At 31.8% G+C, this 66,478-nt stretch overlaps 5 protein-coding genes across 11 annotated transcripts; 1 reads left to right on the top strand and 4 right to left on the bottom strand.

Moving 5' to 3' along the window:
- Positions 1 to 12,269: 12,269 nt before the first annotated feature.
- Positions 12,270 to 17,706, bottom strand: LOC105776314 (mRNA-decapping enzyme subunit 2). The gene is made up of 8 exons (XM_012598904.2): positions 17,345 to 17,706; positions 16,092 to 16,243; positions 15,446 to 15,573; positions 14,919 to 15,014; positions 14,148 to 14,300; positions 13,633 to 13,736; positions 13,475 to 13,542; positions 12,270 to 12,821 (listed from the first exon to the last, which is right to left on the bottom strand). The coding sequence occupies exons 1-8, from the start codon at positions 17,422 to 17,424 to the stop codon at positions 12,637 to 12,639; spliced, it is 966 nt and encodes a 321-aa protein (XP_012454358.1). The 5' UTR covers positions 17,425 to 17,706; the 3' UTR covers positions 12,270 to 12,636.
- Positions 17,707 to 22,984: 5,278 nt separating this feature from the next.
- LOC105776315 (uncharacterized) lies at positions 22,985 to 32,752 on the top strand. Of its 2 annotated transcripts, none has more exons than XM_012598906.2 (3): positions 22,985 to 23,376; positions 30,339 to 30,735; positions 32,336 to 32,752. In XM_012598906.2, the coding sequence occupies exons 1-3, from the start codon at positions 23,217 to 23,219 to the stop codon at positions 32,625 to 32,627; spliced, it is 849 nt and encodes a 282-aa protein (XP_012454360.1). In that variant the 5' UTR covers positions 22,985 to 23,216; the 3' UTR covers positions 32,628 to 32,752. The 2 variants fall into 2 exon arrangements, with proteins under 2 accessions (XP_012454360.1, XP_012454359.1); XM_012598905.2 differs by lacking the exons at positions 30,339 to 30,735; positions 32,336 to 32,752 and adding exons at positions 23,798 to 24,194; positions 25,304 to 25,798 and having other exon boundaries at positions 22,994 to 23,376.
- Positions 28,336 to 40,760, bottom strand: LOC105776313 (uncharacterized). 6 transcript variants are annotated; one of them, XM_052621976.1, is made up of 18 exons: positions 40,599 to 40,760; positions 39,535 to 39,759; positions 39,214 to 39,280; positions 38,539 to 38,722; positions 38,025 to 38,077; positions 37,417 to 37,505; positions 37,002 to 37,229; positions 36,739 to 36,803; positions 36,563 to 36,623; positions 36,359 to 36,476; positions 36,201 to 36,282; positions 36,006 to 36,078; positions 35,865 to 35,926; positions 35,268 to 35,363; positions 34,969 to 35,123; positions 28,766 to 28,862; positions 28,613 to 28,690; positions 28,336 to 28,522 (listed from the first exon to the last, which is right to left on the bottom strand). In XM_052621976.1, exons 1-18 carry the CDS (start codon positions 40,603 to 40,605, stop codon positions 28,415 to 28,417), a joined length of 1,848 nt encoding a protein of 615 aa, XP_052477936.1. In that variant the 5' UTR covers positions 40,606 to 40,760; the 3' UTR covers positions 28,336 to 28,414. The 6 variants fall into 6 exon arrangements, with proteins under 6 accessions (XP_052477936.1, XP_052477937.1, XP_052477935.1 ...); XM_052621977.1 differs by lacking the exon at positions 34,969 to 35,123 and adding an exon at positions 28,942 to 29,096; XM_052621975.1 differs by lacking the exon at positions 28,766 to 28,862 and adding an exon at positions 34,793 to 34,889 and having other exon boundaries at positions 28,337 to 28,522; positions 40,599 to 40,759.
- LOC128033809 (RING-H2 finger protein ATL73-like) lies at positions 32,764 to 33,596 on the bottom strand. Its single transcript, XM_052621979.1, has one exon. The coding sequence runs from the start codon at positions 33,302 to 33,304 to the stop codon at positions 32,888 to 32,890; it is 417 nt and encodes a 138-aa protein (XP_052477939.1). The 5' UTR covers positions 33,305 to 33,596; the 3' UTR covers positions 32,764 to 32,887.
- Positions 40,761 to 56,273: 15,513 nt separating the features above from the next.
- Positions 56,274 to 59,388, bottom strand: LOC105776854 (auxin response factor 18). The gene is made up of 4 exons (XM_012599794.2): positions 59,178 to 59,388; positions 57,810 to 58,979; positions 56,741 to 57,636; positions 56,274 to 56,651 (listed from the first exon to the last, which is right to left on the bottom strand). Exons 2-4 carry the CDS (start codon positions 58,899 to 58,901, stop codon positions 56,582 to 56,584), a joined length of 2,058 nt encoding a protein of 685 aa, XP_012455248.1. The 5' UTR covers positions 58,902 to 58,979; positions 59,178 to 59,388; the 3' UTR covers positions 56,274 to 56,581.
- Positions 59,389 to 66,478: the final 7,090 nt, after the last annotated feature.

The raw sequence follows: 66,478 nt of genomic DNA, 5'->3' as shown, positions 1-66,478 counted from the left end.
GTATCTAAAACTGGAATTATTTCTATCATATAACCGATACGTTAAATCTGTACTAAATGTTTCTGATCCCAACTAAAACTTGGGATTCAAGAACTATCTTATAATCATGCTTAAGTTGAATGTACATCTTTTATGCACTAGGTTCATAACTTATTTCATTGTTGATTGAATTTCAGGTGGTTCTCAGACTTAATGGGTCGACGCTGCGGGAGCTCGGTCAATCCACTTTATCTATCCTTTTAGTTATACTATTAGTAATTTCATCTTTCTACGATATTATGACGTTTTAGGAAGGTTGAATAGTGGGTTGATTGCTATGACAGTTATAATATGTTGAATGGTTTCGTTTTAGTTGTGTTTATAAAATGTGGATTTCCCAGTATCGTCAATGTAACTCTCTGGATTTGGTCTGGATGTCTAGGCCGGGTTTACGGTGTTACAGGGGCCATATAGAACTATTCTTCTTCTATTTGACTTTGATTAGAACAGGGTTTTTCAACCTTTAAATAGATGTAGTCACAACTTCTCTTGTACCATTTGTTTTTCAACATTAGTGAATTTCTCCTCCTCCGCCAGTGGTTTTTCCTGAAAAGATTTTCCATGTAAAATATACGTGTTCTTATTTTACTTTTCTTATTGTTTTACGATCATTCTACCTCCGTTATCGACATTTATTATAACAAACATTGAATTTTTAGACTGATTTTTACAAAATGAGTTTTAGTTAGTTTTTTATAAGTAATTTTTAAAGTAAATAAAAATAATCAATAAATTTTATATTATTTTTAAAATATATATATATATATATAAAATTTTAAGTTATTTTCACTATTTTAAATACAATATACTTATTTTTATATCATAAAAATTAAAATTAATTATAATTAAATAAGAATAGAATTCGATACCATTTCAATTTCTAAGTAACCGTAATTTTATTAACTTGCAATCCATAAGTTGTTCAAACACAACTAATTTAGATCAATTTTTCGGTTTTTTTTTTACTTAGCCCTAATTCCATTAGGTATGAGGAAAAACTTATATACGTAAATATCTTAACAACTAAACTCGAAATTTAACTCAGGTGATTTATGCAACTTCTCTTCAAAAGTTAGAATTTATTCTTCTATCTCTAAATTATTGGTGAATTAAAAATGGTAAGGATGAATCTTGGATGTATGTATATTATTTATTGTCAAAGAACAACCCTAAGCTTAACATCAATCGAAAGTATGATATGCCATATCATGTCCAAAGATCGAATTCCATTATAACAAAATAAAAATTGAATTGAATTTCCCCAAAAAGAAAAAAAAATCATGGCTTGGGAATATGGGTTTGAACATGTCTAGTCCATTCCTCTTACAACAAAAGTACAAAAAAAAATTAATAAATTGGTTCCTAAATGATAATAATCAAACCAACAAGCCCTTGAAAAAAACATTTTTATTTTATCAATCATGATTCAATTATTATGGAAAACGAGTACATTTATACCAAATTACAATTAAATTATTATTCAAGTTTTTTTATCATTTTATTGTAATTAATTGAGTCCTCAAAATTGAATTTCCCCTGATTTTGTCATTAATTGGACGGACATTGATTAACAAACGTCCTTTTTACTTGCCTTACGTGATTACAAGAGCCTAATTTTAGTGGAAATAAATGTCCATTTGAGTTAAAATAATTGTTTACAAGGCTTAATTAATATTGCAACAAAAGTACAAGGATTAAAGGATAATTTAAAATGTCAATTAAGTCTTAACTAGATGAGTATGGGTATTATCATCAATATAGGATGACGTGGATTTGTGTGCGTCAAAGCCTATTATCTTCCTATTTATGGGTTGAGAAGGAATTGTGCAAATCAATTATGTGAATTGATAACCCACTTAACAAACAAATTAAAGTAATTTTCCAAACATTTGTCATCTCCATATAACCTAAAATTCCATCTTAGAATTAGAATCACATAGTATTATTCATCAATTACCTTTGAAGTCCTATCATGTGTACGTAAGCTCTACCTAGATCTATTTTAGGGGCCAAAAATAAATTATAATTTTTTAAAAGGGTCAAAGTATAGTTTTATCATTGTATATACTTATTATTTTAGAATTTTCAAAGGGATTAAATTAAAATTTTATCATACTTGAGGAGTCAAAATGTATTTTTACCATTAAGTTAACTTATAATTTTAAAAATTTAAAGGGAATAAAATGATATATTACCTTTTTCTATAGGGTCTAGAGTTCGAGGTTGACACCATCCCTGTATTGAGTTTATTCTAATTCTAGTTGATGTCCGAAAAAAAATTGAATCCTTACAAACATTGGAGAGAGATGTTGAAAGTTGGACTTCCATACTCATAATCTCCATACAAAATTAGCACATGGTTGGGAAAAATAAATAAATAAATGTGATGAAAAGGAAATTTGAGATTTTTTGGGAGTGAATTATGAGCATACATACATACATATATACAAAAGAGGCCCTTTCACGTTGAAAGTGAGTAAGAGGACCACTTTAACATGACAAAGTAAGAATTGATGGAAGCTTTTATTATGAACAATAAACCTCTCAATTATCATTTAAAGGGCATCAATGAATTTGTTCTGTCTCTAAATTTTGATTTGAAATTATTGCATTTATTAGAATTCGAATCTTGAAATTGCGATGTCAATTTGAGAATAAAAATAAGGGTATGGTAAGGTTTGAACCTTAAATTTATAAGATTTATTATTTTTACAAAAGTAATGAAGTACACGTGGATTACTACGCGGGTTACCATGTCAGTGCCAGTTTTTCCATTAAAAAAAAAGACTAAAATTTGAAATTTGACGGCCAACGTGATAAAAAAATTTGTGACCAAAGTGACAAAAAAAAGGTAAATGTTAAGGACTAGATCAAGCATTATGCCAAAAAATAAGGAATACCTTGGAGATAGGGACTGGACTGAAGGGATTTGAAGAGAAGAATAAAGCACGTGGTTTTATACATAGTGAAGATAGTGAATGGAGGGAAATCATATATATATAATAATCTAATTTAAAAGAATGAAGATAGTGTATTCGTCACATGCAAATGAAAAATTCTTTTTTATTTTAAAATATAACGTAATTCAATTTAATACAAATTTCTCAATTGGATTTTAATAATTAATCAAAAGAATAGGAAAACTGAATTTTTGGATTTAGACCAATGAGGTTTTCATTAGGAAAATTGTATATTAAAAAAAGTTTAAATTGAGTATTTAGGTTCAAATTATAGGTAAAAGTATCATAGAGTTGGATTGTATTTTGCCATTTTTATTAAAAAATGAGTAAATTATTCCTTATATGTTAGATCAAAGAGCAAATACGTCTTTCTGTTAAAATTTAATCTATTTCTATTGTTAAAAACTTGTCTATATACATCAACATGAGGTAGTGTCAATGCCTAGTTATTACATCAGCCACGCCAGTTTTTACCAATAGAAATGGATGGAATTTTTAACCGGAATGGCTGATTTATTTTTTTAGCAGAGGAGGCAAAATGCAATCTTACTCTTAGTACAAGTGCCTCTGTAGTACTATTACCCAAACTATGTGTAGGTTCTCTCTAGATTTATGACTTAAGATTTCACCATGTGAATTGTATTATGGTATATAAGTCGCTTGTGCTTTGAAATGCTTGATTTTGATTATAATCAACTCGGATGTGTTAAGTTTGTGTACTTGTATTGTTATAATAAACGTCAGACAGTAAAATGATCGCAAAGTAATAAGAAAGAAAAAATAAGAACACAGATTTTACGTGAAAAACCTTTATCAAGAAAAACTACGGGCAGATGAGGATAAATTCACTATGTTGAAACTTGAAAAACATACAATACAAGAGAAGTTCGACTACATCTATTTAAGGGTTAAACAACAATGTTACAATCAATGTCTAATAGAAGAAGTATAATCCTATACTAATTCAACTTGTACGGTATGTCTCGTACCGATTTGTTGCTTAATGGGGATCTGTGGTGGGCTATGACCTTGATCCTTCGCCCCTATAGATCCCCCTATTTTGCCTCTCTATTTTATTTTTTAATAAATAACGTGATTCGGGTCACACAACTCTAACATGTACATCTAACTTCAAAAAGAAATTCCTATATTAAAAGTAAGAGGACTAGATTTAAATGTCCTAAAACTATAGAGATTAAAAGCATAATTAAACCCTTAAATATATATACAGCCGTTGTCCAGCTTGAAATCCTTGATGGTATAAAAGGTAAGGAGACAGGGGTTTGCTGGTGGTCCCTTCAGACTACCATCATGCTTTGCTTAGCACTTGATGTGAAAACATTAACAGCCAACCAAAACTCAATATAGAAAGAAAACAATACTCAGTTTTATCTTTAATTATTATTTTGTCTGTTTTTTAAATTATTATTATTTATTCATTGATGGTTGATTCTATCGTTTTTTTTTAACATTAATTTGATTATATCTAAAATTATATATAGTCTCTCCTCAATGGTTAAAGAGGAGGAATTTATATTCTCCTATATTAATAATAATGTCGATACCATTCGAACTAAGACTCAATCGACGATTCTATCACCTTTAACCATCAGTCACTTTTAACTTGTTAGCACCACAATTTATACAAATAAATCTTATCTTAAAATCCTTATTTTTCTCATGACAAAATTACCTAAATTCATTTTCTTAAAATAATATATATATATATTTGGACGTTGTAAATAAATTATTTTTAAGAAAAAGCATCTGAATCAATTTGCAGATCTCATACCAAAGACATGGAGTAGACGTTTTCTTATTTATTTTATTTTCTGAATATTGAAAGAGATTTTTTTAAGATTTTTACGACACGAGTTTTTTACCTATATATTATAAAAAAATTTTACTCAAATGGTATGTTAAATAAATTATGTACCAAAATAGTACATCCGAACAAGTTGGGGTGGTGCATAGGCGGCACCACCCTAAAATACTGACACATTTGACTGAAAAAATAATAATAATTAAAAAAAACTCGTAATGGCAACTAAGTAGGCGACACCTAAAGAAATACGGGTGAAATACGACCCGTATGCGAACAAAACCCGACCCGCTGTCACAGATGGGACAGGACAACTAAGCAGCACTGGTCATGCCTACTGGAGAGGCGGCACTAGCTGGTCGTGCCTACTGGAGAGGCAGCACACCCCTGGTCACGTCGTTTCCACAGGCGACACACTTGTGGCTTGTCAGCAATTGGACGGGTCAAAAGGCATGCCCGTGAGTTGTGTTTTTGGGGACCATTATAAGGTCCCCAATGTCCCATTTTTTGTTGAAAGAGAGAAGAAAATCTTTAAAGAAGAGAAGAAGAAGAAGAAGAAGAAGAAGAAGAAGAAGAAGAAGAAGAAGAATGAGAGAGCAGGAAGGGGAAAAAGAAAGAAAGAAAGAAAAGAAGCAGAATAGAGAGAGGGAATGAGAAAGAGAAGGAAAAATAAATAAATAGAAAAGGAAAGGAGAGATTGTTGTTTAGGGAAGATTTGGTGTTTAAAAAAAAATCATAAAAGATAATTTTTTTATTTAGTAATTTTTTTGTTATAAATAAATGTTAATTTGTTTTTGTTGTTATTGTTGATTTAATTCGGATTTAATTTTTAATTTTATTTTTGTAAGGTATTATTTGGTTAAAAAGAGCTATTAAGGTATGTTTGATTTAATTCTGATTATGACCAACTAATCTGCATAATCCACAACGCTTACCATCGAATTTCTCCCTAATGTCCATTTCATTATGGATTCTGGATGATTGCGAATGACCTTTCGGATTCTTACGCAACCCTTTGTCTAGGACAAGCTCGAAAATCGTCGAAGGCACCTCCCACATAGACAGGTCAGGCAGAACGGGGAACTCATTCTCCTAAACACACAACGTGTGCTCGAGGGTATACACATCATCGACAAATTGTTCAACACTGAGCGAGACTTTAGCACACTCTGTTATGGCATGCGGACATGGATAATGAAGTGTTTGGAACCTCCTGCAATCGCACCGACTGTTTGGGAGATCAACTCCATAGGACCTAGGTGGTATACCGGGTCGATGACTGATGGTCTTCGTAACTCGAAACTTTTCAAGATGTCGTGAATATACTTCTACATTCATCGACCTCGCCATCCGACGGTTTGCAACCATTGCATCCCTGACATATTCGACAAACACGTGTCCCGCCTCCATTTGGTTGACTTGTTGCTGACCCATTCTTGGCATCAAGGTAGCCAACCTGTAGAATGTAGTCGAGAAGACAGATGAAATCGGAAGATGTCGTGTTTTCAACAACACAAAGTTGATCCCCTTCACCAAGTTTATGGTCATATGACCATAGCAAAAGTCCTCGTCAAAACTTTGAGCCTATTGTCACGGCTCCATGGTACCCAATCATTATCGGAAAGGTATGTTCGTTTGACCCTCCATGTCACTCTCAAGTCAAGTCATTCTTTGGCGAAAAATGTGTGGCTTTAGCTCGTGCGTTGTATATGTATTAAGAAAAGATAAGTTACAGTATTGCCCTAAAATATTAAAACTTATATTGAAAATATAAGGTTATCATTTACCCATTCTCACAACTTGTCTCCGCCAGTCTGCATTCTTATAATCTCGATGGAAGTTAGCTGCGATGTGTCGGATGTAGTAAACAGATCTCCATGGCACACCGAAACGCCTAATGGCAACAATTAATCATTTCCCTCTATCGTAGATGATGCAAATATTATCGTTGCTAATAACATACCTCCGCAGGTTGGTAAGAAAGAATTTCCACGATTCCATGTTCTCCTTGTCTACGATGGCAAATGCTATCGGGAGCACATTCTTGTTCCCGTCTTGAGCAACCGCAAGAAGTAGGATCTGTGTATATTTTTCGTATAGCCAGGTCCCATCTACTTGCACAAACGACTTGCAATGGGGAAATGCGCGCACATATGGATCAAACGTCTAGATCATCCGATGGAAAATTCTTTTTCTCGGTTGTAGTTGGTCATCCAGGCCGTAATAAGGTCGTGTCTGTAACTCAATGACAGTCCCCGGTATGTACTCTTACATAGCGGCTATCCATCCCTGCAGCTCATTGTACGATGCATCAAAATCCCCGTACAATTGCTCTATTTCCATCTGTTTAGCTATTCACGTCTTTCAATATGATACTCGATACTAGAATCGTGCCAGCATTTCGATAATCAGTACCGAAACTTTAATTGTCGACATGTACTTCACAATTGGCATGATACACGTACAGATAGTTTATGAATCAAGTTTTCGATGATCTTTTGTCATACATGTTGATGTGCATGTGTGAGGCCCAACAAATTTTTGTATCTCCCACATCTGCGACTTTTGAATAAATGCAGCTCGTACCCGCTAATTGCAGTCTTCCGCCGACTTCCAACACTCCCCAATATATAATGTAGGTTTAGACACTACGACTTTGTAGTCCACTGATATATTCATGCTATACCACTTAATAGCAAATACGCACTCTTTCTTACTTTCGAATCTCTCCTTAGGATCGAAATCTACGGCCAGTCGGTGAGCGGATAATATTTTAGGGTACTCCGAAAACTCGGCTACGTGCAGCACGTCAGGGTCTATGAGCAACATGTCTGGCCCAAGATTATTGTGTATCACAATACGTGGAATTTATTTCCCGACTGAAGACGCGTTAATGTTTCCATCGTCATTCACGCCTTCGTCGTCAATATCATCGGGGACCTCGTCCACATCGGGATCACTATCACTATCGACCTCATGATCACAAGGATCACTACTATTGTATTCATCATCACCAACCACATCAATATCAGGTGCAACATTAAGATCGATATCGATCTCGCATATAATCGATTCACTATCAACATACAATATTAGAGCCACCATACACGGTTCTTGAGCTCCATGTTCTTCACCTAATGTAGTGTGATCTTCAATTGGCTCCACACTAGCTAACTCAGCAAATAACAAAATCGATGCATTTTGGTCACTCCGATTCCCACAACAAATAGCGATCATTGTCTCCATATTTTCATCGTCTACAAGTTCCATTTCGGTAAATTTGATGGGATTTGTTGAAACTGGAAACTTGTAGAAAAGTTTCGAGATCCTTCTCCCACAACATCCAATAATTTTTGTGTTAATCATTTCCTTCATATCGTCGAACGAGACATTTCTATTAAATCTCATTGCTATTTGTTGGCGACATTTAAATATACATTCAACGGTTGTTGTCAAGATTATTAAGTCGAAATAAACGCATACGAAAAATTAATTATCCATCTTCAATACTTAATCTGTTAAAAATAAACAAAATTCTCAAAACAATTTCAAACAACATAAAAATACTTACATAAAAAAATTTAATGAATAAAAAGAGACCAAAATTATATCAATATGCAATTTTTTCATTCATAAGCTTAGGCTTTTTCAGTTCTCATTTTGTACATAAACAACATTTATCTTTACACTTAACCACTTAAATTCAGTTCTACATTTTCTTTCATCTCCGATCCTGTATCTTCCTTTAGGAAATTCTCTATATTAAATTTTGAATTCTCTTCAAATTCATCTTCTACAATCAATTTAGAAATTCCTCATGTTCTTCTTCCTCTTCAATCTTTATAACGAGTATTGAATTTAGAAATCTCTTAGTAATTTCCTAACAACTAATCTATCCATCCTTGGTATGTCAAACACATTTTGCTTCCCAGTCAACTTTCGTGAACCTACAATTTGTCTCGCTATTTTCCTTATTCCATAAGAGATTATAAACTTCACGAAGTATATAACTAGATTCCAATAAGTTTGTGGTACCAATGTCTTCCAAAGTTGGTCTAAAATGGTTTGATGCTCCCGTTCTATTGATGTCCCTCTAAGGGTTAAGTATTGCACTTTATTCTTTCTAATCAGTTCATGACCCTTTCATAACACTTCTTGCATCTTTTGATTCACGGTAATAAGGTGTTGAATGATGTCTTCTTTTGGTTTCATTTTGTAATCTTACAATTCTCTTATCATCTAACTTTCTCCCTTTGTGCTGAAGTTATCATCTCATCAGTCAATATCAAATTTATTATCATTTCTAACAATATCTATGATGAAATATTTTTAATATTTATCTATTTTTTCTGTTGTTATCACTAACTAACAATTACTTTATAATAGTTACTAACATAAAACTTTCAAATATATTAAAAAATTTAAAACATAACATTCATAACCTAACGAATCACAATAAACTTTAAACAAATAATTAATCTAAACACAAAACTTACTAACAAATCACAATAAACAAAATAACTTTAAAATAAAACATAAAAATAACACTAAACAAACTATATAATACTAACAAAATATTTTTTCTTATCATAATCTATTCTATTTGAAAATAACAATAAAAATAAAAATACATTTTATTTAAAAATAAAAATACATTTTCTTTCTTCTCTTTTCTTTCTTTCTCCTATTTTCTTTCATTCTTCTCTTCTACCTCTCTTCTTCCTTATGTTCTGCTATTTTTTTTTAACAAATACTAGTATTGATCCGGATGGGGGAAGGGGGGAAATGGTACTAGTGCCACCTATGAGATAGGGGTCACCAGTGCCGCCTATCAAATAGGGATCACTGGTGTCGCCTATCAGATAGGCACCATACCCCTTTCGTATAAAATACATTCTCTATACCACTCTGGACAAAGTGATGCCTGCCTATCAATTAGGCACCACTATTAAAATATTTTTTTTAGTCAAATGTGTTAGTGTTTTATGGTGGTGCCGCCTATGCACCACCCTCCACTTGTTTAGATGTATCATTTTAATACATAATTTATTTAACATACCATTTAAGTACTTTTTTTTTATAACATATAGTTAAAAAAAACCCCCACAAAGTAGAGGCCTTTTATCTGTGGTAGACCAATAAAGCATTTCAAAATGAATTTACTTTATGTTAATGTCATAACTTTGATTATAATGTGCTTTACGTTTGGGTAAACTACTAAAATAGTCACTTTTGTTTACCTCAAGTTACATTTTAGTCACTTATGTTTGAAATGTTACATTTTAGTCACTTACGTTATCGTATTGTAACATTTTAGTCACTGAGCCGTTAATTGCTGTTAATAGCATAACGGTAAGCTGACGTGGCATGTTAAATCATCATTTTAAATGAAAATTTTAGGTTAAATTATACAATTGATCCCTATATTTTTTCATTTTGAGCACTTTAATTTTTTCTTTTATGTTTTTTAACTTTCTTTTTTTCTTCTTTATTTTCCATTCTCTTTTGTTTCTCCCTCTATTTTCCTCCATTTTTTAATTTTTTCAACATCATTTTTTATGTTTTTCATTTGTTAAAGCTAGTCCCTATACTTTTATTTTTTTGAACAATTTAATTTTTTTCTTTTTATTTTTATTCACAATTGTCTATAATAAGCAAAAAAAGATTAAAAAATCTTTATTCGGTTTTCATTGAAGATCAATACAAAATTTTTAACTTTCTTTTTTTCTTTATTTTCATTCTATTCTGCTTTCTCCTCTCGCTTTCCTCCGTTCTCTGCTTCTTTTAACATAGTTTTTCTATATTTTCTGCTTGTTAAAACTAGTCTCTATACTTTTATTTTGGTATTGGGTATTTCTTGTATGCTCTGCTTAATCTTCCTTTTGATTAGTTTTAATATTTTTCAACTTAGGGTAACAATTTTGTATTGATCTTCAATGAAAACTCGAATAAATATTTTTTAAATATTTTTTTGCTTATTGTAAACAATTGTGAATTGGGGTTTTTGATATGTTACACTTATTGTTGATGCTATACAAAGGATCCAAAAATGGATTATTATGGTGATTTTATAGAATTGCTTGGACCTGATTTTTCAATGAAGATTCTCATTATACTGGTCAACCCTTTTGATCCCATTAGAGTTAACTTGATTTCTAGTTTTTGGCACCAATTTGGTAAACAAATTAATGTCTTTGGTAGAATTTAGCTAGGTGTTCTATTATATATTGAAGAAGAATTGATGTTGATTAATTCAATAAAATCGATTTTATTCATCTTGCAATGATCAAAAATGGTCTTTGGGTTTACACACAGAGTATGTAATCAAAGATAATTTTCTTTAACAAATAAAGAAATAAAAAATTAAATTGTTCTAAAAAATAAAAGTATAGGACTAGTTTTAACAAATAGAAAATATAAAAAAAACTACATTAAAAGAAATGGAGAAGGAGGAAAACAAAAGGAGAAGTAGAAAAGAATGGAAAATAAAGGAAAAAAAGTTAAAAGAACATAAAAAAAGAATTAAATTGCTCAAAATGAAAAAATATAGGGACCAATTTTATAATTTATCCTAAAATTTTCGTTTGAAATGATGATTTAATGTGCCACATCAGCTTACTGTTACATTGTTAACGGAAATTAATAGCTTAGTGACTAAAATGTTATAATACGATAACGTAAGTGACTAAAACGTAACATTTCAAACATAAGTGACTAAAATATAACCTGAGGCAAACAAAAGTGACTATTTTCATAGTTTACCCTTTTTACGTTTATATAAATTGATCTATTAATATATTCTTTTACGTCTTATCTTCAATTTCTTTATAACTACAATGTTTTTGTATAGCCGAGATCCATTCCAAACCATTTAATGAATCCCTACTATTTATATATTAAAATAATTGTTTCATTTAATTAGAATTCAAATCAAGGCAAGCCAATCGGAAACAATAAAAATTTCTTGTCTAAAACCCGACTTCTTTATAAAAGGGCCTACTAAGCCACCTAATTGGTGCACCATCTCACCCAATATTCACTAGATCTATCAGCTCATGGATTCAATATTTCTTAATCCAGATCAATGGTGGTCGAATCGCTCACAAACTCGACTGATTTGATTAAAAGATTCAAAAAGTTTTTAAAAAACCCATTTCAATCAATCCATATAGATTCAAAATCCCTCTCCAAATTAGTACCTAACTAGCCGGGTTCAAAACAACATTACTTGGATTCTTCATTTTCTCAAGTATTCACCTCCATCACCCATGTATAGAACATATCCTAATGACCATAAGAAGACTTCATTTTTAGAGTTTAAAAAATATATATTATAACGTATTCATATATTAGCACATATACACATCCGATACAAATCAGATAAGATAGGCAATTAAGCACTAAATCAACCAAGTCCATGAATCAATTACATTAAAGACACAGGGATCTTAATCGAAATGCTACTAAGAAGAGCAAACACACCATTTTGATAACATGAAATCAACCAAGTGAGCAGCAGCTTTTAGCGATGGAGCTGTTAGCCGTACAAAGTGGACTATAGTATTTTAATATTTCACCAATCACCAGTTTTTGACTTACATATAACAATGAACAAGACCACAGCATACATTGCCACCAAAGGTTCTTTTTTCTATACAGAATTTACATGTCAAACAAACCCCGACATGACCACAAGAATATACAACCGATTGGGGCGAAGATGCTGTTTGGTTTTACAGGTGAACAAGTTCTAGCAACCAAAAGTCCCACCTATACCAACATAAAGGACGTCACAGTAAGAACTTGTTCTGATCTTCAGGTAGAAAAGCTACCCTCCAATGCTCTTAATACTGCTGCCGTATCAAATCTAAAGTTTCTGAAGCTCTTTCCAGGACCAGTATCAGGCGGCTTAGCATCGGATTGAAGCTTATTCGATTGGCTCTCTACAATCATTGAGTTACTTCCTATGGAACTGTTCTTTGCTTTCCAAATAGAAACCCCTTGCCAATTTGAAAAACTCGTCAGAAAACACACACTAAAACATCTCCAAGGTACCCGAAGTCTTTAGAGAACATATAACCTTAAGAGTAATTACACTACAACCAACCAATCAAAATTACAAGCGATATGCTTTTGAAAATATACGGAGTCATTAGTAGATTAAGGTAAGGCCAGAATGCAAAATCACAGTGGTTGAGTTTAATTAATGACAAAGATAAGTACTTATAAAGCAAACCATGCAATGCTCATATCAAGCTCCAATTAGTGTTTTAAATTGGTTAGCTCAAACATCTTAAACAAAATGACATTTATATTTACGAACACTTTTATGTGATTCAATTATGAGCTATAGTATCATTCTTCTTCCCAAACCAACCAACAGGTCACAGGCTGAATTCTGAGCAGTTATATGATCTTATCTAAATTTCACCTCTTCACCTATAATCCCTCTACTAACAAAAGAACTGTTGGGGATGAAAAGAGTAGATTTGATTATTTTACTTTCCTCAACTGCCCTTGTCACTTAAGGTTCACAAAATCCTAACTCCTTCATTCACTCGACTACTTTTCATCCCCTTTTCTAGTCTTCCCTTGATAAGGTAAACAAAAGCCTAATACTAATCACCTTCTAAAATAAAGGGAAGGGAAAAACCTTTTAGAGGCAAATCTGGTCTAGGAGGTAGTGGGGACGGATGCTTTGAAATCCATGATTTCAGAGATCTGCATACAGACATCATATATGAGCAATTTACTCAACAATTGAAATGCATGTGAATTGATCACAATCTAGTTTAAGAAAAAAATACTGACGCTAAGAAGGGGGCCACCATATAAAGCTTTAGGCCAGTGATCCCACGAGATATTACTTCATTAGTTGCAGGCTGAAGATCATCAATCCGGTGCCATGCAATTTCCTGCAACCAGATAATAGCAGGCAGGCTGTCAACATCATTACTTTCTAAGAGATACAATGTCTCAGATATCCTCTCCATTCCTTGGTAAAGACAGTTGTTTAAAGGACTCACTTAATTTTCATCATTTCCATAAGGCGGCAAAATACCAAGTAATGACAGGTAAGGCAAATGCCTAACATCTATAGTGGACAGGCATTAACCACTAAAAAGCCCAAATGTGAAATTGCTTGAGGACTGAGCATTTTGAACACAAGTTAATTGGATAAATGCTCTGATGTTGCAAGGAGAAGTCAACTGCATATACAAGGGTTGCTTAAAACTGGAATTCTATCAGGCCATTAAATCTTTTGTAACCTTCCAAATCTTATTTATGAACAAGTAATAACACTTATCAACAAAAGAAACACATACACTGATCTCCTTTTTCGTAAGTGGGGCAAAGGGAGTATCATCCTTTACACCAGCAATTATATAGAGCCGCACTCTCTGCTGGCCAAATATTACTTCAATGTATTCATCTTTGTTTAGGAGAGCTGAAACATCGAAGCCTGTTTCTTCTAAGACCTGCATTTTCATTGGATGCACATCAACAATCACAGAAGAATAAAGAAAAAAGAGAAAACGGGAAACAAAGATTTCAAAGAGTAATCAGTAGTTATTTGGATTCCCTTATCATCAAAAACCAGATGCATCCCTTTTGGTGCCACAATATCAGCTCTATTATTTCTCCAAACAAGAAGGGAAACATGAAGTGAATAAATTACAAGTAATGATTTATTCATACAATGGCTGCCTACCACTAATGAAGTTAAATGACAAATTTAATAGAGAGACTGGCAACCCTACTCTAGCTTTTATTTTTGAGAGGTAAAAGAACCAATATGGGAAGTTAGTTAATAAAGTAATGTAGATTCCACATTTCTTCCTCATCTATCTCAGTTACAACTAAAGCCCAAGATCATTCTGAAACAACCATTGACTCTGTTGCCATCTCCACCTAGTAGAGTCTAATTACAACCATCTGAAGATCTCAAACCACGAGAATAGATTCATCTTGTTGCAAGAGGTTAAACTATCAGTCAAAGGAAATACACTTCCAATCTGATTCTTTAGGAATCAGTTTCCAGCTCTTCAAAAAATAGCCAACAATACTAAAACCTAATCCATTATAAATAAGCTTACTTCTCGAATGGCACATGCATGGTCCTCCTCGTCTTTGTTCTTTTTCCCACGTGGGAAACTCCAGCTTGTCCCTTTCCATCCCTTCACTAGGATGCACTATTAATTGCAGCAACAAACACAAAGACATCATAGAATGAAAGTTCAGTAATTAACATCAACATATACGATAATCCTAGAAAATGTTATACAACATGAATTTAATTGCAAAGAATAGCTTTCATTGAGTTCCATCAATTAGAAAACAACATTTGAATGAAAAACCCAAGAAATACAGTTGCACTAACACAAAATCTCCGATGAATATATCAAGAGAGTGAAGAAGTGATTCCAAAAGAAAAAAGATAACAGAAAAACTTCTGCTCTTAAGCACAAACACATGAATGCCTATGCCAGAAGTGTATTAGAGTTGAGCATAGAAGTGCAATGAAGTCAACTTGGGCAAAAAGTGAATTACTCAAAAAAAAAAAAAAGGGAACACAAAGGTCAAAGGACTTCTTGTTTTTATCTAGCAAAAGGAAGAGACTCACCCGTTCATATGTTTCATCCAAAATAATTGCCCCAGTTACAGGAACTCGAACCTTGTAATCAGTGAAATCCTTAAATATATCATCTATATGAGCAACATAAGGCCTTAAAACATCGCAGCTGTTAAACACTGGAACCAGTAAAGGAAATAGAGAATATTGATAACAGAGACAAAAACACAGACCATACTCAGTATGGAATAACAAAAAGAAATCAGAAAATGCCATAAAGATAATCTTCCAACAGGAAAATAAAATGTTAACTCAAAAAGAATCTAGACTAATACTACACTTAATAGTATAAACTCTTGCATCCAATTGCATCGAGGAAAAAAGGATGGAATCTGGGCCACCATCTTCAAAGAGAGAAGATATAACAAGCTCAAGCTCCAACTCCCTGTTAAAAAATATTATTTTTCCTTTTCCTAATAGTACAGATTCTATGAAATAGAAGTTCAAACTTCTGCAATCATAACATAAACTAGGGGAGTATATCACCTATAATAACTTCAATGAAATTAGCCAATCACAATATTAAAGTGTGTAGAGCTCACAAAATCATTATATAGAACCCATGCTTTTAAGTGGTGGACCCTTACTGATAACAACATATCACATAACAGTAAAAGATGCATCAAATATAGGATACATAAAGAGGTGAACTCCTTTAGGTTCAATGACTTCAATGATGGATTCTTTTCCACTGTGTTGTCCTCATAGAACCAATGTGCATACTCCACAAGGAAGAGAATTCTCTCAAATGACTGCTGGTCCTCTTTTGGAACATTTAAAACAAACCGACTGCACAAAAATTATTAGCAGTAAGCTTTAGATAAAATCAAGAGGGGGGAATAAAAAGAAAAATGGCAAGGGTCTAAAGACTCTTAAGCTTAAGCCTTATACTTATGAATTACTAAGTCTCACAAACAGCTACTACAAAACCAGAGATATCATTTAACCCATTTAGTGCATTCACGGAACAGGATATACCATCTATATTTCCCTCTGACAAATAAAACTTTAATAAATAAATAAAAGAAGGTATTTGAATTCAATCTTTTCTCTCAAAGTCAATATATTTTATACCAATTGAACAGATCGCACAATATTCAGTCTTTTTCCTCTTTTGTGAGATTCAGGATACAGTAACCGATTCAATAATATATGTGGTTCCAGTAAATAACTTATTTATCTTGTTATTAATCAAGGATTTCCAGTATAGCTAGAATGACCCTCACAATTTGCAACTACAAATTTGTTAAGAAATGAGGCAATAACATCATCATTTGCTAGGATAGAAATATCTGCAGGATCAGGATCACAATTTGTTTCGATTAAACAAATCGTTGAAATTACAGATCAGAGTTCCATAACTCCATGCTCATCAAGCAGGCTGGTAGCATTACAAACTAACAACTCCACAGTCCCACTAAGTTTTAATCTACACAGTTATCTGCACACCACATTATTAGTCCCACTCACTAACAATCTTCAAAATACATCATTATCAATCTATCAACAGCAAATATATATATATATTATCCAACTAAAAATACATGGCCTAACAATATTGAACAAGGATCTGAACATTGAGGGTCTAAACACCAGCTTCTTCAATTAATACAAAGGATCAAGCTTCCAAATCAAATTATTTTTCTACCAAGTTCTAAAGCAATGCAATTAAGAATTCCCTATACCAAAATATGCAATATGAAACTAAGTTTAACTTTCATAATAACCTACAAAACAGATATTTCCAAACAAGGAACATGAGCTAATAAACCTAACTTAACAATTTATTCTATAAAAAGCATTTAAAAAAAACCCAATAACTAGTCAGAAAAACACTAGAACTCAAACATCAAATTATCGGGCAACAAAAGAAAAAGAAAAAGTTGAAACCTGCAAAGATCGTCAAGAAGCTCTTGAGGAGGAAGACCGTTCTTTAATGGCGCACTCGAAGACCGATGTAAACCAGACATAGCTCTTTCTAGTTTCAAAAAAGAAAAACAAAAAGAAGAAAAAAAGAACTAAAACCCTAACCCTAACTATTTCTTAGAGAAAGATCCAGAAGATTCTAATAGAAGCTTCAAATATTTATCGTAAATTCTTTTTTCTTTGGTTACTAAAGTTTATCGGAAAATGGAGATGGAAAGGTAGAAAGAGAGGTCCCGCCGGCCGGGATCTCTCAAGGGGGGATGGTGAGTGGTGACCCGAAAATAAACCGCTTCTCCGCCTGCCTCTTTGGAATTGAGTGACCCCCTTTTTGGTGGATTTTGGGATTTTATATTGACCCGTTTTGGTTTTTATGAACCGGGTTTTGAATTATGGGTTGAAACTGAAAACGATTTGGATATTCGCATATTTGTTTTTATTATGGCCGGTAAGGTATAGTTTGAAATAATTGGAAGAAATAAGAATAAATTATTTCTTTTGGCTTAATATAATATTTGGTACCTAAACTTGGCACTTTTTTCTAATTTGGTACCTAATCTTTTTTTGGTCCAATTTGGTACCCAAACTTGACACTTTTTTCCTAATTTGATACCTAAACTTGACACTTTTTCTTAAGTTGGTACTTAAACTTTTTGGGAGGTCCAATTTGGTACCCGAACTTGACTCTTTTTCCTAATTTGGTACCTTTTTTTTGTTTGATTTGGTACTTGCCAAACGTTTTACAAATAGAATAAATAATCAATGTATGACCGACATATGACAAATGATATGATATTTTTTTGTGTTTTATATGTTCAATTACTTTTAGTTTATTTATTTATTTATTTATTTATTTTATTAATTGAAAGTAATGGATTTCTTTTAATTTGAGGTTTTAAAATTCTTTTTCCTTATTTAATATTAATTAGTTAAGCATATCTCAATTCCTATTTTTTTAAACATTAATTTCCTCTAATACTGACAATATTTTTGTAGCATAACAAAAAAAATTAACATTGTTAGTGTTTTACATCATTTGTATAACATTTAACAAATTTAGGTATCAAATTGAACCTAAAAAAGATTAAGTACCAAATTAAGAAAAATATGAAGTTTAGGTACCAAATTGGACCCAAAAAATTTTAAGTATCAAATTAGGAAAAAGTGTCAAATTCAAGTATCAAATTGAGCCAAAAAAGTTTAAATACTAAATTAGAAAAAAGTGTCAAATTTAGGTACCAAATACTATATTAAACCTTTCTTTTTTAATTTCTTAAACTTAATATTTTAGTAAGTGAAACATGAATTACTAAGTTGGAAATATAAGAAATGAAAGTAATAAAACATATTAAAATAATAATATATGCTAAACCACGTAAAGTATAATATTTTTCCATATCCATACCTAAACTTTTTTTTTGTTATAAGTAATACTTAAATTCTTTTTACCAAGTTGGTATCTCCATTAGTTCTATTAAGTTTATTTAAAAAGAAGCTTAACTCATAAATTAGTACCTAAACCATGTATTTTTCTCATTTTGGTACCTAAATATTTTTTGGTTACAAGTGGTACCGAAACTATTTTTTCCCAAGTTGGTAGCTCTGTTAGTTCAACCTTAGTTAAATCATTAAATCACTTTAAAAAAGAGATAACCAATTAAAATTTGGCATGTGACAAAAAGACAAAAATATGTATTATTTCTCTTTATATATATAAATATATATATATATATATATATATATATATATATTATTGCTTTTATTTTTCTATTTCTTTGAAATCAGGAGATGACTGAATCAATCAAGTCATCAGTTCTCAATTTAATTAGTTATTCTGGTTCGATCAAATAATTTATTAAAAATAAAAAATATTTAAATAATAGAGAAAACCAATTTAATTGTTTTCTATCTTGGTTTAACCAACCTATATCGGTTTACAGAACAATTAGTTCAATCGTATCTCCGGACCGATACCCCAATTGATTTTCGGTCTAATCAGTTTGACTAGCCATTTCGGTTTGGTTCTAAAAATACTAGTTTTGATCGATAAAATAACTTTTTCGATCTCGTCAGGTCAAGCAAGAAAACAATGAAGTTCAAAAACAGAATTAATCGCTAGCATATTAATCTCAAGAGGACGAATTTCGGGCCATCACTGATATTATCATACATTATAAAAGAAGAAAGAAAATAAAAAGGAAATAGAAAAAATAAAGAGAGAGAGAATGTAAGAAAATAAAAGAATTAAAAAATATTTTTAAAAATTTAATGAAGTGACTAGACTTGATCATGAGTTGGACTATCCATCTAGGCCCAAAGGCCCGTCTGAAAAGTGAGAGGGTTTTAGCAAAAATATAAGCCTAAAAAATGAGTTTGGACTAAAAAATAAGACCCGTTTTCTAAATAGGTCGAGTCTCGAGTAAGATTTTTTGGCCTGAGCTCAACTCAACCTGAATAAGCCTAAACTTTTTTCCTTGTTGTTTTGTTCCTGTTATGTTGTTTTATTGTTGTTAGGTTGTTGTTTTGCTACCATTTCACTATTATATTGCTACTATTTTGTTATTATTTGGATATTGTATAATTTTTGTTTTGTTGTTAATTTTGCTACTATTTTAGAGACATTTACTTGTTAAGTTGCAACTATCTTAGTGCTATTTAAATATAAACACTTTTTAATGTATTTTTAATTTGTTGGGAAATATTTATTTTAAAGTTTTAGTGTATTTGATGTATTCTATTTTTAAATTTATTTTTATATAAAAATTCTAAAAAAATTAATGCAGGCACGCCGAGTATGACTTGGGTTTAGCATTTTTAATCTAGGTTGGGATTGAGTAGAAGTTTAGGCCCATTTTTAAGGGTCGAGTTGGACCCCAACCTAAAAAATGAGCCTATAATATTCTTCAACCCAACTCAGCCCATAATCAGGTCTAGATGTGGCAGATTATTATTGACTGGATTCTTTTTAACGAATATAACACTTTGTGTAATATGAGTAACTGAATGATAGTTTAGGTACCACTTATGATAAAAAAAATTGTTTAGAGTCAAAATGAGAAAAATGCATAATTAGATAGCAATTTATGGGTTAAGCCTTTTTCTTTTAAATAGATTTAAGAGTTTGAGTAACAAAGATATTAACTTAGAAAAAAAAATAGTTAAATACTATTTGTGACAAAAAAATTAAATATCAAAATAAAAAAAAATTGTATAAATTAAGTATCAATTTGTGAGTAAAGTGAATAATATATAATAATTTTGATTAAAAATCCTTCTCAATTTTTTATTTTTTAAAATTCCTTTTTACTTTTACAAACTTCTTTTTGCAATTAAAAGATACATAATATTTGTCGACTGAGTCTTAGTTTAGTTGGTATCAACATTGTTACCAGTCTAGGAGAATGTGGATTCGAATGCGTTGAAGCGCATTATTCTCTAATTTAAACGTTGGAGAGGGACTATAAATAATTTTAAGTATCTCCTTTAGATATATTTTTTTACAATTAATAATTTTCTGGTTACAGTTCTATAAAATCGAATATTCCATGATTAGAAGCTTTTGTCTCTTCTAATTATATATAAAGTAAAATAAAATTAATTCTTTCGGTAGTTCATTCATTATCCAAGTTGAAAATAATTGAATTTAAATATAAATGTTTTTTCAACAACCTTTTGATAAAAGTGATAATAATATTTGTTGTAGGTATAAAAGTTTTGATTCGATCTTCCCTTAATTATTGAAAAATGCAAGTGTTTATAAGTATAATAATTTATTTGGCTTAGTCGTTCATTGTTTCACTCCTTTTATCTATTAAACTTATATTATTTGTCAAATCACTTTAAAATAGAGGAAAATGTTAACTAACTTTGCCAATGTGGCATACATATTGACTACCACGTGAATGTCACATCAGTAATTAATTAATTTTTTAAAAATAAAAATTATTTAAAAAGTATAAAATATTTTTTAATTTTTGAAAAGTTAATTAATTGCTAACGTGGCATACACGTGGGTTGCCATGTGGATGCCACATCAACAAAGTTAATAGATGTTAAATTTTTCATCAATTTTGGGGTGATTTGATAATAATACAAGTCCAAGGTTTAAAATAGGTAAAATATTAAGTTGAAGGCTGAAATGACCTTATTTTTTGTAAAATTGAAGGGTCAAATAAGTTATTATGACTTGTTTGTAATTACACACGCATGACATATTTGGTGTAATTGGAGCATCCTAGTGTACCCCAGTTACACTATTCAATTCTTACCGGAAAGTGAGAATTAGAGTAATTATGCAAGTAATTACAAACAACATCCTAATTACACTATTCAATTCTTAGCGGAGAGTGAGAATTAAAGTAATTGTGTAAGTAATTACAAATAATTACATTGTGCTTGACCACCATAGAATAATTAGATGGAAGAGTAATTACTAAGGTAGTAACTACATCCTATCGTAATTACAATAAATTGTAATTTTCTAGATGTGTTTGCTTAACAAAATGTAATGATATCGTAATTCATTATGTTATATTTGGTAGTAGAAATAGTAACTACACAGTTGCATAATTTAAATTTTAAAAATATTAATTATTATAAAACTTATTAACAATACTTAAAAGAAAAAATTCTAAACAAAATTAAAATCAAATCATTGTATGTAATATGTTAGTCCAAGAAAATAGTTGACAATACAAGTACAAATAAAAATAACAAGAAAGTAGTTGACATTGACATTGTTGCCATTGCAAGAAAACTTGAGTTCGAGTGTGCGGAAATGTGTTTATTCTTCTATTTAAAAGTTGGGAAGGGGTTATGGATAGTTGTAGACATTTGTATAAAAAATGTTCTAATATTCCATATATGTTGGGTTATTCCCTTTCTGGCATTTAACATATACTCATTAATTTCTAAGTTATTAACCAATTTCTTCATCACTTGAATTGAAATCTGAATTTGTATCATTAAGATTGCTAGAATCTTCTTCTAAGGACTTTCCAAAATATGAATTAGTTATGAAGTATACAATTCATACTTTTTTTAGATTAGATTGAGATGGTGGTGTTAATACGAGGAATAAAACTTTAAAATAATAAATTTCCTCTTAACCATATTTCAAGCATTTAAAATTTCAAATTGAAAAATTTACAAGTCGTCTTTAATATTTGTGTGTAGCTTTATCTCTCAAATAATATCATATGCAAATTTTAAACTATTTTAGGTCTCTCCTAAATAACATTTCTTTAACACTCTATCGTTTGAGGTGTAAATCCCTTAATTATAATAGTTTTATAAACTTAATTTACATCTGACATATGTTACAGTGTCAAATATGATACTCTATTAAAATCATAATAATTATTAATAAATATGCAAATAATTAAAGTGAAAAAGATGTTCGCCAAAAGGAAAGAAATAATTAAAATTACTAATAGTACCGTAAATTAATATTATTTGAATTGGATGAATTGAATAAATATTAATTTAAAAATTTAAATCAATTAATTAAATCGATTAAAACCAAATTAACTATTTTTCAAAAGTTTTAATAATAATTTAATAATTCAATTCATCCAATTAGACCAATTTAAAAAACATTGCAATAAACAGTGAATGAAGGGAGAGTGTCAGCAAACCACACAGAAGAACAAACAAATTTGTGTCCAAAGATATTCATACCATTACCTTTGCTTACCTTTTGTCTGTTTGTTGACAAAATTCCTTTGCTTCCTTCATACTTCAATTCATTCCCTTTCTCTTCCCCAACAATCAAAGAATCTCCATACGCTAAAACAGAGACAAGGTGAGGTGAAACGAAAGACAAGCAAGTCTCCTAGAAATGCGGAGCTTAACATTGGGTACTTCACTTACACTGTCTCCATCATCATCAACCCCAACACCTTCCTCAAAATCCCCTCTTTCCCTTTTAATCAAACAGCCTCCACCCTTTTACCCTCCTTCTCCCAGGGTTTCTAATGAATCATCAATCCCCAGATTTGGTAAAGATTCTGTCTTTAATGGGTATTTTTAGAATTTTTTTGATGAATATGGATTTAACCCATGTCAAAGATTATTCCTTTCTTTTGTTTTTCAATACAAAAATTGGGTTTTTGGCATTTTGTCTACGTGTGAATTTAGTTGTACATGAAGTTATTGGATTTGGGTATTTTTTGTTGTTTGCTATGAATTTGCCAATTTGCTTTGACTATAAGTGTCCTCTTTTATGGAATTTATGAACGATTCCTTTTTTATGGAAGGTTGGTAGTGATGGAATCTGGGTTTATTTCTTTTTTTGGCTAGACATTCAACAGGTATTTCATGTTTGATTGTCTATTATATGGATAAAAAGAATCATAAAAGTGAAATTGCTATGATGAGGGGTCATTTTTGTTGAGAAAGGTGGATTATATTTGTTTGTAGGAGCATGTAGGGCTACTCAAGTTGTCGATCTCTTTCCGACCGTGTCTCCCGAGATTGTTGTTCGGGAGGCACGGTTAGAGGATTGTTGGGAAGTAGCTGAGACGCACTGCAGCTCGTTCTTCCCCGAATATTCCTTCCCTTTGGATTTCGTGCTACGAGTTGATAGACTGGTGGGGATGCTGTCTGGATTCTCTATTCCTCCTGGTTGCCGGAGAACTTGTTTGGTTGCTGTCATTGGTGGTTCAGTTGGTGATACGTTTTTATTTGGAACTGAAGATTTCAAAATCGGAGGTTTCGACGGAAAATTCAGTCTTAATAAAGGGTATGTGACTGGTATATTAACTATCGATACCGTTGCCGATTTTCTTCCTAGAAAAGGACCACTTCGACAGAGAAGGTGAGTGTAATTATTGGCTGCTCTTCTATACTAGTTTAATGTCATTTAATACAGACATGCCACTTGAAACTTACTCTATAAGAAACTTGTTTCGTTAAACGTTAAATACTTAGGATGCAAAATGACAGTCTGAAAATTTTCGGTTTTATGTTTGCGTAAATGCAGCTCATCAAATTTACCATAGCTTTGTCTTTGTTTCTTTAATTTACATTTTGCATGTCACCCCATTAATGTTATCAATAAACAACTTACATGTCCTGTCTTTGGAATCCATTAACAACTTATGGACAGTGTGTTCTAGTTTGAAATAAGGCTTTCAGGACCATTAGCAGACTATTTTAGTCCAACCTTGTTTGCTAAACCGAACCCTTTGTCTACCCCTTCATACCAAAATGCCAGGAATGGAAAAAGACAGGTTTTCTCCATTTTAATCGGTTCTTTTTGTACTGAGTTTTATTTTTCAGCTCATAAGGAATGAGGGTCCGAGTGAACCTAGCAAAGTTTCTACATAAATTATGTTGTCTTTCCGTTCTTGATATTCTCATTTGGTAACGTACGTAGAATTAGTAGTTGGTAAGATGCCTGGTGTCGGTGTCTTGAAATCTAAATTTGCAGCACAATGCCAGAGGTTCATTATTGAAGAATGGTTCTATGTGACTATTGATGCCTGTTAAAGCCTATGGGGATAAGAGAACTCATTTAAACCTCCTTTCTCCGTTAATCTTATTTAGTGAAAGTAACCAGAGTTTTCTGGCTAGGACAGAAAATATACCGGCAAGCGTTTGTGAGAGGGCTGAAAAGCGGACAGTGAGGTGAGATGGCATGAACCTCTGTCAAGTTACAGTTCTTAACTCGGGGCCTTATTTATCACTTCTAGTTAAGAGGGCTGAAGACAGTTCTTAACTCAAGACCTTATGTATTGGTGTTCTGTAGATGATAGAGTTCCAGTTTTAAGCAATTATAGTAAGATTAGACCTGCTGGACGTTCTTACCATTATATATCGGTGTTCATTGTTTTGTTCATTGAAGTTGACTCTTTACATGCAGAAAGTACTCTAATTATTAATCTTGTGATTATTAAATAACACACTTGAGCATCTTTATCACAGGACTGGAATTGCATACATATCAAATGTTGCGGTCCGGGAGAGATTCCGTCGTAAGGGAATAGCTAAAAGGCTCATAGCCAAGGCTGAAGCTCAAGCGAAGAGCTGGGGCTGCCGTGCCGTTGCGTTGCACTGCGATTTGAACAACCCTGGTGCAACAAAACTGTACAAAGACCAGGGTTTCAGATGCATTAAGGTGCCGGAAGGAGCAAACTGGCCCCAGCCGAAGACCGCACCCAATGTGAAGTTCAACTTCATGATGAAGCTTCTAAACACCCCTACTACCACTGCATAAATTCTTTCACAAACATTGAAAAAGAGAATCGGATAAAACTCATCAAAGATGCAAATATGTAGGATGTCTGAAATTAGTTGTATATAGTTTGAACCTGATGGGATTCGCTTCAAATATTTGTAGTTACTGTATTTATTATCTGTGAGTGTCGGTTATAGATACGTTTAATCTTTTCTAAATGAATTTCTATATTTAAAGAGTAATCATATCCTGATACTCATGTCCGGATAAATACTTCAAAATAATAAAAAATACATGGTTACATGGTCGAACCACGACAAAGGGGGCAATGCGAGTTCCTAACCAGCAATTCATCCATGCAAAGTTGATGATACAGATGGTTGCAGTTTGTAAGAACCCTACAAGAATCTCCATCTTTGAACTCTTCTAAGCATATGACACACTCGGTGCAACGCGATTCAGTTCCTTCTTCGTTCTTGTACTGAACAACGGTCCCGACCATGATCGGCCTTGAAGCTTCTTTAAACTGCTTCTGCAATGGTGGTCCTTGCATGCCCTGTTCAGCTATCGGATAGTTGGATACCCCATTTTCGGGATGTCGGTTGGAAGAATCCATGCGAAAACAAAGGACAACCATAAGTATCATAATCAGTACAATAATGAGTCCCCATAATGCAACCAATGCATACATGATGATTAAACTCATGGTGTCTGCCATGTTGAAAGATTTTCGTAATATTCTAAATCAGATAACTTGGATCAAGCGGTAAATAGGGGTTTTTTTTTTATAGGGATCGTTTCCTAATCCTTTACTTGCTAGGAAAGTAATATTTTAATCCAACAATGTTAGTGTTACACAATTATTTATATATCTTATATGAGTTTAATATGGATTAGGATAATGTTAAATGTTATTTTTCAAGGCATTATTGCATTGTATTTGTTTAGACTTTATTAGTAATATCATACATCAATCAACACCAAATTAAATACCATTAATTTTGTATCTCTATTCAAATCTCGAAATAATCCTAAACCCTAAAATTTATATTTTATTTTATTATTAATTAATTTTATTTATTTATTTATTTAACATAAAGAGTTAGAATAATTAGGGTTAATAGTTTACTTTAGCGTCATTATTATTTAATTAGGTGGAATAATTAAAGTTGAAAGATTATTAAGGAGAAATTGATTTCATGTAGGGCTTTACTTTTCTTAAATATTGGTCTAATCTTGTTCCAAGTACCTACATTCTTCTAACATTTGAAATTTACTCTATTTATTTTAATTTCAAGAATTTAATCTTTATATTTTTTTATTTAATAGTTAAAATTTTATTTTTATTTAATAATTAAAGTATAGCATAACTTCTGTTAAATTAGATTAGGTGACACTTGGCATATGCTAAATAAGCAAATAAAAATATTGAATATGATATTGTAAGGTTTTTGGTTTTAAATGAAAAAGAAAATGTTTCATACTAATGGGTTTGAGTCTATTACCGTGGATTCCAATGTACGAGATCTTGTAGCACTTAACAATGAGGCCCTATCGATTAGTATTACACAGAAGAAATCAATTATAGATACTAATACAATTAGATCTGCTCTTCGTAGACAAACTTGGGATTTACGATCCTAGGTAAGATTAGTTCAGGATCATGGGATCCTTTTCTATCAGATAGGAAGGATTGTTGTACAAAATGTGCTTATAAGTAATTGCCCCTTAGATCCTATATCTATCTATATGAAGAAGAAATCATGTAACGAAGGAGATTCTTATTTGTACAAATGGTACTTCAAGCTTGGAACAAACATAAAGAAATTAACGACACTTCTTTATCTTTTGAGTTGTTCTGCCAAATCGGTCGCTCAAGACCTTTGGTCTCTACCCGGACTCAATGAAATAAATGGGATCACTTCTTATGGGTTCGTTGAGAATGATTCTAATCTAGTTCATGGCCTATTAGAAGTAGAAGGTGTTCTGGTGGGATCCTCAAGATTGCGGTCAATTTGATAATGATTGAGTGACATTGCTTCTTCGATCTGAGCCAGGGAATCCCTTATATATGATGCAAAATGGATCTTGTTCTATCGTTGATCAGAGAAATCTCTATGAAAAATACAAATCGGAGTCTGAAGAAGGGGAAGGAGAAGGAGTACTCGACTTGCAACAGATAGAGGAGGATTTATTCAATCACATAGTTTGGGCTCCTAAGATATGGCGCCCTTCAGGCTTTCTATTTGATTGTATCGAAAGGCCCAATGAATTGAGATTTCTCTATTGGGCAGGTCATTTCAGGACAAACAGATCATTTATGATAAAAAAAAGATGAGATTCAAGAGAATAATTCAACATTCTTGCATAGTTTTAAATTCATGTAAGAAAATTTTTTTGGTTTTAAAATGTGACATAATTTATTAGCAGAAGTTATTTCACAATCTTATCAATTAGGATACTAAATTTCTGACATTAAAATAGAAAAAAAACTAAATTTGAAATATATGAAGAAAAAGTATTTCACCCAAGTATCCGAATGCAAAATAAATATAATTCAAACTTAATTATAAATATATAATATTAATATTCTGTAATATAGTGAAACAAAACAAACATAGGAGTAAGTAAAACCATGGATGTTACTGTTAAGATTGGATATATACATATATATATATATATATATATCTCTTCAGACTTATCTCTATTATTGTTTTCAAGTAACATCCCTCCTCCAAAAAAAAAAAAAAAAATACAAACTTCCTCAACCTCAAAACTACAATGACAACTCATAGCAAAAGAGGCAGCCATTGGAACACAATACTCAAATGCTGAAAGGCACGACCCATTCAGTGTCATTAAGGTTGGACAAATTTGTCTAAAGCAGATGTGTCCAATGCTTGAAATTCCTTCACTGCAGCAGCTACTTCGTGTCCGAGTTTCACTGCATCTTCATGGCTTGGCGCCTACAACACGTGTTGTTCATAGCAGTATCGAATCAGTGAATTACAATGCTTATGACAACTTATGAAATTTTTTGCATACTACATTCATACCTCGATGTTAAGAGGAAGGACGGGATCATGAAGTGAAAGCCTAAGGAGAAACCACCCTCCGAACCCGGAAACTCGAACCTGTTTTCAAAGGGAGTTAGCAAAACCTGTTTCCGTAAGGTGGTGAAAGAAAGCTTATACCTAACTTCTAGTTACCCCTTCATAGTTCACAGCTGCCTTCTGAAGCTTGGGGTTTGAAGCAATGGAGTTTCCCAAGTGTTGCAGCACTGCTTCTCCGTATTTCCGGAAGGATCTGTGAGGTTCTAACTGTCAGCAACTTTAACAGAAATTATGCGGACATAAAAAGATCAGAGCAATATAGTGCACCATACCGTCCTTTAAGATCGGGATGATTCTGATTTATCTTTATTCGCAGCTCCACAGCAATAGCTGGTTCCTCCAGACCCTCGACCAGATCGGTTAAAACTTTGCTTCCAACACCTTTGCCGGAAGCCCTTGCTGAAGCAAGTTTATTTAGGAGTTTGACCTGCACTCAGCAGAAGGTCAAATGGAATTGTATGAGATGGACAAGTCGATGTGTATATTAAGTCGATGTTTTCGTTGATATGTATGGGCCAACCTAATACATGCAAGAATAGGCCTCTCTGCAACATAAAATTAAACAGCTTACCATCAAGTACGCCCCATCATCAAGCCAGTCATTCTCTTTGAGATCTCCATGGCCACTGGTTTCTATAGCTAGATGGTATTCCTCTCCAATAGAGTTCTGTCAGTAATTATTTTACTTCAGTACAGGTAAGAAAGAACTGAAAGTTCGACGAGACGATGGGCCATGGTGTAAATAGGTGACAAGGATCTTCGGTACCGAATGATAACATGATTAAGAATGGATATTCTAAAGGATGAAAACAAAAAAAGAATTTCATCAATGACTAATGTTGGAAAATAGTGTCGATTAAAGTCTATCTACATTTGTAAATGGCAATGGACTAATGATCAGCACTAGTAATCGGGCGAAATGATTCATGCTAAGTTGTTGACATCCCATTCACTTATTTCGATAGCACTCTACCAACGGAACTATAACTGATATAAATATTGAAAAGCTAAGGTAAAAGAATATGAAACTTACCAATCGAATCGCCTCGTCAATGACATTCTTATAGCCTCTTTTGCATCTATGGTGCTTTCCCCCTAAAAGAAATTGAGTCTATGAGTTTGCTCTAGAAGAGGCAAAGCAAGTATATACATGTCAATTCCGTTTGTGTCGTACCAAGTTTCTTTTCAGTGAATGAAGTAAGTCTGTCTGAAGTCACACTGTTAATTTAGTATCCTAATTGATAAGATTTGGTAAAGATTCTATCTTTAATGGGTATTTTTAGAATTTTTTTATGAAAATGGATTTAACCCATGTCAAAGATTATTCCTTTCTTTTGCTTTTCAATACAAAAATTGGTTTTTGGCATTTGTCTACATGTGAATTTAGTTGTACATGAATTTATTGGATTTGGGTATTTTTTGTTGTTTGCTTTGAATTTGCCAATTGGCTTTGACTATAGGTGTCCTCTTTTATGGAATTTATGAACGATTCCTTTTTTATGGAAGGTTGGTAGTGATGGAATCTGGGTTTATTTCTTTTTTTGACTGGACATTCAACAGGTAGTTCATGTTTGATTGTCTATTATATGGATAAAAAGAATCATAAAAGTGAAATTGCTATGATTAGAGGTCATTTTTGTTGAGAAAGGTGGATTATATTTGTTTGTAGGAGCATGTAGAGCTACTCAAGTTGTCGATCTCTTTCCGACCGTGTCTCCCGAGATTGTTGTTCGAGAGGCACGGTTAGAGGATTGTTGGGAAGTAGCTGAGACTCACTGCAGCTCGTTCTTCCCCGAATATTCCTTCCCTTTGGATTTCGTGCTACGAGTTGATAGACTGGTGGGGATGCTGTCAAGATTCTCTATTCCTCCTGGTTGCCGGAGAACTTGTTTGGTTGCTGTCATTGGTGGTTCAGTTGGTGATACGTTTTTATTTGGAACTGAAGATTTCAAAATCGGAGGTTTCGACGGAAAATTCAGTCTTAATAAAGGGTATGTGACTGGTATATTAACTATCGATACCGTTGCCGATTTTCTTCCTAGAAAAGGACCACTTCGACAGAGAAGGTGAGTGTAATTATTGGCTGCTCTTCTATACTAGTTTAATGTCATTTAATACAGACATGCCGCTTGAAACTTACTCTATAAGAAACTTGTTTCGTTAAACGTTAAATACTTCGGATGCAAAATGACAGTCTGAAAATTTTCGGTTTTATGTTTGCGTAAATGCAGCTCATCAAATTTACCATAGCTTTGTCTTTGTTTCTTTAATTTACATTTTGCATGTCACCCCATTAATGTTATCAATAAACAACTTACATGTCCTGTCTTTGGAATCCATTAACAACTTATGGACAGTGTGTTCTAGTTTGAAATAAGGCTTTCAGGACCATTAGCAGACTATTTTAGTCCAACCTGGTTTGCTAAACCAAACCCTTTGTCTACCCCTTCATACCAAAATGCCAGGAATGGAAAAAGAAAGGTTTTCTCCATTTTAATCGGTTCTTTTTGTACTGAGTTTTTATTTTTCAGCTCATAAGCAATGAGAGTCCGAGTGAACCTAGCAAAGTTTCTACATAAATTATGTTGTCTTTCCGTTCTCGATATTTTCATTTGGTAACTGTTGAAGTTGGCCTGCATGCAGACAAAGAAGCAGACCAAGCTGCCGAGCCATGCAATTGCAGCTGAAGCTCATGCTGCTGTTTTGTTTTGTTTCTTTCAAATGATGTTTTGTAACTTAGTTAGATTAGAACTAAGTTGTTAATGTACTTGATGTAATTAGGTGATGTTTGAGCTGATAAATCAACTTTACCAAGTGTGCAAGTTATGTTTAACAAGTTACTAGATTATTAGTGGAGTTAGGTAAATGTTTAGGTGACTTTGTTTTCATTTTGACCAGCTGAATTACTGGTATATGTAATGGCTTTATGCCTCAATTCATTTCTAATGAAATCTTTCAGAAATTCTTCTTCATTTTTTCTGGTCTTTACTTAAGCATTTTACTCAAAGTTCTTAAGCTGAATTCTCTTGTTTGTTCAGCAAGACATCGATGCTTCTTGCTTAAGTTTCTGTCGAATTTCTCATTCTGTTTTCTTAGTTCCAACAGTAACATACATACAATCAATAGTTGGTAAGGATGCCTGGTGTCGGTGTCTTGAAAACTAAATTTCCGGCACAAGGCCAGAGGTTCATTATTGAAGAATGGTTCTATGCGACTATTGATGCCTGTTAAAGCCTATGGGGATAAGAGAACTCATTTAAACCTCCTTTCTCCATTAATCTTATTTAGTGAAAGTAATCAGAGTTTTCTGGCTAGGACAGAAAATATACCGGCAAACGATTGTGAGAGGGCAGAAAAACGGACAGTGAGGTGAGACGGCATGAACCTCTGTCAAGTCACAGTTCTTAACTCGGAGCCTTATATATCACCTCGAGTTAAGAGGGCTGAAGACAGTTCTTAATTCAAGACCTTATGTATTGGTGTTCTGCAGATGATACAGTTCCAGTTTTAACCAATTATAGTAAGATTAGACCTGCTGGACGTTCTTACCATTATATATCGGTGTTCATTGTTTTGTTCATTGAAGTTGACTCTTTACATGCAGAAAGTACTCTAATTATTAATCTTGTGATTATTAAATAACACACTTGAGCATCTTTATCACAGGACTGGAATTGCATACATATCAAATGTTGCAGTTCGGGAGAGATTCCGCTGTAAGGGAATAGCTAAAAGGCTCATAGCCAAGGCTGAAGCTCAAGCAAAGAGCTGGGGCTTCCGTGCCGTTGCATTGCACTGCGATTTGAACAACCCCGGTGCAAAAAAACTGTACAAAGACCAGGGTTTCAGATGCATTAAGGTGTCGGAAGGAGCAAACTGGCCCCAGCCGAAGACCGCACCCGATGTGAAGTTCAACTTCATGATGAAGCTTCTAAACACCCCTACTACCACTGCATAAATTCTTTCACAAACATTGAAAAAGAGAATCGGATAAAACTCATCAAAGATGCAAATATGTAGGGTGTCTGAAATTAGTTGTATATAATTTGAACATGATGGGATTCGCTTCAAATATTTGTAGGTACTGTATTTATTATCTGTGAGTGTTGGTTACAGATACGTTTAATCTTTTCTAAATGAATTTCTATATTTACAGAGTAATCATATCCTCATACTCGTGTCCGGATAAATACTTGAAAATAATAATAAGATACATGGTTACATGGTCGAACCACGACAAAGGGGGCAATGCGAGTCCTTAACCAGCCATTCATCTATGCAAAGTTGATGATACAGATGGTTGCAGTTTGTAAGAACCCTACAAGAATCTCCATCTTTGAACTCTTCTAAGCATATAACACACTCGGTGCAACGCGATTCAGTTCCTTCTTCATTCTTGTACTGAACAACGGTCCCGACCATGATCGGCCTTGAAGCTTCTTCGTGCTTCTGCAATGGCGGTCCATGCATGCCCTGTTCAGCTATCGGATAGTTGGTTACCCCAATTTCATGATCTCGGTTGGAAGAATCCTTGCGAAAACAAAGGATAGCCATAAGTATCATAATCAGTGCAACAATAAGTGCCCATAATGCAAGCAATGCATGCATGATGATGAAACTCATAGTGTCAGCCATGGTGAAAGATTTTCGTAATATTCTAAATCAGATGACTTGGATCAAGTGGTGAATAGGGGGGTTTTTTATAGGGATCGTTTCCTAATCCGTTACTTGCTAGGAAAGTAATATTTTAATCCAACAATGTAAGTGATATACAATTATTTATATATCTTATATGAGTTTAATATGGATTAGGATACCGTTAAATGTTATTTTTCAAGGCATTATTGCATTGTATTTGTTTAGACTTTATCAGTAATATCATACATCAATCAACACCAAATTAAATACCATTAGTTTTTGCATCTCTAATCAAACCTCGAAATAATACTAAACTCTAAATTTTATATTTTCCTTTGTTGTTATTATTAATTAATTTTATTTATTTATTTATTTAACATAAAGAGTTAGAATAATTAGGGTTAATAGTTTACTTTAGCGTCATTATTATTTAATTAGGTGGAATAATTAAAGTTGAAAGATTATTAAGGAAAATTTGATTTCATGTAGGGCTTTACTTTTCTTAAATGTTGGTCTAATTTTACTCCAAGTCCCTACATTCTTCTAATAATATGATCACAAGTTTTATCTTTAAACTAACACTCGATTTGCTCCATAATGTTTGTCTCGGGTACCTAAGACCGGCCTGTTATCCTAACGTCTTCACACAACGCCTAACGTCCTCCCTGGACTCAACGGCAACAAGAAGACAGATAAACAGATATAGGTTTTGAAACAAACAACTGTGAAACAAATAGAAATGCAAATCAAAGATAAAAACTTACAATGAATATTACGATATTATTTCTCCAGAAACTCGTTACACCGGCACCTCGATACTTAAAAAAAGTATTTCACCCAAATACCCGAATGCCAAATAAATATTATTTAAACTTAATTATAAATATATAATATTAATATTCTATAATATAGAGAAACAAAACAACATAGGTGTAAGTAAAACCATGGATGTTGCTGTTAAGATTGGATATATATCTCTCTCTCTTCAGACTTACCTCTATTATTGTTTTCAAGTAACATCAACCCCCCCCCCCCCCCCAACAAGAAAAAAAAGAATACAAAGAAACTTCCTCAACCTCAAAACTATTGGAACACAATACTCAAATGCTGAAAGGCACGACCCATTCAGTGTCATTAAGGTTGGACAAATTTGTCTAAAGCAGATGTGTCCAATGCTTGAAATTCCTTCACTGCAGCAGCTACTTCGAGTCCGAGTTTCACTGCATCTTCATGGCTTGGCGCCTACAACACGTGTTGTTTATATTAGTATCAAATCAGTGAATTACAATGCTTATGACAACTTATGAAATTCTTTGCATGCTACATTCATACCTCGATGTTAAGAGGAAGGACGGGATCATGAAGTGAAAGCCTAAGGAGAAACCACCCTCCAAACCCGGAAACTCGAACCTGTTTTCAAAGGGAGTTAGCAAAACCTGTTTCCGTAAGGTGGTGAAAGAAAGCCTCTACCTAACTTCTAGTTACCCCTTCATAGTTCACAGGTGCTTTCTGAAGCTTGGGGTTTGAAGCAATGGAGTTTCCCAAGTGTTGCAGCACTGCTTCTCCGTATTCCCTGAAGGATCTGTGAGGTTCTAACTGTCAGCAACTTTAACAGAAATTATGCGGACATAAAAAGATCAGAGCAATATAGTGCACCATACCGTCCTTTAAGATCGGGATGATTCTGATTAATCTTTAGTCGCAGCTCCACAGCAATAGCTGGTTCCTCCAGACCCTCGACCAGATCGGTTAAAACTTTGCTTCCAACACCTTTGCCGGAAGCCCTTGCTGAAGCAAGTTTATTTAGGAGTTTGACCTGCGCTCAGCAGAAGGTCAAATGGAATTGTATGAGATGGACAAGTCGATGTGTATATTAAGTCAATGTTTTCATTGATATATATGGGCCAACCTAATACATGCAAGAATAGGCTTCTCTGCAACATAAAATTAAACAGCTTACCATCAAGTATGCCCCATCATCAAGCCAGTGATTCTCTTTGAGAGCTCCATGGCCACTGGTTTCTATAGCTAGATGTGATTCCTCTCCTATAGAGTTCTGTCAGCAATTATTTTACTTCAGTACAGGTAAGAAAAAACTGAAAGTTCGACGAGATGATGGGTCATGGTGTAAATAGGTGACAAGGAGCTTCGGTACCGAATGATAACATGATTAAGAAGGAAAATTCCAAAGGATGAAAACAAAGAAAGAATTTCATCAATGACTAATGTCGGAAATAGTCGGCATCAATCTGTCGATTAAAGTCTATCTACATGTCTAAATGACAATGGACTAATGATCAGCACTAGTGGTCGGGCGAAATGATTCATGCTAAGTTGTTGATATCCCATCCGCTTATTTCGATAGCACTCTACCAGCGGAACTATAACTGATAAGTTGTTGATATCCCATTCACTTATTTCGATAGCACTCTACCAGCAGAACTATAACTGATATAAGTTCTTGATATCCCATTCACTTATTTCGATAGCACTCTACCAGCGGAACTATAACTGATATAAATATTGAAAAGCTAAGTTAAAAGAATATGAAAGTTACCAATCGAATCGCCTCATCAATGACATTCTTATAGCCTCTTTTGAATCTATGGTGCTTTCCCCCTAAAAGAAACTGAGACTATGAGTTTTCTCTAGAAGAGGCAAAGCAAGTACATACATGTCAATTCCGTTTGTGTCATACCAAGTTTCTTTTCAATGAATGAAGTAAGCCCGTCTGAAGTCACACTGTCCGTAACGATGGTCGTTCCTGGATGCTGAAGGGAACAAGATGAGGAGATTAAATGTAGAGAGGAAAACGGCATTGGAAAAGAAAATTTAAAACTTCCACTTGTTTATAAAGGGGGTGTTGAAAATGTAGATTCAGAAAAAATCTTACTTCCTCAAGAACAATGGCGGACATTAAAGCAATCAAGCAATTTCGATTGAGTTCACGTCCGGTAGAATCCACAGCAGCAGACCTTTAAGAAAATGCTTATGAGAGAGGAAAAATAAAAAGCATTGATAAAGCCGACATATAGGTAGTGAACCTATTACCTATCTACATCTGTATCAAAGATGATCCCCAAGTTGGCCTTGTTGTCTAGAACTGCTTGCGTAATAGCTTTCATTGCAGCCTTATCCTCAGGGTTTGGAATATGATTTGGAAACATACCTGATCCCATAACCACATATCACTTATACTATTAATATGTAAATACAAAATTAAAATATGGGATAGTTTCCAGGAAAAAAAGATACCGTCTGGCTCCAAGAACTGACTACCAGAAGTGATGGCACCAAGAGGCTCGAGTACTTTTGCCTGGGAAAAGCAATTAGAATAGATAGCTCAGGACTGAACCAGGAAACATATTGCAGTCAGAATAATATCAATAAAAAAAGAAAGATACGCAGTTGATGGACTCAAGAAAACTTACTGCAAAAAACCCTCCTGCACCATTTCCTGCATCAACAACAATGTGGAATCCTTCCAATGGCTTCTCTAATAGTTGATAACACCAAACAACGATTAGTGAGATAAAGTTAAAGAACCTTATTAGTTCTGATAAATATAATTATGCGACCTTCGTGAATGATAAACGCCAAAGAAAGACATGCAGCTTGGCTTATATTGCACTTCCAATGACGAAGAAAGAAAGAAAGATCGATAATTAATCATTTAAATTCAGGAAGCTATTACCTATATTCCCAGCAGCCTTTCGGACTGCCTTCACAAGATCAGATGTATAAACGGCCATATAGTCAATCTTTTTAACTGATTCAGAAGCCTTTACTGAGTAACCTTTGGCAAGGAAATTACTGTATATACTTGCAGCACGTTCCAAGATGTCTTTTATGTCATTTTTCCCAAGACCTCCATCATTAGTGAAGAACTTGAACCCATTCCTGTTATAAGGAAGGTGACTAGCTGTTCACAATATAAAAGTTTATTAGGAAACAAATTAACTTTGAAAAGTATACCAACTTAAATTTTAAAAATCCTGTTTTCACGATATAGTTCATCAAATATAATGATTACGACACTCCATTGCTGAACCTTTTACATGTTCAAGGATGGCATCGGCTATCCACAGAAGAGCATAGTGATAAACTACCTGTTATCATAATGGCCCCATCAGCTGGACATAAGATTGCCTCATCTTCTGTAAGTGTACTATTAAACATTGCCGGTGTAGATGCTAAACTGCAAAAAGGAAAAAAAGACATGAATTAATTCTCAATAATATACTCACTAAGACTAGTACTAGAGTTCATAACAGTTAACAGAAAAACCATAAACTACAAACTACATCAAAACTATAAACGACAAACTACATCAATCTATAAAACTGCTTGCATGTATTCAGAAAGGAAGCACCTGAATTATAGCCATAGTTTGATTTGTTTGACCCCAAAATAGGTTGCCAAATACTCTACATTGAAACTAAAACATGCTCAGACAGCTAGTAGAGAAGCTGACCGGAATTACTTTTCCCAGCCTATAACTACAATTTAAGACAAGCTTAAAAAGTTCAGATAAATTATTCACTTTGAACATGTCATAAATCCTGCCTGTCCCCAACAAGAAATCAAGAATTTAAATCTCCAACCCTAGAATTTGGTTAAGACTTGTAATTTCAAACTGGATTAAACATGCTTAAACCCATTAACCATTCCATGTCCAATTATTAGATTAACATTAAAATAGAACACTGTAACTCACCCATATTGAACAACATCAAGTCCTGCACTAGCAATGCATCGAGAAACAGCATCCTGAAAAGCCAAACAAATTTATTCAAAGGCACAAAATTTTCTGTAGCATTGATGATTCTAGTAATATAAGTCAAAAAGAGCATTCATATACTCCCTGTTTTTGAATATTTATTAAATCAGATTACACATTTTTGCATAGAAGAACTGGCCCTGAGAAATGTAAATACTATCCCCAAAGAAACTGAAATTTTTGTTTCTTACCCTTTATATATAAAATTTTAACATAACTATCAAAGTTATATGCGAAAGCTTTGCCACAGAGATCAACTATAAGTAGCATCATACTAAATAGGCAAGGGTTATCACATATGTCACGGATGATGATAGAAGTAACAATAAGAAGTTCCCACGACTTGAAAAATACTTTTCAAACAGGAACAATGTAAAATCTACAGATAGCAGGTAAGATTCATATAAACTATTACACTACATTAGACTGAATACTAAGGTAAGGGAAATACCTGTAATTTCTGTGCAGATATACGAGAATCATGACCAATGGCAACTCTCAACTTTCGAGATGCATCAACCTTTTTCTTATCTAACAACCATGCAGCAAAACCAGCAGCTATTGCTTCTGTAACTGGCTCGGTAAGGCTCACAGGCTCTCCCTCAACACCAGAAACAGCCACACCTCGAATATCGCTGCATGGTCATTAAGGGAATGAATGAAGAAGCAATCTTTGATCACCATAGACAAACAGTTAAAAAAATTAAAAACAATAAAAAGGCATTTTGGTTCCATTACAATACTAAAGACCTGTAAACTAAAGTGGCAGCACTGCCTAAAAAGAGAAAGCTTACTTATACTACTAGGACCAGTGGATAAAGTATGTATTATCATAACCAGCCCACCAGGAATTTATACTATCAGGTCATCTTATACATCCTACTGCTAAACTGTTAATAAACAGGATACACAGCCACCATTCAATAGGATCAAAAGCCACAGAAAATTTGTTTTAAAATTAATCCAAAAGACATGAGTAATAGACTTGAAATGCAGTTAAGATCAGATAATCCAAGGAGAGAAGAATATAATATATGCGGACTAATTGTTGAGGAACAGTCATGCTAAAATATAAATTAAGAAAGTTATAAGTTTAAATGCATGGTGCAATGGATGGACTTCTCACCTGCCATTCTGAAGCTTCAGAAAATCAACTTTGTCCAGAGATGGTATTGCAGTAGCAGATGAAGCAGCTGCAGTATAAGTTTCAAAGGAAAATACAACAATTCAGAAGATAGATATCTTTTAAATTTCAATGTACCATACAAAGAGAAAATTTCAAAGTTGTTATAACATCCTACAAATGGAATCTACCCTGATAACCAAAAAGATAAATACAATGCCAATCCGGTGGATGGTGACAACAAAAAGAAATTTAGTCTTTTATTTCATTTAACACACATATTGTTGTATTTGATATGAACCAAATAGAGAGACTTGAACGGACCGTTGCAGTAAAAAGTTCTTCGGTTAACAAAACCATTCTGATATTTCAGTAGGTTGCGCATTTGCATGGAGGAGTTGCTAGTCCATGCTAACTTCCCTCCGTGAAAAGGAGGCAAGGCGCACATATAAGGGACACAACTGTCCCTTTGATATTGGGTCCCGAACTGCCTATTCTGTTGGTAGAACTGTGCAATAAAAACATTTTGAACAACCTTCCCTGACAATGCTGCATGAAATTTGCAATTTTATCAGATTTACACAAGGGTAAACTCTTCATTAATAGTTCAGAGTCATCTACATCATTATCAATTCTTCAACTCCAATCAAAACCCATAATTTTCACCGACTGTGTTCCTTTAACTTGCTTTAGTATTTAGTTAACCTCGTCATTAACTATTATTATTCAATAAAATCAAAATTTTCATTCCTGTTAGTGTATCCATTCTTTTTTCTATTCATTGTTTTTTTTATTCACTTAAAAGTTCATATTCTTTTAACAGCCCACCCCAATAAATGGGAAAAAAAAAACAAGAAGAAGAAATGTGGCGGCCTCTAAGCAAGTATAAAAAAACAGGAACTTAGGCAAAAGCAAGAATCGCAAACCAGCCATCACTATTGAACTTATTTAACTATTAAGCAAATCGGGACAAGAAGATGAAATGTGGCGGCCTCTAAGCAAGTATAAAAAAACAGGAACTTAGGCAAAAGCAAGAATCGCAAACCAGCCATCACTATTGAACTTATTTAACTATTAAGCAAATCGGAAGCAGGAACTCAATTATAATTCATAAGTAATTATCAACAACAAATCCAAATTTAAAAAAAAAAGTTAAATATTTTAATCAAACCCAAATTCAGAAACATAGTAAAGATTAATTCAATGACTAAACAAATGTAAGATATAAGGCATAAACTAAAAAGGGTTAACCATATTTACTCAAATAACAAGATGGCATCAAATTCCCATAAAAAATTATTAATCAAGAGATATGTAATTAACCAAAAGAAAGAGAGCTTTTGTGTTAAAATAAGAGGGAAAATGAATGAAAAATTGAAAACTTTTACCTGCCATTTGAAGAGGTGGAAGGTTTGATCAGAAAGAGAAGAAAATCAATGGGCTGAGAAAAAGAGGAAGTGAAACCAAAATTGGGGTAGCTGAGGAAAGAAAGAGTAGCTGGGTAATCTCAGAAGCTGCCAGATGCCTGCCGAATTTTATATTTTGAAACGCATTGGACAGTTTATCCCTGGTGAATACAATAAGTTAATATGCTATATAGTACTTGAGTTTCGCTTTAATATTCAATTTAGTACTTTAGTTTTTTTTATCTCAATTTGGTACCTAAGTTTGGCTTCAATATTCAATTCGGTACTAAGATCAAACAACCCAATAGATGTTTGACATGTGTACTCTAGTAAAAGAATAAAGGTACTTAACTGGAACAAAAAAGCTTAAGTATTAACTTGAAAAAGCGTAGGTACCAAAATGAGCATTGAAGCTAAACTCTAGTATCCGATTAGGACAAAAAACTCAAGTATCATATTGAACATTAAAGTCAAATTCAGGTACCATATAGTGTATTAACACTAAGTTAATTATCAAGATTTTAATTTTTTGATAAAGAAATTAAGGCCTTGTTTGATAAACTATTGAAAAAATTAAATCCATTGAAAATGATTTAACTTTTTACACATGTTTAATAATCCAAAAAAATCTAATAAAATTCTATAAAATGTGGAAAATAAAATTAGATATTTATTACTTAATGAAGAATATTTTAATTAATTTAATATTATATTATATTATCCTATAAAATTTTACATTTAAAATTTAATTTTTATTTAGAATAAGGAGAAATGTTTAAAATTTAAAGCTAAAATGTAGACTTTTTTTATAATTTAAAATTTATGTTTATTAAAAAATATAATTATATTTCATAATCAATTTGAAGTAATATATCAAATAATTTTATAATTTAAATTCAGTATTTAAATTTTCAAAACTGTTAACACTTAAATTTTTATTTTTTTAACACTTAATTTTTCAATTTGTTAAGCAACACATAAGTTAGAGAATTGTTTTCTTAATAACAAAAATTATTTTTAATGATTAATGGAATCCTTATATTATTAAAGAATATGTTTTAATTTAAAAATTATTTTCAATAAAATCTCATGGATCATAATCAGATTTTTTTGTGCTTAATAGTAATTCATTTATTTTAAATTTAGTAAATACTTGATTAAAAATAAGCTTAAGATATATTTAAATTTAGAATATATTTAGGAAAATATAATTTTTCGCGCTTGAACTTGTTAATTAAGTTCATTTTGGTATTATTCTTTTTTTGGTCCATTTTGACACTTTAACTTGACAATTAGATTCATTTTGGTTCTTGGACTTGAATAATATAAAAGTTTGATAACGTGGCACTTTAAGATTATATCACATCATCACTTGAAAATTAAAAAATTTATAAAAGTTTTCAGATAATGACGTGGTACAATCTCGTGTCACATTTAGTGTTTTAATAACCGAACCAGTGGTTGAACGGGTGAGACAACCGATTCTTGATTAACCAGTTTGATCAACTCGACCAACGGACCAACAATAATTAAATAATTAATTACAAGTATTTAAAAAAATAAAAATTTATTAAACCGGTTCAACCTGTTCAATTGTCGACTTTTACCATTTTCAAGTATTTCTTGAGTCAATCTTTTCAACCCATGTGTTTGGACTGTTATATCGATCAGTTCTCGGTCCATCCAATCCAATCTTGTTCCAATAGTATTGATCACATCATCAAATCTTCGTGGATTCTAAATTTAAGGACCAAATAGTTCAATGACCAAAGTGAACAAAAAAAGTACAAGTATTGAAGTGAACATAATTACCAAATTCAAAAATAAAAGATCACATTATCCCTAAAACTTATTATGCTTGTAAATAAAAAAACATTTTAAAACTAATAAAATTCATTCTTAAACAAATTAGAAGAATGAATAAAAATACAAAATAAATTATTAATAAAGGGTATATTTGTTTTCATAAGTCGCAGTAAAATTAATATTTTCTTACAAAAGATATCACTATTTATTTATATAATTTTATGTGGCAGAGTATATTATTTGTGAAATATAAAATATATATTTTAATTTTAATTATATATATAACCTTGTGAAAGAAAAAATTTCTCCTAAATAATATCTCTTTATGTAACTCCTTTTATATGATATATAAATTTAATTCTAACATAAAAACAAATTGTGTAACACCCCTTAACCGTATCCAACACCGGAATAGGGTACGAGGCATTACCAAAACACATACACTTGTAAACGTATTTAACCGAGTTATAAAATTTCATCAAAATTAAAACTTTCAAAATAATTAACATGTTTCTATAACTTTTCACAATATATCCTCAAAATATTATAATCATAATAATTAGGGCCTGCGAGACCCGATACATACTCATGCAATTTAATGCTTCATTTCCATTTCATTCAATTCGCAATTTCTCATGCTCATAATTTAAATCATATCACTAGCAATTTCCATTTAATTCACGTACAATTCAATGACATCAAATTCAAAACTAATACGTATTTACCATTTAACTCAATGTTTATTGATTATACCATTCAATAACACATTTATGAAATTCTCAATTTAGCAATGAAAATATCACTTTAGTTTGAATAACAACATCGTCTCGATATAAATACACTACCACTTATCCATTTACTTTAATTCTTTCGGCCCATTTGTCACTTACCATCCTTAATCAAATTAGGGAACGGTCACGGAAAATTGAGTACTTCACTTTCACTTTGCCATAGTATAACTATGGTCTTACGTATGATCACTTATCACTTGTCCCGATCGATAAGTGTAGCCACCTATCACTTTGTTTACGATCGATAAGTGTAGCCACTTATCACTTTGTTTCTTGATCAGATAAGTGTAGCCACTTATCACTTTGTTTCTTGATCAGATAAGTGTAGCCACTTATCACTTTGTTTCTTGATCAGATAAGTGTAGCCACTTATCACTTTGTCTCTTGATCAGATAAGTGTAGCTAAAGCTATTACTTATCACTTTGTCTCTTGATCAGATAAGTCTAGCCGAAGCTATCACTTATCACTTTTCACTTGTCACTTGATCAGATAAGTGTAGCCGAAGCTATCACTTATCACTTTCCACTTTCCACTTTCCACTTGTCACTTGATCAGATAAGTGTAGCTGAAGCTATCACTTATCACTTTGTCACTTGATCAGAAGTACTCAAATCCGGCGTTCCGCTCAATTTGATCATTTATTCATATATCAGGCTTACCAACATGTGTTAATTCATAAACCATTCATGGTATTATTTCATGCCAAATCATATACTGAATATACCATACACACATACTATGAAACTTTATTTTCACACATGAGCTTAAACCATGACCAATAATGCACAAAAATAAGCATCATTCATATTTCATCGTTTATGAGTTATAATCAAACATATGACCATTTATACACGAATCATTCATATATTTCCCAATTTTCCTCCTCCTCCTCTCCATTCCACATCCTTAATGTGTATAACACACTTAAACAACATTAACCATAATTTCAATATTCACTAACATCTATATTCAAAGCTGTTTATCCGAGTCAGAGTCACTAAATTATTTTTATCCGGAGCTAAAGAGCTCCAAATTAAGATCCGTTAATTTTCCCTGAAACTAGACTCACATATCTTCATACCATAAAATTTTCATAATTTTTGGTTCAGCCAAATAGTACAGTTTATTCTTTAAAGTTTCCCCTGTTTCGCTGTCTGACAGTTCCGACCACTCTTCACTAAAAATTAATTATCTCATTGTACAGAATTCGGATGATGTTTTAGCTTGTTTCTTCTAAAATAGACTCATTAAGGATTCTAACCATATAAACTATAACTCATAATCATTTTTTTCAATTTTAATGATTTTCCAAAGTCAGAACAGGGGAACCCGAATTCATTCTGACCTTGTCTCACAAAATCTATTATATCTCATGATTTACAATTCCATTGCTTACATCATTTCTTTTATAAGAAACTAGACTCAATAAGCTTTAGTTTCATATTTTATTCATCCTCTAATTCAATCTCTACAATTTTTGGTGATTTTTCAAAGTTACACTACTGCTGCTGTCCAAAACTGCTTTAGTGCAAAATGTTGATTTCCATTTTGCCCCAAATTTCACAGTTTATACAATTCGGTCCTTTCTCAATTAACCCTCAATTAATCTAATTTTCTCAATTAGTACTTTACTAGACATTATAAGTTGTTACACAACTATTGAAATTCAGAATTTCCACATATAACTCTATCTTCAAACTCTTTTACTATTAGGTCCCAAACATTCACTTTCTATTCAATTCTTTCAATAAAATCAGCATATGAACAATTTAAAGCTCTAATTTCATGCTAAATCATCATATACTTCCAGCACATATTCATATCAACTTTCAACTTCTTTCATAAAATCAAAACTAATGAATTTAACAAGTGGGCCTAGTTGTAAAAGTCATAAAAATACAAAATTTCAAGAAATAGTCAAGAATTGAACTTACTTGTAATAAAAATATGAAGAACCAGCTTGAAGAAGCCCTTCCATGGTGTTTTAGCTGATGAGAATTCAGAAAATGAAGAGAAATCTAGATAATTCCACTTGGGTCCTAACTTTATTAAGCAAATTTTGCAATTTTCCAATTTTGCCCTTAATTCTCCTTACTTTCTTGCTGATTTCATGCCTCTGTTGTCCAGCCCAAATAGACCTTGGGTCTATTTGTCTTTAAAGCCTCTTCCTTTTATCATTTAAGCTATTTAATCATTTCCCAAAATTTTGCATTTGTTACAATTTAGTCCTTTTGTTCAATTAATTATCGAACTTTAAAATTTCTTAACGAAACTTTAATACTAACTTTTAACACTCCATAAATATTTATAAAAATATTTATGGCTCAGTTTAAAATCCCCGAGGTCTTGATACCTCATTTCGATTCTAATTATTTTAATATTTATTTCTAGTGCACTATTCACTATTTCAAAAATTTTCCTAACTTCATATTTAACTTATACTTACTAAATTAATAATATTTTCTACCCATTTGTCGAATTTAGTGATCTCGAATCACCGTTCCGACACCTCTGAAAATTCAAGCCATTACATTTTTTTTTTCGTCGGATTTGTGGTCCCGAAACCACTGTTCCGACTAAGCCTAAAATCGGGCTATTACAAATTGTCCCCCCTCTCTCTTCTGCCTTTTCTCTACCCAAAATATCCTTTAGATTATTATTATTTTTTATATAAAAATATTTTTCCTTTTAGGAAGAAAAACACAAATGAGCAAAACCTAGGTTGATACACGAATTGAACGAGATTAAACTTTTTTAATTTTTTAAATTTATCAAATTAGTTGATAGACCTTTACAAAATAGAGTACTGGACTTAATTTCTTTTTAAATTTGGAGCCCATTACTATTTTCTGAATTATTTTTGAAGTATTATGTATTACTAGAAACTCTATCACACATGTATGTATGCGTGTGAAAACCATATATTTAGAACACGGATTTGCATTTAAAAATAACATATAATGAATAATGAAATGTATGATTTAAAACTAATTAATAATAACACATGAAATATGAATTTGAATCTCATCATATGTATATTATTTATTTATTTTTAAAATAAAAGCCTAAAGTGACTACAAATAGTATAGTTTTTTAGAGATACTAATTTGTTCAATATGCTTTTACCAACAAACAAACTAGATCAAGGAACAAATAAATAAACTAAAAGTTACATTATCCCTCTTTTTCTTTCATGGTCATTAACAAGATGAGTTTAAATGAATAACGATTTTCAAGTTCAATGGTCAAAGTGGATAAAAAGGTTCAGGGGACTAAAAGTTATTTTTATAAATAAATTATGATAAAAACTCTTTTTATAAATAAATATATTATTTTATGATATATAGCATGGACACATAAATAAGGGATGTTCATACTTCTTAACCATAACTTTTATAAATAAATATATTATAACACTTTTATAACATGTAAATTATTTTTATGATAAAATTTTTGCCATAAATTTAAACTTTTTAAGATTTAAATGATATAATTTTTGTTATAATTTTATAAAATACACAAATTGTTTTTATAATACAAATTTTTCCATAATCATTCCAAACATTCATACGTGTTCATGCTTATAGTATAATTTTATAAAAAATAGATTTGGATGTAATTACGTGCATAATTACTCCAATTTTGACTCTCTCTTAAGAATTGAAAAGTGTAATTGAGGTGCTTCAATTATACCAATTTAGTGGGATCCACCAATTATAATCGTTACCCAAACATGACATTCTTGCGTAATTACAAACAATTACACCTAAATCTACTTATTAAGTAACTTTCCAAACACTACCTAAATGTGTATAGTGTATTTATAAAATAAAACAAAAATAAAAATATTCCTTTTTATATATATACTTATGCCATTAGTTTACAAATATGTAAATAGTTGTAGAAATATGGTTTTTTTCTTTTAGTAATTAAGCTATTAGTTCACATATATGTATGTTAAACTATATGTCGATAATGGTAGTAGGAATAATCGCAAAGTAATAAGAAAGAAAAATAAGAACATGCAGATTTTACTTGGAAAGTCTTTATCGGGAAAAAAATACGGACAGAGAATGTGAAATTCACTAATGTTAAAGAACAACAATACAAGAGGTTTTCAGCTATGCATAATTTTTAAGGGTTAAAAAAACTTTTTTTAATCAAAGTCTAATAAAATAAGTATAGTCCTATACGGATTCAACTTGTGCGGTAAGATCCGTACTTTTATTTCTTTAACAAGTGAGTTGCACCTCAAACTTTTTAAGTTGGATTAATTGAGGTTCGAGTCACACAACTCTAATAATGTATAAAATTGTAGAAATATATATTTTTCAATAATTAAGTCATTTTTCCCTTACTTTTATAATTTGTGAAATAGTCAAATTATATTTTATTTATTTTATATATTACAACATCCACATTTCAATCATTAAATGCCAGAAGTCAATTAAATAAGTTTGTCATTTAAGCATCATTTATGAAAGCAACATGTCACTTAAGCAATTTTTCTAAATTGTTAGAATACTTTTTATAATATATACTAGTTTTCTTTACCGTTTAATTTTTTAAAATAATTAAATTTTCTATTAATATTGTAATAAAAACTAAAATATATTTTTGTGATTGTATTTATAAAATCGGACTTTGGAATATAACAATGACAAATTTTATTTTTATATTAAATAATTTGTTTGATTTGACAGAAATGTGATTTTAGAACAAATAAAAATAATAGGGTCTAATTTTGTAATTAAAGGAATTTTTTAATTTTTAAAAGGTAGAAGACAATGAGGACTTAAATTGTGATTTAGAAGTGTTGAGCACCTTTAAATAATTTAAGAAAACATGAATGGGTTTAAAAGAAATTTACCCATTCATAAAATCTATAAATCTTTATTTTATTGTCTTAAGCTTATTTCAAATACTATTGATTATTCTAAATGAATGAAAGGTTTTTTTTTAATTATTACTTCAATTTGAAAAGGTAGAAGCAAGTTTATTAGAATACAATGCTTGTGATTAAAATAAATAATTTATTTATCTATTAATTGAAGAAATTAATTATGTAATGATTACAACATGCGTTAATTAAGATTTGATTTTAATTATTATTATTTAAAATTTAGTTTTAATTTTATACTTAAATAACCGCTTTTGTTATTGATATCTTCACATACATAATTTTAATTAATAATAAAATAATTATTTTAAATTTATAAATAATATATGTTTGAAATAATATTATTTAAAAATTCAAATTTTAACAGTTTTATAAAATTAAATTTTGTTCCATTAATACAAATTGTTTTTAATTGTTAAAATTTTATCAATTTTATAAGACCCGTGCACATCGGAGTATATAACAATATAATTTTAAAATTACAAAAATGGTGGTAATAACACAATTGCCACGTGTCATAACAATATGTATGTCACGTTTCAATAAATTAAACCTCTATGCCACTGGGACCTAAAACCTTCTAATATATATAATTGGATAAAGATAAATTTAACCCTAATATTTACTAATTTTTATCATTTTGGCCCTTATTATTCTTTTTAGATCATTTTGGCCTCAACTTTTAAAATTTAGTCAAATTGCTTTTTTTTGACAAAATATTAACTGAATGTTAAAATTTTAATTTCATTGTTAACATGAATAAATTTTCTAAAAGTTTTATGGATTTTTTGAATTATACGTGGACTGCCATGCCAGTGGCACATCAATGTTGTTAAAATTTTAATAATTTAATTATTTTTTTCGTCCAAAAACAAACAATTTAACTAAAATTTAAAGATTGAAGGGTAAAATGACCCAAATAAAAATAAAAGTTAAAACCACAATATAAAAGACGTCCCTCCCTCTTTCAACTGCTGCGGAATTTAATGTTAAAAAGAAAGAAGTTTTACTAAATACAAACTCCTAAAATAATCTAAAATTAACTAAATCAATAAAAACAAAAGATAACTTAATTCTAATTTAATGTCCTGATAAAATATCTTTAAAAGAGAAGTTCAAATACAAAATAATTTTTAGACTAGAAGTAACATTAAAGCTTAACGCATAAATTGATATTTAGATTAAAAAAATTTTCCATCTACATACTTAAAATTATTTTTATCATAAATGATATATTTTTTTCTCACCAACTATCCAAACAAAAATGTAGAATACTTTGTGAACAATGAGGGATAATGTAACACTCTAAACTCGGCCTAAACGTTATGGTCGAATATGGAGATGTCACAAAGAAGGGTTTTAAAAACAGAAAACAGAGCCATTTCGATAAATCATTCAAGTTTTATAACCCATATCCTTTTATAACTATTACTAAAAATATTATTTAATTAATTCACTTACCAACACATAATTTACAGCGGAAGTCTTAGAAATCGTTATATTTTAAAATCTCGTTCGTATTTTCAGAAAAACCTTTGTTTTAGTAAAAACAATATTTTTAGCCAACCGTCGCAATAAATAGTTAAATTGAAAATTCAAATATAAAATAAACCAAACAGTCCGGTGAGTCCCTTAATTACAAAACTCCCAGAAATAATTCATAATTAAACAAAAACCACTAATTAAAAATAGTTCACAAACTTGTGGTCACCGTGAGACTTCACTGCACCAATCCACCTAAGTTTGTGGATTACCTGTACAGAACAGATAAACAGAAGTGAGTTTTCGTAAACTCAGTGTGTAACCCAACAGAAATAGACATGCTATACATACAGAAAACACATATACAATCAAATTCAGATTCGGACTTAAGTCCTTTACATATACAAATAACATAATCAGATAAGCAAAACAGTTATACAGAATCCTACCCCCATCCTCTACACACCAGCTCTGAGCATCCCATTATACCATGTGGGGTTAAAAACATCCATCCATCCCTACACACCATATAGCGTTGATACGACACATCACAGATAATATGTAGTTGAGTTGCCAGAATATAGGCGAAATGTCGTCGTACATATCACTTCCTCCACATACACGATTCCCACCCCAAACATATATACAAAATACAGATACAGAAATATCATGCTTAACATGCTCGTGTACAGATAACATATATATTTAACAGAATAGTCAGACATGCATAACGGTGTCCTACTCAGAGCAGTCTATCAGAATATCAGACCACACAATTAAGGTTATGGTTAGCCCTTACTGGCCTTACAGTAAGTCCACAGTTGATCGGAACCACCAGTGCAACTCTAGGGAAAATTTCAGAATTATGGGTCCGCATGCCCGTGTGGGCCCACACGCCCAGATTGGCCTTGCCTATGTGGTTCACACAGCCTAGCCCAAAGCCCACACGCCCAATATGGCCTAGCTCGTGTAGCCTACACGACCACACTGACGCCATCACATGGCCGTGTCTTGTGCAAGGCCACGCCTTCGTCAAACACACGGTCGTGTCTTGCACACGGCCAACCACACGGCTAGGCACACGCCCGTGTGGCATCGACAGAATGCTTTTTCGCTTTCGCTGAAACCTAATTTTTTTGCGTTTTGGGAACAGACTTGTTTTTGTTTTTATGCGAAAATACTTCCGAGCCAACCCGCACCTAAATTCAATACAACAAATCTCCCAAAATCAGTCTAAATTCACAGTTAAACCGAACTAACGAAACTGAAAAAGGCAAAATTCGAGTGCTCAATGCTTACCTGATTTCCTGAATGACTCCAACTACGATTTCGCGAGAGGAGAGTCCCGTTCTTCACGATTCCCTGTTGCCAAAACACAAGTTAAATACCAACGGAACAATCAACATCGTTCTAAACGGATTTAAAGCAAATTCACTTTAACCCGAGCAAAACATCTATCGCCATTTACTAAAATGCACAAGAGCATCGAAGAAGCGCAAAACTGGGATTGAACAATAAAATTGTGGCAGAAAGCAAGGGAAAAGAATTATCAACAGAACCAACTCAGAATTTCAAGACCACTCAAACTCTCTAAGCCAACCGAAACAAAAATTAACATCCATGCTCACACAATGACTCAAACACAAGACCTCCAAGACACTAACTCCTTACCACTCGAACCTGCAAACTCATTCTAATATGAATTAACAAACGATTTTATATAAGCCCACTCAACAAGGGTAAGGCTTGGATCTAAATTAACAAAAATTTGACAAAAAAGTGACTTGAACCTAAGATCTCACACACACACCAAAACACTTAACTACTGAAGCAAACACACATTTGTGTAAATTTTTATAAAACATGCATAAAATATTCAGGGCGTTACAGATAATTGATTGCAGAAATCTCAAAACACAAAATGACTAATAGATTTGTCCATGGGTGGTCTGATCTGAAGGCCCGCTTGAAAAGTAAAAGAGTTTGGATAAAAAGATAAGGCTCGTTTTCTAAATGGGTCGGGCATCGAGTAAGCTATTGCTATTTTTTTACTGTTTTTTATTGTTTTGCTATCACTTCACTATTATACTGCTGCTACTATTTTATTGACATTGTTTGGATATTGTATAACTCTTGTTTTATTATTAATTTTGCTACTAATGTAGATCTATTTGTTTGCTAAGTTGCACTTATCTTAGCGTTATTTAAATATGTTAGTTTATTATTATTTTCATTTGTTGAGAAATATTTATTTTAATTTTTTTAGTATATTTGATATATTATATTTTTTAAATTTATTTTTATATAAAAATTTAATACATGCAAATCAGGTCGAATTTTAATATTTTTTTCAAATCGAATTTAGGTAAAAATTTAAGCTCATTTTTCGAGCGGGCTAAATATTTTAATCTCTACCGACTACTATCCTATAGAGGTGTTCATGGGCCGGGCTGGGCCGAGCCCGAAAATTTTTTTAGCCCGATTGCTAGGCCCAGAATATGGGCCTGAGATTTTGCCTAGGCCCGGCCAGTGGAGAAAATATGAAGCCCGGGCCCGGCCCGTTTTTTTATTACTTAAAACCAATTGTTATTAAAATTATATCAAATATCAAATTATATTTTTGCTTGTATATACTATATAATGAACAAAAAAATAAAATAAGATTACTTATTTGAATTTAATTACAAACAATCAATTCTTAAAAAGAGAATAAAAATAAAAATGATTATACAAGTAATTATAAAACAATTAACTCAATTTAATTACTTTTAACTTTTTAACTTAAATATTTTAAAGTTTATCATATCATTACATTTTATGCTTTTAAAGGATAACAAATTAACAATATTATACTAAATCATTAATTTATGGCCAATTTTGCATTTCCCAAAAGTAATTTATGGCCTCACAATTTTATACTAAATCTGTTTGTTCTTGGCTATATTTTGTCTTAATTATTTATGGCCAAATTAGTTATTTACGAATGATATATAGAAAGCATTTGAAGAAGACTCTCTTCATTTTGGGATTGTTAAATAGACTTAATAAATCTGCTTATGGCAGCTTGTAAAAACTGATTCTCACCATTCTAACAAGGATTTGCACTTTCAAAAGTATAATTGCAGAAGAATCGAAGTGAAGAGAAACTAAAACTTAAAACTTTGGGGCTTCATAATAACAAAAAGATAACATTTTCAACAGTTCATAACATAAAAATAATACCTTCGAACAGTACATAGCATTTAAAAAGAAAACAAAAACAAATCTTTGGACAGCATAAAAAATAATACCTTCGGAAGTTGCAGAAGAATCGAAGTGAAGAGAAGTAGAGAACAACAACAATGCTAGCGTCGTGGAACTGGAGCCTGGAGGTGGAGTCGTCGAGGACCGTACACCGGAGGTGGGATGGTTGATCGGTGGAGGTGGAGGTGGAGTTTTCAATTTGAGGGACAAAAAAAAGGAGGAGGGAAGGGAAGGGGTTAGGGATTCTGAAGTTTGAACGGGTGGGGGAAATGGGAAAGGTAAGTAGGTAACTAAAATTGTAAGTGTAATAAATAATAATAAAAAATATATATATATTAATTATAACCGGGTCGGGCCGGGCCGGGCCCGGGCAAAAAAAGTGGTACCCGAGGCTCGGCCCATATTCTAAACGGGCCTATTTTTTTGCCCAAGCCTATATTTCGGGCTTATATTTTTACCCAAACCCTCCCATATTTCGGACGGGCCGTCGGGCCGGGCCGCCCGGCCCATGAACACCTCTACTATCCTACCATCTCTATAGCTCATATATATGGTTGTAATAGAAATAAACTAAAGCACCAAAATATTAATTGTAATGTTGATTTCATTCATGGGAGATTAATTCATGTCCTTTCTAATATGGTTTAATTAACGGAGGAGAAATGACAGAACGATAGTATCAAGGGAATCCATTTTCTCTTTATTTTTATTTTTTTAAAAGCAAAGTTATTTGAGATAATTAATATTTAAAAAAGAAAAGTGGGGCACCATTCCTTGACTCGCGAATCTTTGTCTGCCTCGTGCAATTCCAAGTGAAAAGTCTGTTCAACGCTTTGCCTATTTCACCTCTTTTTTCTTTTCAATTTTTTTACTATAAACGTAAAATAAAAAATTTCCATCCTTTTTATTTTATTTTTAACATTCTTCATGTATTTGGTAGCATACAATGTTTTGGAATTGAGGTGAAACTCGGAATTTTCAAAGTTGCAAAGTTGAGGGAGAGGCCTTGTCCCCTTACAATGGGAAATGTTTTAGTTAAGTCCCTCTAAAAATAATAAAATTGTACTTTGACCCCTTAAGTATGAAAAAAAAATTCTATTTAAATCTTTCAAAAATAATAAAATTATAACTCAAATTACATTTAAATCTCTCAAAAATTTTATAATTCAATTTCTGGTCTAAAGAGATTATTAAGCGAAGCCAAGCAATTAGGTTTTCTTTTCATTCTTATAATTCAAATCCCTATGTTTTTGTTTTTATTTTGTTGTCCAATGCAAGAGTCAACTTTGATGGTTGAAATTTTAAAACCATTTTATTTTTTGTTTTCTTGAAGAAAATAAACCCCAGACAGGATTGGGTTGCTGGTTGTGAACACGTGCATGGATTTCATCAAATTGTTTCAACAATTTCGATTAAAACTATTTTATATTTAATAAACGATACAACATAAACATTAATGAATAGGTAATTTATTTATTTTTTAATAATTGAAAGGAAACGGTATTATTTGGGATCGAATCTAAACTCTCGTACCTATAACATAATGTTCTCGCCACTAGATCAAGAGGTTGTTGGCAATAATTTAAACTTTTTCTTACCACCATTTCACAACATTTTAATTCAATGAAGATCATCAAATTTTTTTTTATTTTGTATGAAACTTTAGTAAATATATTTATTATATAAATTTTTGTATATTTGTGTATCTATATCTATACTATATATAAAGTAACCGATTGAATTGGTGTCATGAGTCAACTTGATACCAATTTTTTTTATTGAGTTATGAAAAATTTCTAGATGTGAATTTTTTTTATATTGAAATTTTAACGTGAAAAATAAATAAATAAATAAATAAATGGGCATATAGGTGAGAGAGAGTGTTGCATGGCTCGTGGGAGTGGACTTTGGTTTTAAATGCTGTAAATCAACAATCCCTAGGAAATGTTTGTGCAATATATATATATATATATAATCTTTGCTCATCTCATGCATTATATTTTAGTACAAAAGAATTCTTAATTTTAAAGTAAAAAATGAGAGTTGTAAATGTTGATATTTTATAAAAAAAATAAAATTCCACTCCAAGTTTACAAAAACTTAGGGCTTTGTTTCGCTTTAAGTATACATTTGAAGATGGCAACTTGAAATTTTAAAAATATAAAATGTTATGTCTTTCAGGACTAAATGTTTGTTGACCCTATACATTTGCACTGTTTCATGTGATAGATCCCAATGCCATGGTTCTATTTTTTTTATTTATATACATATATAAACTTGTTTTGCGTAAACATTGACTTTTAGAGCTTAGCACCGCCATTAAAATATGTTATCAAATGGATCCTATGGCTTTACACATTTTTATCAGGTTCCAATAATTACATCACCTCAACTCCAAAGTATTTTGCTTTTTTTCAACCAAAACTTAATGCTTACTGCGTTAAAAGTTATATTATATTTTATCCTTTTATTAATTAAGGAGTAAACTGATTCTTTATGTTAAAAGTTTTATTTATTTCTAGAATTAAAATTAATGTGTCGACAAAATAATAGACAACGTATGCCTCAAAGTTGACGTGCAAAGACCAAGATTTTATAGTAGGAATGAATAAAATTTTAATAAAATGATCAATTTACTCATTGATTTAACGTAAAAGAACTAAATTGCCCTTTTTATGAAAAAAGACAAAATATAATTGGATTCCTAATATAAAGATCTCCATGATATTTTTACCCTCATTTAATTGATAATTTTTAAACTAGTTAAACCAAAAGAATGATGGTAGAAAATCAATTTGAAACTTTTTATATTATTAAATAGTATAATGTAAAGAAAATTGAAGTTTTTAAAACTTTGTACCATTTAATCAAATACACATTTTAAAAGTAAATATCAAAGTTTTTAATTGAAGAAAAAGAACCCTGATTTATGGTTCTCGAGCACCATAGAGTTGCCACAAAATGTGAAACACAAAAGCAGCTACTTTGCAGAGTTATTGGTTTGGTTTTTTATCCGTATCTGGGAATTTTCAGACAGACATGACGATCAACTTTCGGATGGGTTAGGATCTCTAGATTTCTACAAACCTTTTTACATAACACATGTACAAAAAAAGGGTCCCATAAAAACAAGTCTTTATTTTTTGTCTTAATCTGAACAAATAAATTTATTAAGAAAAATTGATTCAACATCAAAGAAAAAAAAGCTAACAAGACATTCCCACCTAGGCAATTGAAATGTCCCTCCCCCTCTCATTAAAGAAATAGAAATCCCGAAGTTTGATTCGGTTAGTTCATCCAACAGGTTTAAAGTTATGGATGTTTTTTTTTCTGATTCTTGCAATGTTCAAAGACCACCTTGTGTTCATACAATGACCATGACATTTTCTGAGTAACAACGGGTTTCATTGCTTGGCAATGGAAAACAAAGAACATGAAACAAATGAACGGTTTATTCCAACATGATGCGAGCCTAACACTCCGTGATGAGCAAAAACGGCAGCCTGCCTGCACCATTTTCTTCCATAAATATACAGTTTCTAGGACTGGGATTTAATAAACATGACAAAGGACATAGATCCTTTTTATGTTGGAAAGAAAAATTCGAGTTAACCAACAAAACGTGGTTTTACAGTTCCATCAAAATGGGTCAAGTGGAGATTTCTCACAACTAACGTAGAAGAAATGAAAATCGGAAACCGACGGCTGGGAAAACTGTACAATTTGGCGCAAATTCATCTCTCTATCTTTCTAAGTTGTCACTGCTTGAATCCATGAGAATCGTTAGCCTCCTTGCTGTCTTCATAAACTCGCTGCAAGACATAATTAAATGTTTTAGATAAATTGAAAGCTAAAATATTTGGTAAGCTTAAGGGAAGTGATGCTAAGGAAGTTGTTGTACCTGAAGGGCTCATCTCCAGTGTGTTTAACTGAACCGGCAGCATCGCGGTAGAGCACACTGCTCAGCATCTCTGAACTTTCTATGCCAAACATGTTGGCCAGCTTCCCATACAGCTCTTCATATGATCCGAGAACTGAAAGATCAAGGGTTCTACCTACATTCTCTGATTCCATAAACACTTTGCAATGACCAGTCTCCAATCCTAGATCAGTTTTTTGATGCTCTTTGCACCAAGGAAACCCTTCATCCGAAGAATTTTCCCGAACATTTTGATGTAACACAGATCCAGTTCCATCAGAGGAAATAGCAGTCTTCTCTGTATTCCCATCTGATGAACTGTTTCCAACCGTATCCCCTGAGCAGCTCTGAGAAGCCCGCTGCTCACAGAAAATGAGTTGACCGAACAATACAATATGGGGTGTCTTGCTATCATTGCTTTGTTTCAAACTCTGGGTCGGATTTCCTATTGTCAACAAGGAAGATATATTTGTATTGTTCGGGTGGTCGCTACAAAAGTTGTCGCCGGAAAGTCTAATAGGTGGGGCAGTACGATCAAGTTGATGAAAACCAGATGGAAACAGACCTGAATGCAGCTTGTTGGAGCGGAGATCTGATGAAGATAATCCGAACGGTTCATGCCTGGCTCCCTGTATGCCTCCAGGAATGTTGTCCGTAATGCAACGCATGGGGCTGCTGGATCTGAAAGTGTTCCCGGAAAATGATGGCATTGGAATTTGGTTAAGAAAGGAAAAGTCTGGGTGTTGTGGAAGCCGCATCTTTTTCCTTGGTGGCGAGAAAGGATTAAGATTAATAGCTGGTATGTTTGTGACCAATTCAACCAACCATGGGCTAACACGCTTCACATTGTGGAGTAAATCTGGCTCATCCCATGCTACCTGCAAAGACGGTAAATCAAACAGATCTATGAGCAGACTAAAACATGGATGTTAACTGTTCTTCTAACATACAAGGACTAAGTTAATTCAATGACGATTGATAATGTAAAACTAAAATACCTGCAGTAGTCGCCATGGAGAATTAGACAATTGATAATGTAAAACTAAAATACCTGCAGTAGTCGCCATGGAGAATTAGGCCAACGGATGGGATCGACAACCTTAGCAGTAGATATCGTTCCCATGAACCAGCTAATCCGTGAAGAGTCCTCAGTTTCGAAAGGCATTTTGAACCTCATCCCAGGATACCACTGGATTTGCATTGCAGCTCTAACGGATGAGGCCTTCACGCAGAACTCAGGAGTGCTAGTTCGTGGATAGTAAACGACCTCAAAGGGCTGCCCACTAGCTGCACGACTCGCAGCTTCAATCACGGAGTCAGCCCTTACTCTTCCCCTTGGATCCCCACTACAATCCTTCCTCATCAATTTACTCTCCCCCTCCCTCAAAAACGGAGAATAACTCCCAATTTGTGAACCAGAGGTTCCACTCGCAGAGTTCCATCCCGGAAATTCATGTCCACCCCCAAGTCCTCTTTTCGCCCTACGAATCCCCACACAAAGATCTCCATTATCAGCTCTAAGAAACACAATCGAATCACCAGCCACAAGCTTCTTGTGGTTCACGAAATTACTCCACCCCGTCGTCAAAAGATGTCGACGAGGCGTCCCCCTATATATATGCCTAAATTTCCAAACCTCACCATGAACATCCTTAGCAAGAATAGTCTGAACAGGGGGTTCAGCATTATAATCCAACCTAGGAAATATAGTCTCCGCGCAATACCGCGGAACCGAGAACCCCCCACCGTTGTTAGCATCGGACTGAGTCAATGTCTTAGCAAAGGAAGCAGATTTTTCAGGGTTCTCCACCCCAACATTCCCATCAAAACCATCATCTTCAACCCCAAAACTATTCTCTCTCAAAGGAACCAACATGATTTTAGCATAAACCTCATCGGTTTCGGGATCCGCCATAAACCTAACGGCGGAAACCCGACACAAGACGAGTGACGGAATCGGGAGATTCCCAAAATCTACATTCCCATTGGCATGCTCAGCATGACCCTGAGGGAAATAGAACACCTTAGAGTTCACTGATGGCATTTGTACCATACCACCAGCACAAGCATGCCATAGCTGAGGATCTAAGCATTTTTCTGAATTTTTCACAACTTCTTTCCGAGAATCCATGACTGTTATCATTTTTTTTTCCCAATTATATGGACAAAAAGAAAAAAAAAACCCTTTCTTTACTCTGTTTTTTTCTTACTTGATGATTACCTGTTAGTACATGAAAATCAAAAGACATGCCTCAGTAAATATTAAAGAAACAAAATTTATACACACACACATATATATAAATCCACAAATTAGCTACAATTGAACAAAACCCAGAAAAAATAAAGAAAAGAAAGGAACAATACATTCATAATTATTATTTTTTAAATGAGAAATTAGAAAAGAATTAAAAGACCTTACCTTTTGAACAAAAGGAGATATTTTTCCACCAAAAGAAGGAAAACCCAGATTAAGATGAATCAAAAAGAAGAATAACAATGCAAAAAGAAAAAGAAAAAGAAACTAAAACTAAACCCTTTTTTAAAGCCAAAAAGGAAAAAAAAGAAAAAGAGAGAGAACAATTCAAGAACTTTGAGAAGGAAATAAGAAGAGAGAGTAAAAGGGTATTTTAGTTAAAGGGAAAGTGAAGAGCGAGTGAGAGTTTTAAAGAAGATGAGAAGAGGAGATGAGATGAGAGATTTTAACAGTGAAAGATTTTGTGTTATTTGCCGACCAGGAACTCTCAGTTAAAAGCCCTTGTCAGTATTTACTTCGGTCCGGTTCCGGTTCGCTTCGGGAAAGGATTTATAAAAATTGAAATGAAAATATAAAATATTTTATTTTATTGTTTCAGACCTGGACAGTTGTGGCTTTATTTTGACAAGGAGTGTTTAGCACGCGGCATGGAAGCAAGTGGGAACATATCCCCTATAAATCAGAAAAAGGAAACATCCAACTAATAAAAAATTAATCAGAGAATTTAATTTTATAATTATTTAATAAATCTCTCTCTCTCCTAAATTAAAATATTTAGATAATCCCCAAAATTAAAAGTTATTTTTTATGTTGATTTTAAATATCACGATATTTTGCTGGAAGATATCACGATTTTCATGCAACTCTGAAATCAAGGCTGACTACAGTTAAAGTTTTCATTTTGTCCGAGGCCCTAACTCTTCGGGACTAACCATGGTTAATTTATTTATTTTTTTAATTTATATTAATTTGTTTAAAAATTTATAAAATATATTAGCTATTCAATATTTTTCTCCAAAAGAAACGAAAATTATCATTTTTCGTGAGTAATTTATAATAGATTATTTAGTTATTATTTAAGGAAAATATTTATTTAAAGCAAAAACAATTTAGTTCCCAAAATATTATCATGTATGTCACTTGCCATTGAAAAATATTTCAATTCTTTTATTATTATAAAAATCAATACATTTTTTTCCATCAAAGAAAATTTAAAATATTTTTCCACCTATTTTATTTAATCCATTAAATAAGTGCCAAGTGTATTTTAACTTTTCTTTATCTTACATAAACTACAAAATCTAAAGGCTCTTTTTTAAACTAATTAATCTATTTATATTAATTATCTTTTTAATTAACTGGTCAACACTTTGACTCTTCTTTTCAGTGTTTGTTATTGTCTTTCTTGATCCGAAGAACAAGATTTTATCCTTACTACTCGGATTAGGGTTTAACAATTTTTCCAAAGAAAAAAACACTTTTTGATCAAAATATAAAATTACAAATTTACCCTTGAAATTAGGGTTAATATTTAATGGGATGATATACATAAATAAAATTAAAAATTAAAAGGTGTTGTGTTACTAATGGAGTATGGATTTATAGTTATTATAATTAAACAGGGTATTAAAATTAATTTTAGACTTGTTGAATTGGGAAAAAAAAGAGTGTTAATATAATGATAATTATTATAGGTCAATAATTAAAAGCGAGAGACTATGCATGGATTAAGGAATATTAGTTGGTAAAATTAGATGATGGTGACATTGAGATTAAGGACAATTTAATCTGTTTGATTACAAGTGTTGCATGAAAAAACCAAATTATTCGGCACTTGATTAAGACCTTGGTCGGTCTTGTTTTAGACCCTCTTTTTAGGGTACCAAAATTTTAGCCAACAAATCAAGCCCCCTCCCCCCGTGTTGGGTTTTCTTTTCTTCAAGTAATTATTACAGCGATCATTTTTCTGCATTCTATAGGTTCGATAAGAGGTAGACGTTGGTCATGAATTTTAAAATTGTTTTATATTTAGAGTGAAAAATAAATACTCCACAATTAATTAAAATGGAAGAGATTTTATATTTAATTGATTTTAAGTTTTAAAATTTATCAATTTGTGCATTCATGTTATTACTTTTTATGTATAACAAGTATTTTAAGTTGTGACATGTATATATATATATATATATATATATATCTTTTGTCTCACAAAATTGTTGCATTTATTATTTTAGACTTTAATTTTTAAAATATATTGTTCTGAAAAGAACAATTGACCAAAATTTTAGAAAGTTAAATGTGGCAATTTAATTTGGAAAGACAATGTATATATCTTGACATGATGACAGATTTTCCTGTATTATGTTTAAGATTATAATGGAGTTGATGTGATCCATCAATTAGATCGTAAAAAAAATAAAAGATTTTTATTTTTATAAAGTAATAAATATTATTTTAAGGGTAATTTTATCTTTTCATTTAGAATCTAGAAGACTACTTGCATTTGATGGGATTTGAATCTAAAATATTATAATTTTTATTCTCAATTTTATCATTTCAACCAAAGTCATATTTTATTATTATATTAATTTTTTAAAAAATTGTTACATATATTTTTCACTATCATCGTGAGTATACCATAATTTAGTAGACTTTAAAATATTCATGAATTTTTTGATGTATCTGTGTCCTTTTTGTATTTTATATTCTATTCTCGTTGTGTTTTTTTTTCACATCTAGTCAATTTTTTAAAAATCAGACCGATGGTCGAACTAATCAGATCATAGGTTCGTCGACCCGACAGGTTTGATTAAAAAATTAAAAATAAAAATGATTAATTCAACCAGTTTTTTAGTTTGTTAAATTGGTCTATATTGATTCCCAATCCAACCAATGATGAGTTCAAACATTGTTTCCCCTAATTCCTTAAGTATAAAATTACCAAATCAAGATTTTTACTATGTGCATTCGGAAATATACAGAGAGTGATATATTACAAGCTCATATCAAGGTTAGAGGTAAGTTTTGAATTTATTATTTTTTCAACATGAAATAAAAACACAAATATTAAGTTAAAAGAGATGAATAAATTAAAAATTTCTTAATAATTGATTATGGTTAGTGCTAGCTTTTGGGTGCCTTTTTTACATTTGAGCTATTTATGGAAATAATTGTCATTAATGGTTAAGAAATAAAATAATAATAATTATAATATTTTCACAAAATTTGCTAAGTAGTGGAAAGCAAACTTCAACAACAAATATATCATTTTCCCAATATTAATTATTTGATATAGACAGGGTACCAATCTATTTAAACTATAAATATACATTTATGACAACATTGGTCATGGAGAAAGGTAAGCACTTCAATGTTCTAATAATAGTTGCCAATGAATAAATAAATAAATTGTGTGAATGTCTTATGGCTAAACCCTAAAAAAAAATCAATTATGCTATGATTTCTTTTAATTTTTAAATAAGCTTTTGAGAGAATAAATAAACATCCAATATATTTTTTAAATATTTTGGTGACTTATTAATATTTATTTAATTTTAAATTTATGTTTTCTACTTTTTAATATGACTGGGAATAATATTTTATTCGATTTTAATTTCTTCTTCTAAATTATAAAGATGAGTTGCTCCATATCAATAAAAATATAGGGTTTTATATTCACAAAATTAATTTTTATATTATGCATAGAAATATTAACTTTTATTTAATATGTAAATAGAAGGGTAGAGCGTATTTTGAACACACTTAAACTCATGTCTTCTTATTATTTAATATATAAATTATTATTATTATTTCATATAAATACAGAAATAAATTAAACTTTTTTTAAAAGAATAAAATATATAATTTCACATAAAAAAAGAGTGAATAATATAATATTCTCACACTTGATTTATTTAGATATTGGGGATAATAAAAAGGAGAAATGAAGGCATCCAATCAAAACAAAACATTATGGACAATCTAATAACACATCCAGAGCAACAAGAAAGTGACCCTTTAACCAGACATATAAACTACAAATAGACATGAATGGATCAGACACAAACAGTTGGAGATGAAACCAAACATTGAAAATGACATCAATCTTGTCTAAAGTCTGCATTGTTGGTAATGCCCTTTTTCAGCTTCCACTAACTACTATTATTGTAACCAAAATGAAATTGGTTACTCCATTTCACTAAACATGGGAGGGTCTACCCTACACTCTAAAAACATACCAAAACTTTTAATTTAACTATTTTAATTGGTAAAAATTAAATTAAAAAGGGAAATCTTAAATTTATATATAACTCTACTTTAAATTAATATCATTATACATATAAAATATTATTTTTATTTTATTATAATTTTAAATTGAATTCAATTGTATACCTTTAAAATTCAGATAGCTTAGGTAATGAGGATAATTTCAGGTTTGAGTCATGTAAAATTTTGTTTCAAATAACATTTTATTTTGATTATAATTATTGATCTTAACAGAAAATAAAGTAAAAGTTCAACAACTTCAAATACCAAGTTTTTAGTTTGAATGTTGTTAAAAAGAAAATTAGTATAAGAAAATTGTATTTAGAGTTGGCTCGACTCTAGATCTGGTTGAAGTTTAATGTAGCCACTAGATACCAAAAGGTCTTAGACCAAAATATGTTTTGCGAAAAACTAATCCAAAATAAAAATTCCATATATGCAATTGCATATAATTAAAATTCATGTATTATGATGCATATTGAATTAAAATTCATATGTTCATACTTACCAATCTTTTTAGTAAATGTAATATATATATATATATATATATATATATTTTAAATGACAACAAAATAATTGTTAATTAAAGACAGTAGGGGACCCATATTAGAAAGCATAACTATATGCATATGTATATTGTTTACAATTTTGCTTAGATTTGAAACAACATTACCCCAATCCTATCTCTAAAAATGGTTGTCTTCTGGTTGTCTTTCTTGAAGTGGGCCTTTGATAATTCCATTTTAGACTATGGCAAAATTTTACCTGTACCCATTCCCATTAATTGTTTTATTTTCTATTTTCACCCATGAAATTTAATCCTCCTTTGATCATTTGTAGCCATTGAAAGTTCACGTCAATTTAATTCCTTCAAAAGTTATTGGCCCTTTTAGACTTTGGAATGGAGATATCTTTTAGGTTTTTTTTATCAAAGAGATTTTAAGTTTTAGTTATTAAAGCAAACAAAAAAAGACCTAAAAATATTTAAGTACAATAATATCTAAATAAATATTAAAAATTCACTAAAAATTAAAAACAAATGGTTGATCTTTTTAGGTATGAAGTTTGTTATGGAAGTTCTCGCCAAGTCAATATTTTTACCAATAAGGTGTTTTCTTTTTCTCACTAAAAATATATCATTAAAAGGCTACACCTTACTTTACATGGTCATTGGCACATGTCTCTTGCATGTTCTATATGTAAACCTCACTTGATCACTTTAAGACTTACTTAAGACAACCTATGAAGAACTTTCTATAGTTCCTAAATGCACGTGTCACAGGTTTACCATAACTCAATAAATATGTTAATTTGTGGGCCAATTAGCTTCATGGGATCCACATGAAGAACCTATGAGTACCTTCTATCAACCTAGAGACAACATTTACTCTTAAGATATCAAATAATACTCTCAATTGTTTCTTACTTAGCTAGTTGTATGACCTTTCACACCTCCACAATGTGAATCGTCTCTAGCCACCAAACTACATTTTATAAAATTTTTAAAAAAACTTTTATGCAACATTAGTGCATGAATATCATAAACTATCAATCAACCACAATCAAATACCTTATCAATGAAAATTATCCCTTTAATAACATGAAGTTTTTTTCATTTAAACACATCTCATCGGCATGTTTTTTCTTGAAGGACCATACTAAAAGTTAGCACATGTGATGAGATTCATTGTTAGAAACAAAAAGTTGCACCAATTATGTAACACCCTATACTTGACCCGGTCGCTGGGTTCGAACTACGAGATGTTACATTTATTGACGAAGTAATTTTTAGGCCACTATGCAATATTCAATCATTTAAACAAGTAAATAAATAACACTCACATACATAATATATTACACAATCATTAGTGGGTCCTACACGAGCTTATAAAAGCTCTTTTTTTAACCCGAACTAGAATTAGGACGAACTTGTAAGGCTTGAACACTTTTGGGCTGACGTCTCGACTTTACACTCTCCATGTCATGACGTCGCCATCTCAGTATGTCACATCGCGGCTTCATACCTATTGACATCGCAACAACAACATTCTATTTCGGCACCACGTTGCAACGTTGAGAGTTGGAGGTCGTAACGAGGACCCTTTTTTTTTTTTGCAAAAACACCATTTGATTCCCATTCATCAAGGTGCAATACTATATAAATGGTTCACACAACCTTATACCATAAAAAACAACTCAAATCCATATCATTTCATGCAAAAAAAAAATCACCTAACCATTCCAATCCACTCCAAACCAAACATAAACTCAACCTAATCAACCATTCAATGTCAACAATCCAACTATTCAAATATTTTACATATGAAATTTTCATATCAACTTTACATTATCAAAGAATACCATTCACCTATTCAATTGTGTTTCAACTACCATTCTAGGAGTAAACAATGTCATGTCTTGACTTGAATTAGACATACATACACTAAGTTAAGTATCGTAATCCACATTAACCTACCTGTTTAGTACATCGACCAATCTAGCTAAATCAAATAATACAATTTCAACATTAACAAGTTAAACCATTCAAGAGTATATTTACCATTTTCAAAGCATCAATATGATCGAATATGCATCTATAAGTTATGTTAATGCCAAACATTCATCTCAATCATCACCGCATTTACCAAATAGCAAACAATCTCAAAATGTCAAAGTACACATTAAGGCCCTTATATACATGCCACAACTCTAAACTCAAAATAATTGTATAATTACCGATTCAATGATAGTGTGAGCTTCAAGACGATCCGGCTTGACAAGTTCTGCAAGGTAACAATCTACGAGGGAAAGAAAACAACTAAGGTAAGCAACAACAATCTACGAGGGAAAGAAAACAACTAAGGTAAGCAACAACAATCTACGAGGGAAAGAAAACAACTAAGGTAAGCAACAACAATGCTTAGTAAGTTCAAAAAGGAAAACCTATGCTTACCTTATTTAGACCTAAACATGATAACTACCTTAGTTTGGCATAGTGTTGGCTAGATAATAACACTTTACATCATTTACAAGATGAACATATATTTATTTATACATATCCATGAACATTATAAACAACTCAAATTATATCAATTCATAATGGTTCATATAATCTATGACAAAACATTTTCAACCAACAATTGATAAGTATAAAAACATGCATTTATGATCCATTTGCAAACATATTTCCTAACATCAAC

The sequence above is a fragment of the Gossypium raimondii genome, chromosome 10, assembly GCF_025698545.1.
Source record: "Gossypium raimondii isolate GPD5lz chromosome 10, ASM2569854v1, whole genome shotgun sequence".
Taxonomy (NCBI): Eukaryota; Viridiplantae; Streptophyta; class Magnoliopsida; order Malvales; family Malvaceae; genus Gossypium; species Gossypium raimondii.
Note: the sequence above shows the minus strand (reverse complement) of the source record. Positions and strands in the feature narration are given on the sequence as shown.

Excerpts from the sequence above, each read along its gene's own strand:
- LOC105776314 (XM_012598904.2), bottom strand. The coding sequence starts at position 17,424 with ATGTCTGGTTTACATCGGTCTTCGAGTGCGCCATTAAAGAACGGTCTT. Across the intron at positions 15,015-15,445 it reads TGGATGAAACATATGAACGG|TGCATCCTAGTGAAGGGATG; the intron begins GTGAGTCTCTTC and ends TGCAATTAATAG. Across the intron at positions 13,737-14,147 it reads TTACGAAAAAGGAGATCAGT|GAAATTGCATGGCACCGGAT; the intron begins GTATGTGTTTCT and ends ATCTGGTTGCAG.
- LOC105776315 (XM_012598906.2), top strand. The coding sequence starts at position 23,217 with ATGCGGAGCTTAACATTGGGTACTTCACTTACACTGTCTCCATCATCA. Across the intron at positions 23,377-30,338 it reads ATCATCAATCCCCAGATTTG|GAGCATGTAGAGCTACTCAA; the intron begins GTAAAGATTCTG and ends ATTTGTTTGTAG. Across the intron at positions 30,736-32,335 it reads GGACCACTTCGACAGAGAAG|GACTGGAATTGCATACATAT; the intron begins GTGAGTGTAATT and ends TCTTTATCACAG.
- LOC128033809 (XM_052621979.1), bottom strand. The coding sequence starts at position 33,304 with ATGGCTGACACTATGAGTTTCATCATCATGCATGCATTGCTTGCATTA.
- LOC105776313 (XM_052621976.1), bottom strand. Across the intron at positions 36,804-37,001 it reads AAAGGCTGCTGGGAATATAG|AGAAGCCATTGGAAGGATTC; the intron begins GTAATAGCTTCC and ends ATCAACTATTAG. Across the intron at positions 35,927-36,005 it reads ATTCATTGAAAAGAAACTTG|GGGGAAAGCACCATAGATTC; the intron begins GTATGACACAAA and ends AGTTTCTTTTAG.
- LOC105776854 (XM_012599794.2), bottom strand. The coding sequence starts at position 58,901 with ATGATAACAGTCATGGATTCTCGGAAAGAAGTTGTGAAAAATTCAGAA. Across the intron at positions 57,637-57,809 it reads CTCCATGGCGACTACTGCAG|GTAGCATGGGATGAGCCAGA; the intron begins GTATTTTAGTTT and ends CCGTCTTTGCAG. Across the intron at positions 56,652-56,740 it reads ACTGGAGATGAGCCCTTCAG|CGAGTTTATGAAGACAGCAA; the intron begins GTACAACAACTT and ends TATGTCTTGCAG.